This window comes from Pinus tabuliformis, chromosome X (assembly GCF_031772625.1).
Source record: "Pinus tabuliformis cultivar Carrire ecotype Pingquan chromosome X, CPIR1, whole genome shotgun sequence".
In the NCBI taxonomy this organism is placed as follows: domain Eukaryota; kingdom Viridiplantae; phylum Streptophyta; class Pinopsida; order Pinales; family Pinaceae; genus Pinus; species Pinus tabuliformis.
In genome coordinates this window covers 132,825,143-132,897,231 of record NC_142308.1, presented here as the reverse complement: position 1 = coordinate 132,897,231, position 72,089 = coordinate 132,825,143, and the positions used below count along the sequence as shown (strand labels likewise).

General features: G+C 37.1%; 1 pseudogene; it reads right to left on the bottom strand.

The window, feature by feature from the left end:
* LOC149138805 (cyclin-dependent kinase F-3 pseudogene) overlaps positions 1-102 on the bottom strand; it is a 1,002-nt pseudogene extending 900 nt beyond the window's left edge.
* Positions 103-72,089: the final 71,987 nt, after the last annotated feature.

Sequence of the window (72,089 nt, the reverse complement as noted above, 5' to 3'; positions counted from 1 at the left end):
GGTTCCATAACTACCCGCCCCCAATTTCTCAAGGATATTAAAAGAATAATTTTCGCCACTGATACAACGATACTGTGGAGTCTCAGTCTTGCGAAACATCATCGCTCCTCTTAATTGGAGAGTTGTAACCTTAGAGTTGTAACCAGCAAACTTCACTTAAAAACGCGGATATCCGAATTAACTATAGAATCAATTCAGCGCAGACACTTCGTTCGTGTGGTGAACCAATACAGACAGTCCTTATATATATGAATGAACAATTGAAGCAATTCAATACCGACAGTTCGTTCGTTCGTGTGGTGAACTATTGAAGCAATTCGATACAGAGGGTCTTTATGGTAGGTTATATATATGAACAAAATATTGCATGTAATCCAATCTAAGGTTTTTTTGTGACTTTATATATAAATATATATTATCCAAGTTCTTTTATTGCCGCTGAAGTATATCACACAAACAATGAACCGACATTAATCTATTATTTAAAAAGAAAAAAATTAGTATGTCTCACCAACAATGAATCCACATAAATTTCTTATTTAACGCCCAAAAAAATTCATATACCAACTTATCAAAAACTTTTTTATAAATATATAATATTCGATAAATTATGTTTGCTGGATTTTTTTAAGTTACCTAAATGAATTAATGGGTTTTTATTTTTCTTACTAAGATTTCAAAAAAATCATTACATTATTTTTAAAATTAGTAAATAGTTAATAATATAAAGGAATCAATTATTAAATCAAGTCAATATAAATATATGTATATAAAGGAAAAAATTATATTAGGTTTAGTCGACCATTTAAAAAGAGGTGGATGAATTAATGAGCTTTTAAATTCAACTTTAGTTTAGAGGTGGACATGTGTACACACGAAGTGGCTATGATGGAAGACAAAACTTTAGTCGGCATAACTTGCCATCGAAAGTTCAACAACAAAATGTTAAGTAGTAGCACACATAATTCCAATCATTGCAAACCCCGTTGAAATCTCATGAACAAGCCTTCGCCATATCTTAGAGGATATGGATTATAAACTCAGCCTCTATTATATTCAAATTGTGGACACCCCTCTTTGTGAGTCCTGAAATGTTAGATGTAGCACGAGCGTGAGTGCAACTCCGTGGTTGGTTCTGAGAGTGGTTGGTTCTGAGAGTTATGGAAGAGGAGATTTCCAATGATAGGTACATCAATGAATTAAAAATTATCCTTTTTGAGGGCGAAACTTCTTTTATATTATATAAATGAATAATTATTGGATTATTCAAATGAAAAAACCTCATTTCGATATATAGGAGCTTAAGGGGACACAATATAATGAGAGTCTACATAACAATAATAATTTAAGGACACAACAATAACAATAGTGGGCATCTATGGGGCACAATAATAACAATATGGGGACTACATAAGTACAAAAATAACAATAAGGGGCTATACTAGTATTACAGGGACCTAACATAGCCCTCTCCTTCAAAAAGATGTTGTCCTCAATGCTTGAGTAATTTTGGATGCTTCTGTATAAAATTCTCATCCTCCCATGTGGAATCTTCAATGGGTATGTTCTTCCACTCGATGACATACTTTCAAATGGATCGCTTTCATAGTTATCAAGTTATTATTTTTGTGACGGCTTGAGGTTCCAATATCACTTTTCCTTCTCGTAAAGTTCTCACAATACTTTTTGAAGTCGGAGCTTGTCACATATAACCTTCTTTAAGCATGAAACATGGAAAACTAGGTGCACTTGGGAAGATGCACGAACCTCCAATTTGTATGCCATAGTATCCATATTTTGCAACACCTAGCAAGGACTGTAATACTTTGGTGATAACTTATCATCCTTCTTAGCTTGCTTCAGGGACATTTTTTTGTATGGTCGTAGCCATAAAAATACTGAGTCACCTACATGAAAACCTCTTTTGCTACGATGATAATATGCGTGTTGTTTCATTTGATTCTGCTCCAAGGTGAGGTTATCCTTTAATAGTTGGAGAAATTATTGTTCATGTTCGATGTGATCTTCCACTCTTTCAACGTTAAAATTTTCTCTTAAATATGACACGATGGATGATGCGTGATATCCATAAAGTGCCATACATCGGGTCATTTTTGTTGCAGTACATAAGGAAGTGTTATACCACCATTCCACCAGAGGTAACCACTTGACCCATTGTGTTTGCTTATCAGATACAAATCAAAAAATATATCCTTCAAAACATTTCTCCACTATCTCATTTTTCCGTGATATTAAGGATAATAAGATGAGTTATGAGCTAATTGAGCACTGAGACAAGGAAATCATTTCGTCCAAAACTTTCGGGTGAAAATAGGATCTTTTTCACTTACAATAATCTTTCGGTTTCCATGTAGCTTTTGAATTTTTTCCAAAAATTCATCAGCAACTATACTCACTTTAAATGGATAAGATAATGCACAAAAGTGTGCATACTTTGTAAGTCTATAAATTACCACCATGATGACACACTTTCCTTCCGACTTGGGTAAACCTGTGATAAAATCCATCGAAAACTCCTGTCAACGTTGACCTGGGATGGATAAAGGTTGTAAGAAACCCGAGGAATTAATTGTCTCCAATTTATTTTATTGGAAAACCAAACATTCCACCACAAACTTACGAATATAAGGTTTAAGGTCATCCAAAAAAATTCCTTATTGACCTTGTGGTAAGTTTTTAAAAATATTGACTTCCTTCCAAAGGAAGTGGTGTGCAATTCTAAAATAGCATTTCCTTTAAATTGGGAGTTCTTACAAAGATATAAGCTACTTTGTACCATAATTAATACTTTTTCGAGCTAAATGTATCCGGTGTACTAGGATTTTGTTAAATCTTATGAATGTGTGTCCACACTTCTTTGTCTTACTTCCATCCATCCTTTGCTTCGGTTATCCAATCTGGCTGGACAATAGAATTGGGACAATATAATGCTTCCACATCCTCATCTTTTCTTGAGAGCGCATGTGCAATGAAAATTTGTGTCCCTTTTTTGTAGATGATATCAAAGTCATAACCCAACATTTTTGTGACCCATTTTTTCTACTCTTATCAATATAATCTTTGTTCCAAAAAATATTTAATACTGTCATGATCTATTTTAACCTTGATGTCTCTTCCCATTAGGTAAGTTCTCCATGTCTTTAGTGCATTTAGTATTTCCAACATTTCCTTCTCATAAATAGGTTGGTGTAAATACTTTCCTTTGATTTGACTACCTTCAAAACAAATGGGTCTTCCTTCTTGCATTAAAATGACACCAAGTTCATTTCCTCATGCATCGCATTCCACAATGAAGGTTTTTTTTAAGTCTTGCATAGCTAAGACAATTTCTTAGAAATTTCCTCTTTAAGACATTCAAAGGCCTTGTTTGATTCTTTATGTCTATGGAGATTTTCCATTCCTTAATGGATTTAATTTTTTTAGGGTCTACCTTAACACCCTCATGAGATACAATATGACCTAGATATTCCACCTCGTGTAATCCAAAAAAATATGTAGAGGTTTCTACATTTGGAGGTCATCTCACCTAATCACACTAGGGCAAAGCTACTACTCACGGATTTTTACAGAAAAACCACAGTTACTACATCTTTTCTTTGACCTTTGATCCCAACAATTTTTGTTTATGGAGCTTTTCCCTAATGCAAAAGTTCCTAGCTCATATTTCGACCTTATAACATAGGGGGGAGGAAAATTATTTACTTGCAACGTTTATTTTGGTTGTTATAAAATCTCCCAAAATAATCACTCTCATGGGTGATTAGGACAAAGTGTTTCAATGCTATTTAGAGTAGCAGTCCAATTGTTCTCTAGAATCCTTCCACTCTAATCCAAGTGAGTATGGGATTCGAATCGTGACAAAGCGAGAAGGAAGGTGATAAAAGTGATGGTTTAATGTCTCATTCATGGGCATCAAGTCACACTACAAATGGAGGTTAAGAGAAGGTCATTAAAAGGAAGAAACTTCATGCTAAATTTAAATTTATTTTTGGGGTGGAGATGTGGATGTAGGAAAGGCTGTGATGGAAGACAAAAATTTAGTTGGAAAAACATGTGGCTGAAAGGTCAAAAAACTACAAGACAAAGGTGGTTTTAAGACAATATTTAAGACAATTATTGGGAAAATTGTCTTAACCTCACACAAAAGAACACTCGTTTATTGTATTAAATATTGTATTTAAGCGAGTCTCTCAAATTAAATTGTCGTAATATATTGTCCAAGGATAATTTTAGGGGCGACCTTTGGCGAAATTAAGGGGTTTTAAATTTTTAGTGGGCGAATATTTTGTATCATAGTACATTTTTACAAATCACCTCAAATAGCCCACCTTATTTTAAGGGAGAGGGTAAAAAAGGTAAATTTAGCCCTTGAAATTAGGACTTACAACCTTCCGTTCGCCCATTTTCAAGAGTAGGTTTTATTTAAGTGAATCCATTCACCCATTTTCAAGAATAGGTTTTATTTAAGTGAATCCTATGGGCCAAATACCATATTTATGAAAGAGGTATGGTAAATTAATAAAAATATAAATAAATGAGAGGTATGGTAAATAAATAAAACATTTTTTATATTTACTCCATAAGTCACCTTATATACATGTAAGGGTGTAAACAAATAAAAATATAAGTAAAGTGGAGGTATGGTAAATAAATAAAACGTCTTTTTATACTTACTCAAAAGGTATGGTAAATAAATAAAAATATAAATAAACTAGACGTATCGTAAATAAATAAAACCTCTTTTTATATTTAGTCCATAACCCTCGTTCTATTTATGAAGGCTCAAGAAAGAGGTTTTATTTTAGTGAATCCTATGGGCCAAATACCATATTTGTAAAAGAGGTATGGTAAATTAATAAAAATATAAATAAACAAGAAGTATGGTAAACAAATAAAACATTTTTTTATATTTACTCCATAAGTCACCTTATATTTACGAACACTCAAAAAATGGGTTATATTTAGGTGAAACCTATGGCCAAAATACTATGGGACAAATGCCATGGACTAGATTGTTATTAATACCATGCAAAAAACCATTATTAACCCTAATATTAGAATTAATAAAAATAAAAATGGCACATAGTATTGACCCATGGTATTCACCTCGAATGTAGCCTATTTAAGTGGGGGAATTAAACCACCATGTAGCCTATGCTAAGATTCACTAGGACTTTACAAAGTTTTATTATTTAGTGAAAAACTCGCCAAGATCTTAGATTTTATAATTGAGTAAAATATTCGCCATGCCTAGTGAGAGATTTGCGCCATGCCTAGTGAGAGATTTGCGAAAAAATTATATATACATATTATATTATTGATAAAATCGCCTTTCATTTTTCCTATATACCATGGAGATTCGCCCATTTATTATATTTATAAATTTAGACGGGGTTCTTAAAAATTTTCGTGATATTGTCTCTGTAAAGACAAAATATAACACAAGCATTTTTGTCTGTCGAGAGACAATTTCATTTTTGTCTCTCTAGAGACCATAGTTGAGATTAAACACATGTTGTCTTTAAAGAGACAGTGCCTTTGATCCTAATTATTCTCTCTCTAGAGACAACAAAAAAATTACATTCAAAGATAATACAAGATCACATTTGTCGAGTCTTTAGAGACAATTTCAAATAATGAATCTAGAAAAATATCTGACCATTGAAATAAACCAATATTAAAAGCACTTAATTAAAAATAAACTGCAACATCATTAATTATTTCATATTAGGGCATAGTAGAATTGAACCATTGACCTCCTTCTTATACCATTCCTTATAATGCAGGCACTCTTCCATTGAGCTAGCACCCTTTAAATAAGTATGTGAGAGTTATTATAGTCCTTGAAATTGCATATATATGCATTGACTTAAAGAAAATGCTCAACACGTAATTGTGTAATCTTTGTAAAATGTAAAACATGCAGCCCATATTTTTAACTTGATAAAAATAACTCAATGGAGTTAGGTCAATTTCACACCCATGTAGAATTACTCACACAACAAGCTACTACTGTAAGTAATTTACAAACTATTTAATCTAGTAATACAGAAAACGGTAGCTAGAATTATCACAAGCCTTCAATATCTTGCCACAACTATTGAATGGTTTATGTTTAGCATGTTTCCACTCTTCATATATTCCAGCAATACAAATTTTTTCAAGGAAATTTTCTCATCAACTAAAGATAAGGTACAGAGAAATTGGTATAGCCATCCTCCTATCTATCCTTATCTATCTATCCCTAAAAATTTTACAACAAATTAGATCATCCAACATAGTTATCATTACCTGTTAGTAATGATAAAAAAGGAGAGTCAACCATGTCCTCATATTTAACTTTCACCCTTGAAGAGAAGGTTAGTGCACAACCAGCATCTCACAAAACAAGCTACTATTATAAATAATTTACAAACTATTTAATCTAGTCATACAAAAAAAAAAAATAGAATTATCACAAAACTTCAATATCTTGCCACAACTATTGAATGGCTTATGTTTAGCATGTTTCCACTCTTCATATATTCCGGCAAGATGAATTTCTCAAGGAATTTTTGACATCAACTAAGGATAAGGTATAGAAAAATTAACATAGCCATCCTCCTATCTATCCCTACCTATCTATCCATAAATTTTTGCAGAAAATTAGATAATCCATCACAATTATCATTACACGTTAGTAATGATAAAAAAAGAGAGTCAACCATGTCCTCATATTTAACTTTCACCCTTGAACAGAAGGTTAGTGCACAACCAACATCTACTTGGCCATTTAGTGTAACCAAAGCTAACAACCTGCTCTCTAATTACACTTCCAAAGAAGTCATCTGTAGCTTTGAAATCTCAATTGAATCCTACTACATGGTAGTTAAAAGAGAATGGTATATTTTGTTCTACCACATATCCAAATTACACCCCGGAACCACAAAATTTGAAGTCCTAATTAAAAAGAAAAGTGATCAAATTGGCTTGAATTCATCTTCAAGAGTTGCAACAAGGTCTAGCTCACAACAATTTTGGGGTAGATTTGGGGATTCTTTGCCCAAAATTCTCTTTGCTAGAAATTGATGAGAAAATCGAAGAAGCTCCTTATTGGGAACCAAGTTAACCACCTACTTCCTCTAATACATAGACATGAAACCATCAAACCTGATAAGCGGAACCACACTCACTCCAACCTCTTCCACAATTCATTTGAAATTTCTAACATTTCATACTTACATTTAACTTCTGGAGTAGTTTCTTTGTTGCAAGTAGAACTCCACTCTTTGTATATTGCCCAAACATCACCCTTTTGGGGAAATACCCTAATAGTTCCTTTGGGACTTTTCTCCCATGCAACAATATGAGAAATACTATTTCACACATTGTTGTTGGTATATTTTCCATGCTTAAAATGCCCACAACCTTGGTCAAATCCATCATCCAGCTAATTAGTTATAGTCATAGCTTTAACGAAATTAAGATCCATTTTACAATTATCATAATCTATGAAGACAAGCTGAAAAATTGCAAAGTTTTAACCAAAATTCTAAGGACAAATAGAAAAGTAGTTCGATTAGCAAGCACATATATAGAAAAAGAAATCCTAAATAATACATACAAAACTTTTGTTGCACAACCAAACAAATAAATAATAATAGAAATAATCTTCCAAATCAGAATGCAGCGCAGACATATCAGAGAATCAACAGGGTTCACATGGAAGTAATTTATGAAGAGGTTCCTTACAAAGAACTTCAATGGAAATGCACTCACCTAAAATATGAATTCCCTTCATTAATCTCAATTGTTGGAGCATCATTGCTGGAATTTCCAAAAGAATCCTCTCATCTGCCCCAATCACTGTAGATCAAAACAGTATTATCCAATTGTTGGAAATCTTTAGATATATCCTCTGAAGATACAAAACCATGCTCTAAATCATCCCTTTTATCTTCATTTATTTCAAAATCACTTCTAGTTCCTTCATCTTCATGTCCTTCTTCAAGAAAACTTTCCCCTGGCAATAAAAAAGAAGAATTTGTAGGAAGGGAATTTCCTAGTGAACTTTCAGCCTCATTGCGAGAATCCTTGCTCAGTTCGATGTTATGTTGACCCATAGGTTGAAAAACAGTATAATTTTAGCTGCTACATTATGTGTTGTTCCATTGTAGTTCCTCTTAAGAAGTCTTCACATATGAAGAATGTTTTCCACAAAATCTAGCTTCCAGTGTACATGTGTATATATTTTACACTTTCAATTGAAAATTATACATATGTTTGAAATGAGTAGCCTGTGAAACATTGTATAGGCTAAGACAATTCTTATTTAAATAAAGGTTATATAAAAGCCTTGAAATATAATTATCTACTTTCAAAGACATGGAGAAAGAGAGTAAAATGATTCAAAACTAACTCATTCTCGATGACTGAGTTGGTATCCTAGGGGCCCAAAGATAGCTTCATGTTCAATCAAGTAGCAGATAATTCTATTCCATGCACATGCTCCCACTTTTGCCTAAAATCCATCAACAACAACAACTAATGCATGCCTATAAATATGCATATATTAATAAGAGATAAGCAATCAAAATTATAAATTATAATTTAGATTATACTAGAAAACTTTATACCTTAGTCATAAAGCAATATATATACCTCTTCTTGCCTCATGTTTCTTGCTTTATCAACCATCATAGCCAGATATTGAATATATTTCAACACAATCGTAGAAAAATCCTTTTCTGAAGCCATAACAGGATCAAATAATTCAAATCATTCCAACCACGCAGTTCCCATTACCTCAAAAATTAATCCATATTTTCACTCATCAGGAAGACTCCTTTGCGCTGATGTTGCCATCACAAAAATACTTAGACCCTTGCTAAAACAAATTTTGACACTCTCCTCAAGATCCTGTGCAACTTCCTTGTCCTTTGGTACAAGATGAGGGCTTCCTAATAAAGCAGGTGCCTTTTGAAATCTTGTAAAACTACACAACCTTCATTCTCTCCTTTCTAGAACTAACATCTCACGTCTCATGGATGTACTTTTGAAAGATGCAACATCACCACTACCTACCCCAATAACTTCCATTGCTAATGTCATTACAATTGGAGAAGAAAATGAAGAAGCCTAACTTGGAGATATCACTGTAAGGGCATCTTGAAAACAACATACATTTTCATCGCTACCATGAAATGGAGGAAAAGGAAGAGAGTGAAACATAACATATTTTTCTGAAGGAACTCGGAAGACAACGCCTCATAAAGCTCAATTCTAGGAAATTTAAGTAGGGAAGAAAATGTGATATCGTTAGAAATTTTACAGTTGTTCCCATATCCTCGTACTATATAATTAACCATATTATATGAGAAAGATATATATTAAAAAAATTAACATATTTAAGGAGAGTAGTTGGCTATAAAAATAAATCTATTTATTGAATTTACACATAATTCTATAGTGAAAAGTAATTATGCATAAGCATCCCATAACTGCATTTAACAATCAATTTTTTCCACCTAAAACTAGTATTACAAAACAAAATCGAATAGCTTGGCCAAACCAGGGTGTGGTAGTCATAGAGATCACTCTCCTACATTGCCCCTTCATGTTCTAGGTGTTAGTGCCTAGATTTACCTTAGGCTGAGGAAGATAGGATCCAGGGCCAACATCAAATCACGCTTAACCTGGTAGCTAGCCCTACCAGGACGGGAGAGGGCTCTCTCTGGGTCAATCTCAGCAAATTATACTCGATGAGGGCTTGAGATGACTGATAGGAATACTGATCTTAGGCTAGGTATATGTGCAAAAGAGTTTGATTGAATAAAATGATGTTTTTGTTGGCTCAAATGGGAAAGCCGATTTTGGGTGAGGGGATTGAGGTTCAGTCTTGCAGAAATGTCAATGGGGCAATGTAAGCAACTGATTTTGGCACTTCAAATCGAATGCGATGGATGGATTAGACAGGTGAGGAGCTAAAGAGGGCAAGGAAAGCCGTGGATGCTCTCCAAACAGCTGAAAACATCAAAAAAATGAAGCAAACATCAAGTAGATCACTGCAATTTCAATGGATTCTACTTACACTCTTGTTTTTTTAGTTAAGAAGAAGCAATATAGATAATGGAATACATTAGACATAAGCAAATTCACAATTACAAAAAAAAATCACTGTACCAAGACAAATTGCCACATGGATCCCAAAGAGTGCTGCAAACCCTGTCTCAATTCCTTAGCCAAAATGCTGATATGAGTATACAATGGAGCTCAAGGATTTCTCAAAAGTCCAACCTTCTACCAAAATCCAACCCCTACACTATGAAATTCATAAAATATATACATTTTCTCATCCTTGTACTAAGGGATTGAGCTCAACAATTTTCTTCAAAATAGAATCAATTACATTAAACTTGGGCCAAATTTCTGAAAATAGGTGTTGAATATGACCTCGTATCTCCTAAACCATACCACCTGTTACAAAACTGAAAGAGGTTTTTGTAGATACGGTCATGTTAGAGAAAAACCTCTCTCAAATTTGGGAAATTCCTTTCCAATTGCTCGGAATTTGTTCCACAAAATCATCTCTAAAACAGAAAATCATTAAAAATTAAAATCTGTGAAAATGAGTTGTAAAGATCTTGTCACATATCCCAATTCGTGACACCTGTGAATAAAATAAAAGAGTTTTTTTTTATATGGCTTGTTCTTAATAAAAACTTCTTTTTTTTCTTGAAATTACTTTCCACCTGTTGTAAAATGGCCCCACACTAAAATGAATAAAACAGTAAAAAATATGAAAATTTTGCTTTGTTTAAATGTAGGCTCCAAATATCATTATATATCTCCCACATAGTAGCACCTGTGCATAAAATGAAGGAAGTTTTTGTTATTTCATATGTTATGAACAAAAAATTCTTTCACGTTTGAAAAATTCCTTACCATTCTTTCAGAAACTGCTTTTGTACTAAACTTGTCATTATGTGTAGCAACTGACCTCAAAACATGCATAACCAAGAATCACTCATTCGTTTCGATCATATCTTCTAATCCGGGAGCCGGTTACGGGAGTGTGATATACCGTTGGAAATATATTTCCTAGCTTCTTCTGATGGACACAACTATGACATGTTTTGCGCTGAACATCATGTGCAAAACATGATAACAAAACCAGACATAGTAAGAGCTCGTGTTAATTCGTCCTGACAGGTCGCGAAGACGAGAACTAACACTAGGAAATAAACTAACAACTAAAATTGATGACTAAAGGAAATGGTCAATTGAGAATTGAGATTACCCTATGGGATTGTCCTCTTTTCCCCTCATCAACTATGGAAAACCCCTTTGGAACTCTCCATGACCTCAAGGGAAATGAGGCACAATGCAAAATTTACTGGTTTAGAAATGTTTACACAGAAACCTCATTATAGTTTCCAATAGAGTCTTAAAGAAACTTTAGACTCATCACCCACTATCACCTTAGTGATCATGTTTGCTTTAGGTTGGTGCTTTTCCAACTTCAAGGAGTGGATTTAAGCGATACTTCTCACCTGGAAATCGTGCTCAAAAGGAGTAAATTAAATCAAGAAAGAGAGAAAACTCAAATAACGATCATATCCACTATGTTACTAGTTTAGAATTGTTTTCTTCCAAACCACACTACAGTGACCAATGGATACATGATGCAACTTTGGACACAATGCCCAATATCACCTTAGCATTCGAGTCTCTTGATTCAGTGAAGTGATTCTCCATCCTCAAGTGGGGGCCTAAAACCTTGCTTGCAATCTGAAAATCAAGCATGAAACAAGTAAATTAGATCAGGAAACAAAGAAAATTCAATGAAGCATATATCAATGAGGGAAGGATGAATCTAGGAAGACAAATCCCTGCTCCCTAGGCTCTTAAGTCAAAATAAAAATAGATGTCAGTGAGGAAATCCAATATGGAATCTTGTTCAAACGAATCCAACTGGATAGAGGCCAAACAACCTCCTCATCACTAATGGCTAGCTGTGACCCATAGGGGAAATAACCATGCATGCAATTCTATCTTCACCACTTCATGACCAAGTGAGGCATAGGGGAAAATTAAGTACTAAATCCAAAGCTAGAAGTAGCAAAGTCTAATTAACAAAATAATTGAACCATACCCTAACACTATTACATCCAAGTATTCAATCACAAGGTTAATCACAAATTCTCATACAACTAAGGAAAGAACAAATCCACATAGCCTACAAAAAAGAGGAACTTAATCAAAGAGGAAAATCATTACAGCAATAAGGTATATCAACATGTCACGAGAAACAAAAAATAGGGCAAAACTACTAATTTTATTGACATCAAAGGCCAAGATCAAATTACAAAACATGTGGGATTGAAGCCCCATGATTCAACCACTTTATCCTCCTCCAAAAGCCAAATAAATAGATAGTTATTATTCTAAGTAGTTGTGACTTCATCAGCCAATGTTAAAATTGGAAACTAGGGTCAAATTCCACTTTGGATTGCTCTTTTGAACAATATAGTTGTGGAAATGATTTCCTCTTTCTGAGTGGACCAAAAATGACCTAAATATCAATAAAATTGGATAAAGGAAAATATATTTTTGAAGCAAGCACAATCATGTGTAACTCATCAAGGTTGGCTCCCACTGTTATAAAAGGAAGTGTCCTCCTCCTCAATGTACAAATTCAAATCTCATATTATTCTCTCTGAAATTGGTTGTTGCCCTAGGAGATCAAGTAGGAGGACATAAAACATTTTTTTGGGTTATGTATATTCATCCTTGAGGTAGTCGAGTCGTAAAGGAGGCAAGATGTGGGCTTTAGATCTATTTTGAGTTTTTCTATTAGTCTCCTGTAGGTCCATGAGACTATAGGAAGGCAGTCGCATGGATCAGATCATTTAAGAAGATAAGTTGGGGTTCCTTTATATAGAATCCCTCTTCTCTTTTTCTGGTAGGCTGCAACCCTAGGAGGATAGTCTAGTTAGGTCGAAGGCCTCATTCCTCATATTTAATATGTGATATTACTCAGTAGGTCACTGCTAGTATGAAGAGCCGATCTGATAATCACCCTATGAGTGACCTCAGTTTGAAAATTTATTAAACAAAAGGTATTACAGACTCATGTGTTGGTGTGTTTGTTCTGTGTTATTGAAACAATAGATTGATCAGATTGCTAATACACAGAAAATAAGTGGAAAGACAGCAGAGAAACACAGTAAGCAACACAAAGACAGAAGAATTTTTAATAAGGAGTTCACCCTATTCTCGAGGGCTACATCTCTGGTCCAGCTCTCATTGGCGACCTTGTTTTATTATGTCTTTAAGCAGAGTATTACACATATAGGGACTCAATGCAAGTTCTCCTGTGACCCTTGGTCTATAGTGGAAAGAGCCAACTATCATGCTCAATATGGACAGTTTCCTCTATGGGAAGGCTTGAATCTTCAATCTCTCTGATGCTCGATGCTACCTGTGGTCAGCTCGGCCCTTTGTCTCCTCTACTTGGCTTTACTGCTCTTTGTGTTCACTGTCTCTCTTAGTTGCTTGGACTCCTCTCAATTTGGGTTTCCAATTAACTCTTCTCTTCTCTTTGTCTCCCTCTCTTTCTCTCTCTTTTTCTGACTATCTCTGTTCATGGCTTTAGTCATTCGATCCCTATGCTTGTTGAGTTCCTCTCCCGCCTGCGGTGATTTGCCTTCTGCAACTGCGCTAGGAATTCCTTTTTTGGTGTCAGCATGAATGCTCAGGCAGTGGCCACGTGTCTCCATCTAACTTGTGCCAGCATGCCTCGTCGGTTCGTTTCTTCCATTACATCATTTATGCGTTCTTTCTCCACCGTGGCAGACAAAAGGACTCCAAATATCTTTAGAAATCGGCTTAATCCCCTGTCGATTCTGCTTCCTCCATCGGGCGCAATCTCAGCCATCCAATCTGGGATCCACTAGATCCAACATCATACACACATTGAACGTGGTTGACTTGCTCGACCGATAGCATGCGATCAATGGCGATTTTTCTCTCACCTACATTGCCACACATCGATCGCTGAGTGGGATCACTCCGATCTCCTGAAAAACCTCTTATCGTTCAAGGGTGCCCCGAGCAATAGCACCGGTTTTCCAGAGTGCGAGTCCTTCCTTTGTCCTTTAACGCTTTTTGTTTCTCCGGCCATGGTTCTACGGCTCCCAACGCAATCAAGTGCTTAAGGCTCTTCCACTTTGGCCCTGTTTGCCCAGCGATGCATGATTAGCGCTAAGAGCCGCTAATCACACATCAAAATCGCCTCCTTTTCCCGATTCGGAGCTCCCAGGGTCTGCTTTGACCTCCTGCGCAGTCTCCATGGGCCTCGGTCGGTGCGCTTTGACCGAGGTCCTCGTCGTTCTACGTTGGCAGGCATTGCCACTGGTTCAAGGAATTTTTTATCGTTGTTTTGGAATTTTCAAGGATTTGCTCAACTTGATACAATCAAGGTTCTTGACAATATTTTGTGGATCTGATTCATATCAAGAGCGTAATCAAAAGAATACATAAGGTTGTTTATAGGACTATAAGGAGGACACGCTGTAGCAAATTGAAGCATCTTGAAAAGGAAGAAGGGTTGCAGTTCTTGAGATCAAATCTGGGCTAATATGGGCTCTATATCTACATCCCTAAATGTATACTTTTGACCATAGGATCCCTCATTTCATCAACTTGGTTTTTACTGGTCATTCTTGGACTATCTTTGGCTTATTCTATTCAGCAAAGGAGGCTGAATTACTTGATCCAAAACCGAGCTCCTTTTCTTATCCTGGGGTTTTTCCTTGTCTTGAGCTAATTTATGTGTCTTTTGTCTTGGCTTGTCTTGAACATATGTTATTTATGATCTTTCCTCAATTAATATCAATGTGATAAATATTTATATGATTTCTAATGAAAGAGATAGAAGTAAACTTGGGCTTATGTGGAACATTGAAGTAATTTTCTTAATAATAGATCATGTTAACCAAAAATTAACATGGTATCATAGCCACGTGAGAACAAACCCTACAAAAATGCATCACCCTGTAGCTAGAAGGATGAAATATCTGTGATTTTTATGGTTATTCTTTTTGTGCTTTAAAGGATTTGCAGACTATCGTACTAAGGCACAATATCTGCAAAATTGAAGTTCTCTATTACACATCTATAGATTATTTAAGACATATTTCCCTTGTGCATGTAGGCTTTTCTGAAGGCATATTCATAAGTTTCTAACTCAGATTTGAAGGCATCGTTTTGTTGTATTTGAATTCCTTAACCATTGTAACCCAATTGAAGATGATTTACGTTTCCTTTTGAGATCAATTTCTGAAAGTTTGTTTGACACTTCCAAATATTTTAGAATTGGTTCATTGATTACTAAATCTATTCCACCTCCCTTGAACTTAAGCAGGAGAAATTTTGTATCACATGTCAAAGGATCTCGGTCAGCTAAAAATTACATCTGACTGAAGGTTAATTTACCTCATCTTCTATCACCTCAACAACAGCTGGTGTACCTCAAGAACATCTGGTTTTATACTCTTGAAATGGATATGTTGATGATGATTTAAGGGTCACTTGGTCTTCCTTAGATCAAAGGTTTGATTACTTTTCTTTCATCCCTCCATTTCAAAGCTATATCTCTTGCATTTAAGGTCTAGTTGAGATATCATTTCAGAAACATAGTGATGTTGATCCTATGGAGAAATTGATATGTATGATGTCCCTATCTATTGAAGAAGTGTGCCCTAGATTGTGGGGTCCTATCAAATTATCTAAGGTAGTTGCAATAATAGGAATGAAAAGTCTTGAAAATGAAATTGATGAGGCTACTGATGACCACAAATCAGCCTCTATGATGTGTTTATTGAGGGTGATTCCCTTACACTATGCAAAGCTACTTCCAGAATAACTGAAGGTCTTGATCAGTGAAACTTTTATGAGAAAATCAAAGTCCTATCTCGAGGAACAGTCTAAAGAAAATAACATAATTGTTCTCTTTTGAAGGTTTTTGATTTGTCAGTAAAAGAAAATACAACTCCTTTTTAATTTGGCATCTTGGATAAGGTTTATAACACTCTTCAAGTGCTCATTCATGAAGAATAGCTAGAAGTAGAAGCCACTGGTAGAAAATTTGAGCAGTTATGACCTGGTCTCATATATTTATCCCATCCCAGTTTTCTAAAGAAGCTGACCTATCAAGGGTGGTTGAATTAGCCGATATTCTTGTTTCTCCTTAAAGAAAAGGTCCTGGATGTGTTAATTTGATAATAAGGTTAAGAGCATGCATTGAAAAAGCCTTAGAAGATTCATCCCTGTATGAAATCATATAATGAGAACAATCCTATTACAACTTATTGCACATGGAGCTTAGTTGGTCTAAAGCTATATTTTTTGTTGATACAGTGTAGATCTAAGATATAGAGATCGAGGTCCTCTTTAAAATTCCATATCTTATGCAGTAATAAGGATCATGATCTGAGAAATAGAGACCAATATCCTGTTAAAAATTCCATACCTTACATAGTAATAAGGATCATCTGATCAAGAGGGAGTTGGCATTTTGGTTTGATTAAGCCTTGACAAAGACGGTGATTTTGTGTCTCAGTAAAGATGTCCTTGAAGAGAGTATTAGAAATTTTCTAGACACTCCTCTATTATCATGTACAGTTCTTTGTTGAATAATATTTCTTATGACATTCATATCTAGACCTCTATTAAGGAGTGGTGTGTCACCTATGTTGAGCAATAAAAAGGTGTCTTTTTAACTCCTAATTATCTTCACATTAATTGTCAACCCAGGGACGACTTTTTATTTCAAGAGTGTACTCAGTTTGAGGTGGCTATTTACTCAAGAGTAATGTTTTGCAGTATAGTGCTTAAAATCCAAAAGTAAATGAATGCTTGAAAAAGAAAATCTACTTACAAGATACCTTGAAGCCTAAATCATTCATTTAGAAAAATAAGCAATGTATCAGTCAAAGGTCCAGTAATAACAACTCATCCCTTTGGAAACTGATGTAACCATAAGTAATCAAGGAACAAATCTTCAATCTGGGGACTAAACAGCAAATGCCAATGCCCACTACAGTTTCAAATTGTTTTGCACACCAAAGCAATCAATAATGCAAATAACAGGAAATGGAACACAAATTAAAAAATGTAACATCATCTATTTCTATAAATAGAATTGAACAGCAAAACTCTATCCTACGTAAATGAATGTAGCAATAATTATAATCATCAATAATTAAGTAACATCCTTTGAATTGAATAGCAAACAAAAATGGAACAGCAGCTAGGAAATGTAACGAAAACTAATTCTTATAAACAAAACCACCTTAATCGACAAAAATAAGTGTAGCAAGTGTATCCTACAGAAATAAAATGGCAATCCCTTATCTTTAAAGATCAATCGAACAGCACACAGTAAATAGAACAACATTGATTAATTATAGAATATGGAACAACGCTTGAAAGCCATAAATGCATAATAACTTAACACATGGCACACCCTAATAGTAATATGATCTTGGTAATCTACTTAGTAGTCTTAGTTATAAAGAATACGATTGTATTTTATAATGGAACAACAACATCAATATATTCAACAATCGCAAGGAAATATAATCTCTAAGACGAATTCATTAATACCAATTAATAAGTGTCACAACACGGATACGCTGTAATTGAACAACAATACATTTTGTAAGGACCAGCAACGTTATATCAATGATTAAAATAACAGCAATGCGTTACCAAATCAAGATGAATCAATATGACATTCCTATCATAGAGAACGATATTACTCAATTGAACATAAATCAGATATAATAGAACCGTGATGTAAAATAATAGAACATACGAGATTACCAAATAAAGCTGATAAGAAAAACCACGCATAAACCAAAAAGATAATATACAGTAGTAGCACAATCCACCAGAGGCTGGGCCCTTAGCCGCTAGCAGATGTTGTTGGGCTACTTAAGACGAGAGGAATGAACAGCAGCTCCCAAATAATATATTAATCATCAAATTGTGAAATCATTACAACAGCAAAAGCTTAAGAATTACAACATGCAAATATCTCTTTTTCCTCCCATTCTGTCCTATCATGAATTCTTAATTCTGAGTTTCTAATTCTCAAATCATAATTCTGAATCCATCATTCCCAATTCTACATTCTCTCAGCCATCCTCAATTATGAATCTCTAATCCTTCATCATTTTTCCATCTTCATTTTTTCATCCCCATCTTTGATCTTTGTTTTCATTTAAATAGAGAGATCAGAGTGAAGTTACAATAAATATAGGTACAACATGATTTCTATTACAAAATTGGTTTGCTTCTAACCAATTGATCAACAAGAGCAAGGCGAATTTGGCTTTGCAGCTGAGATTTGGAGGACAACCGCAACAACAAATCTGAGAAAATTGTGCTCAAAGAACCCTACATTTCTTTCAGTACAACCCGAATTTGGGCAAACCGTTCTTTTGGGAAGTTAATTGAGTCCGTTCTGGACAAAACCCATGTTCCAGATTTTCCAAATTCTTCTTCATTTTCTCAGAATCTCAACTGTAAAAACTGTCACTTCTTATTCCAGCGAATTTCTAAGTTGGCACATTTAATGATCAAATCTTCAATCTAGAAATTATCTTGGAGGTTTAAAAATGGTGAATGATGTCACAACCAATTTATTAAAACTATGATTGATAAAATCATGCATAATTATCAATTTATTAGAAATAAAGGAGAAGAAATAATATTTTTACATAAGATCATAAATCATCGTAAAATAGAATTATATGATAAATTATGACAAATGACGTGATGAAGAATGGTAGAAATGGGTGGAATAAGCATTCACAAGTGATAATAATAATGGCATATTAACGGCCCAACATACCCCCACACTCAATATGTTGCATGTCCTCATGCAACCCAAAGACAAAACCATGTGTTACCAAGCAATAAAAATTTGTTCATCCTAGCTCATGAACAAACGAATTCTTCCATAATTAATGAATATTCAATCTTAGCAATCTTGATAAAGGCATAACAATGAAGCTGAAGCAAAATATGATATAAGTAACAACAATCTTCATTAACCATTTTCCCAAAAACTACAAACCAACTTTTGTTGAAATGTTGCAAGTAAATTTGTAATATATGAATGCCTCTATGATCCAAAAATGAGATCATTTTGACGCACAGATCATGAGATATAAACAAAATGGTTGTAGGTAAGAGTGCATGATCTCTAAAATTTTATGAACCAATTTATCTTGAAATTATCTGGGTATGTGTAGTTTAATAATATGTTAGTGTTTTCGAGAGATCACAAGAAATGAGTTCATAGTTTTTAAAAATATTATGGAAATCAATTTCTGCAATGAAATTGTATACCTTAAATGAGAAAGAAAATAGAAAACATCCATCATGCGTAGCAATTCCTCCCCCTCTCTGAAAAATTAGCATGCCCTCATACGATGCTAGAAAACAAGTAGAGGTAGTTGCTATCATCTGTTGAATGCTATGCTTGGTGTAAAACAACATGGAATAAGGGAGGTGTTGAGAATGAATAAGAATAGAAATGGATGATAAAGACTATAAATGACATGGTTATAAGAAAGAAATGACTGACAGTAGCACTCCCCCAAGATGATATGCTGCTGAAAAAAATGGGAAGTGGTAAAGATGTGGAATGAAGGATGATAAATAATGCTCAATGGATTTTCATTAAATTCTCCTAAATTCGTAATATATCAGAAAATTATGCTATTTTACCTCAAGTTTTACCTCCAAAAATAAAAATGTGGAATGACATATATGTATTGGTAGTTGCTGAAGCTGATGTAGGCAAAGTTGGTAGTGAAAGTGATGCAAAAGGTGGAATCTAGGTAAGCACATCATGTCTGAAGAATTGTTCATGTTCGCGAGTTGCTCAAGCCTCTTCTGTTAGTTGTAATAGTGTGGTCATGTTGTAAATACAATTTTCCCCGCATACTTGTTGTTCTCCTGTAAACAAATCACACTTGTGCATACAATGTTCTTGAATCCATAGTGTTAGGTTTGAATAACAACAGATAAGCTGCATGCACAAATTTCAATCAGAAAAACTTTTGTATACATGCAATACTGATATTTCATCAAATCAACAAGTTATGGCAAAGTGCGGTAATCATATCTCATGCTATCCCATAATGCATACATTCCCCCCTCCAATTGGAAAAGGAATTCCATGACCATAAAGCGTATTAGAGAGGTTATGCTGATGGCAAGGCAAGAGAATGAACAATACGACAGTGAATGAAGCAGAGTACACATATCAATGATAGGACAACAAGAGTTATGGTTATAATGAGAGAAGAGTGTGTAAAAATAGTTATGAATAAAAGATAGGACACTTTCTATTGATGATAAGTTATGCGAAAAAGAAAAAGAACAACAATATGCCAAAAAGATGCTTTACTGATGGTATTCTAGCTAAAAATGATGTGATTGATCATAAAACAATTTCTCATGCATAAAGGTTCAAAACAGGGAAAATTAAGGAAATAACTTCTCTAATAAAAAGAAAAAATAAGAAAAGGGTATTATAGTAATAATTGACGATAAGATATAACTTCAATACCATAAGCAGAACCTCTGCTACCAGCAGGCGTCCATAGCCTTGGCAGGGTTGCTTTTTAACCCATATGAACCAGGATCCTCAATTTATAACTAGAGAGTTACAATGTTGTTCTACAGAAGAGATCAGTGTGCTGGCGTGGTAACTAGATAACCACACTTCCGTTCACTAGGATGTAGCAAAAGTGATCAGGCTGGCTCGTGATGAGACCTCCCGTGTGGTGGAAATAATGGGAATGTCACTCTGTTACAGCCTTATGAACATGGTAGGCTGGCTCGTAATGAGACCCCCTATCCTCCATCTGCGAACAATTTTTTTTTGTTATTACACATTTTTATGATAAAAAGAGGGAGGCTCAGTACTCCTTAAGAGCAAGGATGGTGGAAGAAGTTGAACATGTCAATAGAAAAAAATATACCCATAATCTCAATTATTCCAGACAGAGAAGATTCTAACTAGGGAGGATGGAACTAGCATGGTATTAAGATGATTAATCAATATCATGTGCAGTAGAAAACAATGGAGTAAAGTAATATATAAATAATTGTGTCCCTTTTGAAAAGAATCTATCATCAATGAGCTGTCCTGTTAAAAATCATAGCGTGAATGATATTAACTTGCTTTAATAGAATCCATAATTCTCGTCCTCATAAAAATAGTGTACTTCATTCCATGAAAGGGAATGAGTAAAATGTGGTTGAGATGAACTAAGAATAATTCCACAAGAGGAAGGAAGGGTTGCTCTCGAAAATACTCCCAAAGTGTTGCTCTTTTGAAGGAACAGCAAAAAAACTCAAAAGTGGTGTTCCGTGTAGGGAACAACAAAGGATATTCACACCAAAAAGCAAAAATACACATGAAAAAGGTGGTGTTACCTATAGGGAACAGCAAAAAAATGCATGTGAAAATGTGTTGTTCCTTAAGAGGAACAAAAAAAATGCGAAAATGCTATTCCTTTTCAAAGGAACAACAAAACTGTGAAAGTGTTGTTCCTTCGGAAAGGAACAACAAAAATGTGAAAGTGCAGAAGTGTTGTTCCATTCGGAAAGGAACAACAAAACGTGAAAGTGCATAAGTGTTGTTCCATTCGGAAAGGAACAGAAAAACATGAAAGTGTAGAAGTGTTGTTCCATTTGGAAAGGAACAGCAAAAAGTGAAAGTCCAGAAGTGTTGTTCCATTCAGAAAGGAACAACAAAACCTGAAAGTGCAGAAGTACTGTTCCATTCGGAAAGGAACAACAAAACATGAAAGTGCAGAAGTGTTGTTCCATTTGGAAAGGAACAGCAGAACGTGAAAGTGCAGAAGTGTTGTTCCATTCGAAAGGGAACAACAAACATGAAAAAGGAACAACAAAACGAACAGTGGAAAAGGAACGGCAAATGAACTATTGAAAAGGAACGGCAAAATGAACTGTGGAAAAGAAACGACAAAATGAACTGTGAGAAGGAACAGCAAAATGAATCGTGAAAAAGGATCAGTAAAATAAAATTGAAAAGGGAACAACTGACACAAAGGGTGTTGTTATTTTGAAAAAGGAACAGCAAAATGAAAATGTTGTCCCTTTGAAAAAGAAACAGTAGAAATGACAAAAGTGCACACAGATGTTGTCCCTTCAGAAAAGGAACAACAAAATGCACAAGCATATAATGCAAGAACGCAAAGAATGAATTAGTTGTTCACTATATTGATGTCGAGGATGAGTTACAGTTTGAATGATGCAACACCTGAAACAAAAAATATAAGAGAGATCAGAAAAGAAACAACATTTTATTTAAAAACAGTATATAAATAAATAAATTAAGTTACAACAGCTATGATATTATGTAAAAAAAATGATCTCTTTGAAAAATGTTTTGGCAGCAGTGATAAGACATGAATATTCAAATTGAAATCAATTTTTCATTTTTCTATTGTGAATTGGTTGGGTAATGAGTTGGATGGAATTCCTCTGTTTCATTCAAATTTGTTTCAAGAATCATTCATCCATAAATTGACCTTCTTTTTCTCCTAGGACCTCCAAAAAACGAGTGTCTACCTACAATAAAACAATAAATCGTGGAGAAAGAGAGGTGATCGGGCTCCCCTAATCCAAGAATTATGCAAAAAAGAAACAAGTAGTTAATCTGTATAACAAATCCATTGAGAAAATAACAAAGTAAAATTTATTTGTCACATGCGGGAGAGCAGTGGCCAATCATGCTAACCTGCAGTATTTTAATCAAAACTTCTTCGTTTTTCATCCAAATTGAGTGATTCAAAATCCAGATGAGAGCTAATTCAAAGTTGTATCTCGAATAGAAACGGGCTTTAAAAATTCAAGGATATGACATGTCAATTTTAGTTAGAACAACCTGCATAATAGAGTCATTTTCGATTACCCAACTTAGACCAACAGTTGATATTTCAAGCATAAATTTTTCGTTTGGTGTCGGATTTGAATGATTCAAATTGGAAATGAAATTTCATTTACTTATCTCCAATAGAAATATAGTTTGAACAGAAGAAGAATTGATAGGTCAAATACTGTAAGGAACAGCCGGAAAGAAAAAGTTTTAAGAGCACTGATTTATGATAGACAATCAATATTTTGATCATAACTTCCCCATAATATATCGAAAATGAGTGATTCCAATTGCATTTTAAACTATATTTATATGGTAATATACCATAGAAACACGTTTTAAAAACTCATTCATTTAGGCCTCCAAAAACCGATTGTCCCAACATTGTTCTTGAGCTGCCCGCTAGACACCCTGTCAATGTTTTGGTTCTAACTTTTTCGTTTCAAATCGAAATTGAGTGATTCAAATTGGGTTGGAAAGTAGAAATAAAGGGATTCTTAGGATAGAAACAGGTTTTAAAAATATTGCATTTTGGTCCCTCAAAACATGACTATCCCAACTGTGTTTTCAAAAATTCCATCAATCCCATAAGCCAAAAAAATGTGATATTCGAGCATTTTTTCAAATTGGTGATAAAAATGAATATGAGTGTTTTTAGAACAATTATTTCCATTTTAATTCATCTACATACACAAATGAATTGAAACATTTATCACCGATGTTGATTTCGATGACATGTTGCAACAAAAACAATTAGTTTTACAAAAAAAAAAAAAAATCTTTATTTATTTTATTTTCTACACTAACCTATTTGATTTGAAAAATGAATATGACTACGTATATGAGTACTTCCGGTGGAGGCATTTTCGAAATAAGGGTTCATGTATACACATACCCAAATTTGGAAAATGCATGTTGATAAAAATTAGGGTATGAGAAGCCAACTTCCCTTGAAAAGATGGTGTCGAAAATTGTTGAAGTACGAAATGATGCTATAAACAAGCGATGGAGTGAAACCAATCTTCAATGTATCTGTTACTTTCTTGACTTCCCATAGCCATCATACCATGAAGTTCTTGAGCTTTTAGAATGGCTTGTTGATGCAAATTAGAAGAAACCTCATTTTCTTCCATAGCTTCTACAATTTTTGAATTTGAAACATTCTGAATCTCATTGTAAGTTTTCATTAATGGAGCATGTGAGATAGAATGGGTGGGAAGGGTGGGTGAATTTTTCAGTTGAAAATTATAAGCATGTTGTACTAGTTTATTATGGTGAGGGTGTGGAATTAGTTGAGTAGGAAAATGTGTAAGGAATGGAGCATTGTGATGATGTGGTTGATTGGGTTGAGTGGATGAATTTGGTATGAAAGTAGGATGTTGTGGAAGAGCTGGTGAAAAATATGGAGAATATGTTTGTGCTACATAAGGTGAACCATGCCCAACTTGTAGACAAAATTTATGGTGGTTATATTGAGATTGCCATGGCTGCCCTAGCACATTAGTATTCCCTAATGGATTATGCAAGTAAGAGAATGAAGAGGAAGTGTTTTGAACCATACCTATTGAGCTTGTTGCAACGTCCCCATCTCTTTGATATGCCACTTCCAAATTAGATAAGCAAGAACAACCATCTATGGTATGCTCCTTTCGGTCATGAGGGAAAAACACTTCATCAATTTCTTGATTTTTATGAACCTGCAAAACATCCAATTTTGAATTTAGAGAGCTAATAAAACAAACTTTAAAATTTTCAAATAAAGCATTGATTTCAGCTCTTATGTCTCCTATTCTTGTAGCAGATTTGGAAAATAAAGAACAAAAATCTCTCGAATTCTTACCAGCCTTGGAGATTCCTCTTGAATACCTTATGCACAATTCACAAACATCATCATATGATAATTGAAAAACATCACCTTTTCCTATCAGATTTAAGAGTTCTAAAAATTCATCTTTGATTCCTTTAAGAAGAAGTGTTTTTAAGATTTTTTTTTCCAAATGCTTATGCTTTGATTTTTGAAGGTTATAATGAAATCGATCTACATAGTCCTCCAAGCTTTCATCTTCCCCTTGTATCATATTGAAAATATCTTCATTGGTCTTGCAATAGTCTTGGTACTTCTTCAAGAATATGTTCTTCATGTCCTCCCATGTTTGGATGCAGTTCCCAACTAGGCTCATGAACCATTGGAGAGCTGCTCCTTTCAGAGTAAGAGGAAACACTTTCAACCTTTGATCATTAGTACAATAATCATATCCTCTACAAAGTATTTCGAACTCAAATAAGAATGTATCTGGATCTTAATTTTCTAAGCCATGAAAATTTGGTAAAGAAGATGGGGGAATTATGTGCATTTGTGTCACTCCTCCTAGATCTTTGATAGGAAATTCAAAAGTAGAATTTTGAATCATTTCTTACCATAACAGAAGATGTTCTTCATGTGTTTCTTTGAAGCTCCTTCTTCAAATGTTCCTGTCAATTGGTTAATGAAATGGGTGGTGCTTACATCACCACTTAAGTGAAATCATGAGATTTTCTTTTCAAAATTTCTATTTTTTTTTAGTCATTCACACAAAAATTCAAACATCTATTTCTACCCTAAGTTATTTAACAGTCCTGCTAGAAAGTGGGGGGGGGGAGCAGGGCTTCTACATGCTCCGTATACCGGTTCTTACCTTCTGTTTCTAAATACCCAACTCTCTCCTAACAGGCACTCATCAGATGCACACTACTCTTTAAAAATGGCTACACTCTCCCCGGCAACGACGCCAAAATGTCAAGCGATAGAAGGTGTCTTTTTAACTCCTAATTATCTTCACATTAATTATCAACCGAGGGACGACTTTTTATTTCAAGAGTGTACTCAGTCTGAGACAGCTATTTACTCAAGAGTAATGTTTTGTAGTATAGTGCTTAAAATCCAAAAGTAAATGAATACTTGAAAAAGAAACTCTACTTGCAACAAAATACCCTGAAGCCTAAATCATTCATTCGGAAAAATAAGCAATGTATCAATCAAAAGTCCAATAACAATAACTCATCCCTTTGGAAACTGATCTAACCATTAGTAATCAAGGAACAGATCTTCAATCTGGGGACTAAACAACAAATTCCAATGCCCACTACAGTTTCAGATCGTTTTGCATACCAAAGCAATCAATAACACAAATAACAGGAAATGAGACAACAATTAAAAAATGGAACATCATCTACTTCTATAAATAGGATTGAACAACAAAACTCTATCCAACGTAAATGAATGTAGCAATAATTATAATCATCAAGAATTAAGTAACAGCCTTTGAATTGAATAGCAAAAAAAAAATGGAACAACATCTAGGAAATGTAACGACAACTAATTCTTATAAACAACACCACTTTAATCTACAAAAATAAGTGCAGCAAGTGTATCCTACAGAAATCAAATGGCAATCCCCTATCTTTAAAGATCAATCAAACAACACACAGTAAATAGAACAACACTGATTAATGATAGAATATGGAACAACGCTTGAAAGCCAAATACAAATGCATAATAACTTAACACACGACACACCATAATAGTAATCTGATTTTGGTAATCCACTTATTAGTCTTAGTTATAAAAAATACGATTGTATTTTATAATGGAACAACCACATCAATAGATTCAACAATCGCAAGGAAATATAATCTCTAAGACGAATTCAGTAATACCAATTAATAAGTGTTACAACATGGATATGCTGTAATTGAACAACAATACATTCTATAAGGACCAGCAATGTTATATCAATGATTAAAAGAATAGCAATGTGTTACCAAATCAAGATGAATTAATATGACATTCCTGTCATAGAGAACGATATTACTCAATTGAACATAAATCAGATATAACAGAATCGTGATGTAAAATAATAGAACATACCAGATTACCGAATAAAGTTGATAAGAAAAACCACGCATAAACCAAAAAGATAATATACAACAGCAGCAAAATCCACCAAAGGCTGGGCCCTTAGCCACCAGCGGATGCTATTGGGCTACATCAAACGAGAGGAATGAAAAACAACTCCCAAATCATATATTAATCATCAAATTGTGAAATCATTACAACCGCAAAAGCTTAAGAATTACAACATGCAACAATCTCGTTTCCTCCTATTCTATCCTATCATGAATTCTTAATTCGGAGTTTCTAATTCTCAAATCATAATTCTGAATCCATCGTTCCCAATTCTACATTCTCTCAGCCATCCTCAATTATGAATCTCTAATCCTTCATCATTTTTCCATCTTCATTTTTCCATCCCCATCTCTGATCTCTGTTTTCATTTAAATAGAGAGATCAGAGAGAAGTTACAATAAAGATAGGTATAACATGATTTGTATTACAAAATTGGTTTGTTTCTAACCAATTGATTAATAAGAGCAAGGCGAATTTGGCTTTGCAGCTGAGATTTGGAGGACGGCTACAACAACAAATCTAAGAAAATTGTGCTTAAAGAACCCTGCGTTTCTCTCAGTATGAGCCGGATTTAGGCAAACTGTTCTTCATTAAAGTTAATTGAGTCTGTTCTGGACAAAACCCATGTTCCAGATTTTCCAAATCTTCTTCAGTTGCTCAGAATCTCAACTGCAAAATTGTCACTTCTTATTCCAACGAATTTCTGAGTTGGCACATTTAATGATCAAATCTTCAATCTAGAAATTATCTTGGAGGTTTAAAAATGGTGAATGATGTTACAACCAATTTATTGAAACTATCATTGATAAAATCATGCATAATCATCAATTTATTAGAAATAAAGGAGAAGAAATAATATTTTTACATAAGAGCATAAATCATCGTAAAATAGAATTATATGATAAATTATGACAAATGATGTGATGAAGAATGGTAGAAATGGGTGGAATAAGAATTCACAAGTGATAATAATAATATCATATTAACGGCCCAACAACCTATACAAGTTGAACTGAGACTCATATCCAAATAATATCTCTTTTGCATCTGGTGAGACATGTTATGGCATCATTCTAACGATTCCTATTCCATATTGCAATAAATAGGTTAGCTAAGGTAGGTCTACACTAATTGTGAGATGATGAGGTTTAAAAGATCCAAAGGCTACAACAATCGGTTGATGATCTTGATCTAGGAAGTCAAAGAGCTACTCTACATATTACCCAATTTATAGGTGATTGAATTATAATACCATGTGCCATACTACGTTACAACATGATATCTGAGGTTATGTTATCAAAATGCTAGAGGAGATCATAATCTATTATGCTGAGATTTTTCATAATTTCACTGAATCGAAAGGAATGCGACATGATGAAGTTATGGTTATAACTTAAATGATGTGATGGCTAAAGTCTAAACAAAGCATGATAACTAAAATAAGTGTATGGATGTGTTGGACACCTAATCCTCAATGGGTTAGTGTGGAAGTCGAATAGACAAAAAAGAAGTCCAAGAGACCTTGGGATGTGGAACCCAAAGATCAAGCCATGTACTAAAAATTTATATCTCTTGTTAATAAAATGTATTCTCATGTTTTATCTTTCAGATTCCTTTGCTTCCCATGTGTGTTTGATAGTATTCTCATGCTTTATCTTTTAGATTCCTTTGCCGCCCATGTGTGTTTGACATGGTATCAGAGCAGGCGTATTCTTGCCCTGCATAATTACTTTGAGCTATTTGTTTTATGGCCTTTATGTGCAGTAATCTCAGTCTTCCCTCTGCTTGATAATCAGGGTCTGCCCTACCTGATAATCTTAGTAACACTTGAGTTTTTGCTGCTCTCTCCATGCTAGTATAATAGTGCTGCGATTTACCATTATTCTCTGACATGGTGTTTGACATGGTATTATTTTCTTCAAAAGAATGTCAGTTTTTCATGGATTTTTCTGCCAATTTTATAACCTCTCTCACTCCTTTGACATAGTCCTACTACGCTGCTCTACTACGCCGCTTTAATTGTGCTAAGACTGTGAATTTGTACTGTTGGGATTCCGTATAATCCGTTGGCCTCCATATGCTGCCCTCTCCATGTTGTTGGCCTCATAGACGTTTTAGATTCTCCTGTAACTCCTATTTTCATGCCACATACTCTGTCCTAAATTCTCTGGCCGCATTACTTCTCTTCACTGAATTAGAGACTATGCATTCCACAAACTTTCGAATAGAGTGGTCTTGTTTTAAATTAAGCATTGAAAGTTAATAAATTACAGTGTCAACTTGAACGCACAAAGACAAGACGAAGATCCAACCATTCTAGGTTTCCACTATTGTTGAAGCTTCCTTGTAAACATTGATGGTGACTACCCAACATTTAATATTATTTTAGAGGCTTTAACAGTGTTTCTAGAGTGATATCGGTGCACGCGCAGCATTTGGGAAATTGTTTGTCTTGTGGCTCCCATTGTGGCGATTTGTGTAAATTGTTTCATTTCAATTGACAGTTTTCATTTGAAGTATCAAACATGGATATATGCAGTCCTCCTTCGTTAAGCATAGTACATTGAATCATCTATGCAAGATTCTTTGGAAGTCGTTGAGCGAGTAGTTCGTTCATTAAGATGAGACTGGCCGAGTATGTAAACCGTGCAATTGAATGTGTGAGAATGTATTTTGAGAAAACAACTTGGATACAAAAAGTTGTGAGTGTTTTGTTGTGTGATGGTGAATGTTGCATGACATTAAAGACTGTGAAGGTTCGCATGTGCGCTCCTGCAAATGGGTATATATATCATATGTGATGAATTTGAAACCTGTGATGAGGTGAATTTGAATGTGTTGAATGTGTTTAAGCATTGTCTTACACTGAAACCTGCCCATACATTTAAGTGTTGTCTTCGATTTCGAATATCTTCGCATTATTATGTATGCGATGTCCATTTACATTAAATATATGCATTGTATTACATTTAACACTTAAACGTAGCTCCATACTACTGAAAGGAACGAGTTCTGAAGGAGAATGTGAGGTGAAATATCTGTGTGTGTAGCAGAGATGAGTTTTATGTTTGCTGGCCCTTCATCTTCACTCAAGGGGTCGATTTTTCCATGGTCAAAATCTGAAAGAAACAATGTGTTTGTTGCCAAACATGTAATTCAACAAACTACAAACGTATGTCAATTTGTCACCATACGTCTCAAATGTAGTGACAATGTTCCATGGAATTCTTTATGGCTGATATTTAAATACGAAGAACCCTTAAAATTGATATTATTGCACTGAGTCGAGTGTCTGACTGCTGCTCATGATAGCTATGAGGGCTACTAAAATTTGATGCCTTGAATCCTTGCAGTCTTTATTCCAGACTTTTATACTTGAGAGATGACATTGAGATTAATTTGTATAAGGTATTTTTTGTGGTTGTTTGGGAGAAGTTCTAGTTAAAATAGGTCGTGTTTCCACCTATGTAAATTCTTGGTCAAGAATATTTCTAGTTGGGTCTAATCAATAGTGATCACGATGGGTTAGAGTACGTTAGAACCAGTGATGATTGGAATGAGGGTGACGTATGAAGAACCTGATTAAACAATTGAGATCATAGAAACTTGGAACCTAGATTGAATATTGGTGTGAACACAACAGATGGACCCTTCAAATGGAGTGTTGGCCTAAGAAGGTTTGTTTAATGATGTATATATGTGTATGGTAGCAGCATGTTGTGTAGTGAGAGTAGATTCTGTGGAATACCAAACATCATACTACATATGTGGTGATGCTATTACATTGAAATAGTGAAAGAAGCATTGGTCTCTGTGTATAATTTAGTGTGGAATGTGACATTGAGGGGAACCTTAAATATTGTATGTTAAAATCTCTAGTATTGCATTTATACTTAAAAAAATACAAACTCGGGACTCTTTATGGTTTTCTCTTAGTTATTTCGGTTGGGTTTCTTACAGTGGACTATTGTTTTCTTTGAAGAAAGTGGCAAGATCAAAGAATATTGAATTTTACCCTAGTCAAAGTATTTATATATGAGCATTGCACTCCCGTCCATGCCATGCTACTATAGTTGTTGAAGTTTTGATAGCCATCATTTCTGCTTTAAAAGTGAAGGAGTATTTGAAGGATCCAAGCAAGTTTGCAGTTGTTGTTGCCCTAGTTGTGGCATTTTATTTAAAACACATTATAGTTTCTGTCTACATATATGTGCATTGATTCGTTGATTCATTTTTTGCACATTTATAAAGGATATTGTTGTGTACTGTGAGTGGGTATTACTTTATTGCATTGAGCAGTAGTTATGATCAGTTTTTAAGGTGTAAATCTAACATTGAAGAAAAAATGGCCAGAAACATTGAAGTATTAGAGTTCCTCAAAACTCTCATATTGTCTACTAATCATGATACATTAAAAGTCAGCAAAGTTTCTGTCACAGACATTCAGGTCTATCTACAAAATGCACAAGATAAAATTGATTTTTTGCAGCTTGAATCTCAGCTACAGCAAGAATAATTAGAAGAGAGGAGTCATTATGAACATGTTTCTATTCAGAACATTGAGACTGAAACCCATCAGAAGCAAGTCAATAATGTTACAGTTGGTTCATATTTAGTACCCAATAAAGCAGCAGTTGTACATGCAGATGCAGAAACTCAGTCTACACTTCCCAAGCCCATCATCAGACCTTGGGAACAACTTTTCCACAAAAAGCACAGAACTAGTCTTGGATATGACAAGGACGTGTCCTTTCATATTCCAGACTACTCAAAGCCCATTTAGTTTCAGAGTGCTAGATTCCTTCATGATAGTTCACCTCTAGCTGTTATAGATTTTTCCCCTCTTCCACAGCAACAACAACAACAATAGATTGTGAAATGCCAACACTATGACCGAGCTGGCCATTTGAAAGATCACTATTTTGATCTTCATCCATGCAAGAACTGTCATAAAACCACCCATTCTTCACACAGATGCTTCAGAAACAAACATCCTGCAACAACAAAGATTCATCTTATATGGATCGCTTCTTGGCAATGGGCATCAACAACCAAGAACATATTCCAATCACATGTCAAAACTTGTTCTAGAGTATTGAACAGTCTTGCAGTTGAGTTTTCTCCATCATCACACCTTGTATCTAACTAGGGGGGAAATGATGGTCATCTACAAGCTTCAAAGTCACATCAAGTGAGCCTGAGCCACAACCTACCACACGAGTTTCAGAGTTGTAGCTAGAAACAAAGATGCCCCTAAACTTTCCTTCAGTTGGTAATCTGGGACACTTCCTCTAGCAGAAGACTTCAACTTCTTACTAGTTTTGGAAGAATTCCAGGAACAAAACTGGGGACACTTCCTCTAGCAGAAGACTCCAGCTTCTTTCCAGTTTCGTAAGAGTTCTAGGAATTGCATTAAGCATTCCAGAGTTTTTGCTCATCCTTAAACCATCACAGGTTGAGACTTCCCTTTTCAGGTTGAAGTTCTCCGTTTTATGCAGAGTGAGACCTCCCTTTCATGGTTGAAGGTTTCCCTCTTCAAAAAAATAGCAGCACTTCCTCTAGCAGAAGACTTCAACTTCTTGCTAGTATTGGAAGAGTTACGGGAACTGCACTAAGCGTTCAAGTGTTGGTGGTCATCCTTAAACCACTGCCCTTTATACGAACATTTTTCAGAGCACATTTAGCCTAGTGCTGCGATGCATTTTTTCACATTTTGTATTACAACTCTCTTCTTGGACTCATACATAACCCTTCAGATTAAGGGGGCGAATGTTGGGAACCCAATCCTCAATGGGTTAGTGTGGAAGTCAAATAGACAAAAAGGAAGTCCAAGAGACCTTGGGATGTGGAACCCAACGATCAAACCATGTACTATAAATGTATATCTCTTGTTAATAAAATGTATTCTCATGTTTTATCTTTCATATTTCTTTGCTGCCCGTGTGTGTTTGAAAGTATTCTCATGTTTTATCTTTCAGATTCCTTTGTTGCCCATGTGTGTTTGACAGTATGAATCAGCTCACCAAGGCCCTTCACTAGATGAAGTATATAATATATACTACAACTATAATGAGTACGACATTCCTCATTAAAAATATGTCTTTCTACGAGTGTTCATATTAAAACTTGTTTGACAGTGACAAGTTCGAGGATGTTTTTATATATATAATTTATAGCATGAAAATCTTATACAAAATCCTTATATTCATTACAATACTTAGATGTTGGTACAACTATAGCATAGCCTCGATAATTGATTGAATTGTTGTGCTAAAGACAACATAGAGAATACAGAATAGCAGGAGTAAGATTTGAAGATTCCTTCGTCCATGATAGGATCCTCTCATGTATTGTTGGTTACTGATTATGTCTATGACATTTTATGAGTAGCTCACCTCTAACATATCCTTAATCTTAGATGGAGTTGTCTGATGAACCCTCCCCACAAGTATAGAAAAATTCATTATTGTTTATGGAAATTCATTTCGAGAATCATGCAATGCTTAGTTGCATTAATAAATTATATTCAAAATTAATCAATCTCATGCTGAGAAGATTTCCAAATAGATAATTTGAGGGAAGTCTAATCATATGAAATATTGAAGAACCATCTCTAGAAATTCAAGCTTAGGATTGTTGTCTCCCTGAGTAAAGAGGGAGTAAGATCAATTAAGTATTTTGTTTATCAAGATTTGGAATTCAAAATATGCAGAAGGCTGAGGATTGTTACTAAGATCTCTGCTAAGTTGTGTGCCTTCATTATACATCTATATATTGTTGAGTGGATAAATTAGGCTCCTATTGACGAACCGATCATCAATACCATCACAGGGATCTAGTCTTGGTTTTCATAATGCAGCCTGATACTATACCCTATATGAAGGAATCATTAGTTAAGACCGTGTAATTACCTAAAAATAGGTGTACTAAAAATAGTATTGACCCCTTCTAAAAAATAGTCTAAAAATTTCAAGTTGAGCCTCCTAAAATATAGGGACCTCAAAATGCCAAAATATCTGCCATGGAAACACTTACTATAAAATAAATGTCTAAAAATAAATGTCGCTAAAATAGCACCACCTAACATCTCATCTGTCATCAAACTCTCTACATCCAAGGAACCTCAATATGTGCACTACTTTTCCATGCAAGCTCTATACAGTCTTGACTCTCCAACGTTTCCATGAAAGCAAGTCTCTAGCTACAAAAGATTGTAGTACCACAAAACAACTCACATGTCAGGCATTCTTCTCTCGGGATTATCATGACTTTGGCATCAGTTTTTGGTTGGAAATTATATCAGATGGATGTAAATACAGGCTTCTTTAATGGTTTGAGGATTGGAGGTGCATGGACAAGAGACCCATGTCTAAACATTTAAAAAAACCCATTATGGGCTGAAGAAGCACTTTTTGATTTCTATTGCAATATTGATGAGTACATGTTACATTTGGGCTTAATTTTTTTTTTTCATATCCCATTATTTATTATTTAATTGATAGATATGATCTACTTGTTTTCTTCCCAAGAAGCTCATAGCAGGATGAAAGGAAAAGCTGGTAAAGCCCAAATAAGTGTGTATTTGTGATTCTAAAGAGGTTTTAGATGATGCACTATAAACTATTAGCTAATCCTATGATACCTAAGTAAGTGTGTAGTTGAGATTCTAAGGAGGTTTCAGATGATGCACTATAAACCATTAGCTACTCCTACGATACCTAATATGATGTTGAATCTTGATTTGGATTCAGATTTGGTAAACCCTTCAATGCATAAACAAGGATTGGATCTTTCGCGTATATGCTTAATACCAAAGCTAATATACATTTTTCAGTAACCACTTTGATCCAATATATGGTTAAGTCGTGGAAGAGTCACTAGGTAGCCACAAAACATGTGTTATTCTACATAAAGGGCACAATGCATTATGGTAATTTGACGCCATATGGGGTTGTTGATTCCAAATGGAAAATGGATTCTAGGGACATGAAAATTTCGTCAAGTTGTTTCTTTGGTTTGGATTCATGAGTGATATATTGGTTTAGATTCTAGAAAAAAGAAAGCATCGGTCGCATCGAGTCACGCATCGAGTCAAGCATCGGTCGCATCGAGTTCATCTAAGGGAGAGTGCATGGCAACAAATACTACTACTTATGAAGAAATATGGCTTCAGAAGTTGATAATATAGCTGATAGATGAGATCTTGAAGCCTACTATGGTCTATGATACAATCAGTGCCATATCATACTCTTAAAATATAGCATTCATTGACTACTCCAAGACGATTGATATTAAATACCATTTTCTTCACAACACGGTTGAAAAGAGAGTAGTGGTTCTAGAGTATTATCAAACAAGTTCACAACTTGCAAACATCTTCACTAAGCCCCTCGCACAGGGGAAGTTCAACATGTTCAACAAGACACTAGTTTTGGTGGAGAAAACTTTCCACACTAATGGGAGTGTTAAATTGTTTTACCTTGCTTAGCTCTAATCGTTTTGTCCACAGTACCAAGGAACACTTAATACGAAGGTACAACAATAGATTCATACAACAATAATAAGGGTACACCTATTGTAGATCCATATAACAATAATATGTTCTGGTACCCTACCCACGGTAGTGTGGGGAGTCCTTTATCCATGCACCTATCTTCGTATATTTCAATATTTTCCACCTTCAACGAATTCTAGTTTGCACATTGTTTCAGAATTAACCATTCCAATTTTGCTTCTATTAAATTTTGAAACCAAATTCAGTTCAGTTCAGTTCAGAAAAACTAGATCCCTAGTTAATCAAAGGGATTGTGTATAATAAATTTCAAGCTTAGGTGGAGGGTTCATTTCGCAGGTAATGGGATGCATTTCTTCATGCTCCAATTCATCTTCCAGTTCAGTGCTACTACCTGGCACACTTTATCCATGCAGTTGGAGCACATTGTGTGATTAGTTTGGGTTAGGGATTTAGTTAAGATTAGAAAGTATTTTCTTTTGAGTTATTGCCATGTATTTTTTCTTTCTATATTCAATGGAAGATATATGTGATTCAAATCTCACATCAATGCACTGGCTATTACTATTTTTTTGCATTATGTGTCTACAGATTCGTAGATTCTGCTATTTGAAGACTGTTGTTTCGATAGGTTTCAAGATTTAAATTATGTAGGATTCAGGGTAAATATCTGAGTGCATAATATACTTATGATGGTCAGAAAAAAAGGATCTTAGAAGAAGCCACAATCATAATGTTGCAGCGTAATGATTTTTTAGTTATCTACATACCCATAACTCACATGGATAAACTAGTATTCTATGGTCTATTATCCTAAATGATTGATTAATGATTAAGCTTATGATTAGAGTTAAGATTTATTGAGCTTGATTATGATTTTAAGTAAAACCTTATGAATAATTTAATATTAAATTAATTTTTGTCCTCTCATGACTCTTTGAATTTGATTAAATAATTAAAATTGTTTGATTATTGATCATGTATTAATTCTAATTATTTGGTGGGGGGTGGGGGGGTGGAATGTCAGTTATGGGACTTAAAGAGTGGGTAGGTGAACCATTAATGGGGAATACATATTTTGGGGAAGGAGAGGATGGAGAGAAGGAACTCTAGTCATTTTGTCATATTTGATTATGTTGAGGTTTTGGGGAGAGGGGAGAGGAATAAATTTGAAAGAGTTTGGATACTAAGGGTTATCTAAGGAGGTGATAGGAACTTGATGATTTAAGCAAACAATTTGAAAACACTATGGGTGGAAATTAGGGCTTGGGCACATAGGCTAAGGGAATTTGTGGAGGTTCCCTAGGGCTAGGATATCAGAAAGGTTTTTCCTAGTTGGTTGGGTCACAAATTTAGTCAGATGGGCTTGAAGGTCATGGCAAGAAAAGCGACTTCATGTACATCACAAACTCCATGTACTATTCTTACTCTTGATGTTATCTAAATTAGTTTACAAATATTATATGTGTGTGTACATATATCTCCATGTACATATTTACATGCTTCCAAAATGTTGTTAAGTCAAACGAATATACAAATTGTAACATGGGCACATGGTAGTTCCAAATTCTTGATTCCATGTCTTAGGAATCACACATGGTATTAGAGTCGAGATTCAAAATATAGGGCCTAAAACCACTATAATAGCCTTAAAAACCCTTCATCCATCTGTAAATTTTTTTACCTGCAATCTAGCAAACTACACAGGTAGCCCTACATAAAATAACCCTTAGAAAAGGATTGATATCTCAAATTCCCAAAGTTTGACATCAAAACATTACAAAATAGGTAAAAACTACAAAATATAAGCATGAAGAAAATGGTGCGAGGCCACCAATAGAGCCACCATGTAATAACCTAGAGTAGATCTAATAGGAGCCAAAATGATTATGAAGCCCCAACCCTTGCCACCTTGATGCAAGCCAACAACACACACTAGCAAGTAAGCATAGAAGCATAAACATTGTTCCTATTTGCATAGTCTCAAGAATAACCATCGAGGTTGATGAGTCTACTCAAAATAAAAGAGGAACCTACTCTATATCTATGTGTGAATTTCATATCAATGAACCAAACATGAGGATAGGTAGATACTACTGTACACATAAGCCTTGTATAATCAACAAAAGATATATTATATTGTGGGAATATGTAGGTCTTATCTTATTTGATTCATCAAAAGGAAGCTTCCATAAGTATAAATATAATGTAAAAGTTGTACTATAAAAATGGTATGTAAGGTTTGTTAGAGAAAATATATGTGGCAACTTAGGAAAATATAAACTTGAAAATATTTTTGGTGAAAAGGTGACTTTGTTAATTTTATTGAGACAATATTAAACAAAATTATAGCCTACAAGCATGAAAACTTCAATATTTCCCTATTTAATATGATAATCTAAAATAGTAAATGTATATTGCCTCCTTGAGACCTTGAGGTGGCTACAATGGATCACAAATTTTGTGGTAAGGATGAGATTTTAGGGTTCTCAAGTGCTCCCAAGACAAACAATTGTATCCAAGTTGTGTTGAAATATGGCAACAAGAATATTCCAATTTAATTTTTCCTTGAATTAAGTTGTGAATTAAAATTGAATTTAGTCTTAACAACTACTTGGAAATAATTAATTAATCTGTTTCAAATTAATTAGTTGGAGAAATTCAAGTTAGAAGTCTTTCTGAAGTCATGCAAGAGCTATCCCTTAAATTAAGGAGATAAGATTGAGTTATATTTTAGTTTTAATTAGTTAACTCAATTTACTGAGTTAATTCTAGTTAAATTAGTTCCAAACTATTTGAGTAACTAATAGGGAGTTAACAGTCAGTTGATGCATGCATGCACTCAACTAGTGCTACTCCAGTTAACTGAAGATTCCCTCATTAGAAACTCATGCATGTCTATTATGAGAAAGACCCAGTTGATATTAATGTTTAAGGACAATGTACTATTAGTTTCATGTGTTTTCTTATCAAGAAAGCTCATGCATGCAGTCAAGGCATTCATCCTTGAGGATTGTGCAGTTTTGAAGGAGCTCATCCACTTGGTATTAGGAAAATCATCCACAAGGAATAGCGCAAGGCAATAGGAGCTTGGAGGGCAGAGAGGAAGGTTGGAGAGAAGCCAATATTTCCTATGAGCATTTATGAGGATTGTACTAAGAGTTGCTAGTTGTGAGAGCTAAGGCTTTGTATAATTCCTATGTACTTCCACCATGTATGATAATACAATAGAGTGGGGTTTTTAACTAAGGCTTTCCCCAAAGTATTTTCATGTGTATTATGTGATTGATTCTTCTTCTTCTAGATATATATGTTCGGCTCGATCTTTAAGCTTCTAAAAATTGATAGTAGAAGTAGGTTATAGTATTCTTCTTTGATTTATATTGCATTATCTGGTTAACCTACATTAGATTTTCTACATGGTATCAGAGCTAGATTTGTAGAAATCACTACATGGTGTTAGAGCTAGATTTGTAGAGAATTTCTACATGGTATCAGAGTGGTGAATAATATACTCAGAAGAGAATTCAAAATTTCAAGTTTGTGGTTATAGGTGCAAATAAATTTCATATGATACTTCATGGTTGGCCAATGGTGTTCCATGGATTGAGACTCGAGTACGACTTGGAAGTTAGCTTGAATTACATAGCACGGAAAGATAGAATGGAGGTTGTATTAGAAAATAATGGCATGAAGGAATTCATTAATCAAGAAATCCAAAAGCCAGCTTCAACTAATGCACAAGAGTTGGCTGAGTGGAAGAAGTGCGTGGCGAAGGTGAGACGGATCATCCTTGAGGGAGTTTGAGACCATATTGTCTTGAGTCTCCTTGGGAAGGATATTCCATTTTCAATGTGGAAGACATTGAAGGACATCTACTAAAATAGTAGTGACCAGAGGAAATTGGCACTCAAGGATAAGCTTCGAAGAATCAAGATGCAGAAGGGCAATACTATTTCCACATATCTCAACAAGCTCACCACCTACAGAGATGAGCTTGGTAGTGTGGGAATAACTATTGTTGATGATGATATGGTGAGTTTTTACTTGTTAGGGCCTGACCAAGGTTTAGAGTTAGTTAGCCAAACAAATCTAGGTACTACTGGCCCTTTCAGCAATAGTCTGTGGATCGCGGACTAAGCTCTCACCCGGAGTAGTATGGGAGGGTGCTAAAACCAAGTTTCTACAGCCTAGAGATGTCTAAGGAGTTTGACTGCTCTGCGGTTTGACCCTGTGCGCAGGTTGCTCTACGCACTTTCCCTTACCTCGCAACCTGATATACTGCCTTCACGCAGCCCTACTCAGGGGCTGAACATCACTCTCTTGCGTTATTACCCAGGACCTTACTGGTAATCCAATCTTAGTTAATTATTTTAGCCTACTTGCATGCTTTAAGTTATACTTAACAACATAAACAATTCATTCAAGTGCACGCAGTAAATAAATAGTATACTTGCCAATTACATCAACCATGAATTAACCCAAGAACAGATACATAGAATTATGATAAAACTTTTCTTTATTAATTCCTTCCTTGGTTACAGGCTCGACTCCGCCCTGCGCACTCAGCTACAAGGGTCCACACACTCAGCTACAGACTACTAGTGCTCGGCACACTCAGTTGGAGAGCCTTCTCCTACTCTACACCCAAAGATACACTTCGCACTGTGACTCGATCGCTTAAGCTTCTCATGCTCTTCCTATGTTATCTATCTCCTTTCTACACTTATAGCCTTGGTCTATTTATACACTTCCATCGTCCGCGGACCATGGACAGGTCTATCTACCAGTCAATACATTACAACACTAGGGTGGAAAACCCTATGACTCGATTATACTTTGAAGCCCCATTTTTGTAATTCACAGAACTTTACAACAATATTCGGTCAAAACTTGGGCTTTGAGCCCTAAAACGTGCATTGGGGGGATTCCATGCCCAACAAACCCACAACACAAATATCGTGACTCGCCCTTGAGTCACTCTGGCGGTGCAGTGATCTTTACCCGGTGTCCCTCCAATTGTTGTCGAACTGCACGAAGGTCAGCAATGCACTGAGCTTCTACTTGTTGGATCTGCTGCATATGATGTTCCAAGACCTTTGTGTCGGGAGTGCTTCTATGCATCAATGTGTGCATCCCTTGCATGTGTGCAAGCTTGCCTTCGATGTCTGATGTGATGGTGAAGGCCTCATCCATCCAAGGCTAAATGCACGCTATTAGTGTCAGTCTTTGCAGCCTTCCTCCAGTGATCAAACATGCTCTTACAAAGTGATTTTAATGTGTTAAGGTCAAATTTTTTCATTTCAGTGAGTCATCAAACTAAATTTGGTCACTAGGTATTAGGTCTAGGGTTTGCTTTTACTCCTGTCAAAGTTGTCCAAATGTGAGTTCATGTCACCATTCAGCTGAGTGTACCATCATTCAGAGGGTTGTCATCATCATGTCAGGTTCCAATGGGTCATTTTACACCTTGTTCATGCTTCAGTTGCACCTAGGTAAGGTTCATTTCCCTCTCCTAGGGTTTTGAAGGTAATTTCTCTTGGATGGTAAAATCATCATCAAAACTTGTACCCTGATTTTCATACACCTTCCCCTATCCTTAATGTACCTTATTAAAGGCTTCCCATGACTGATATCCCTCAAATTCCTCATTTTCACACAAACCCTAGTTTCTTGCTATAATTTGACAAATTTCTAGGCTAGGCCTGTGTTTTGACGTTTTGGACCCCTTCCCCTCACTCAATCTTTGAAATTACACTTTCCCCTACTTCCTAACATCCCTCCCTACTTCCTAAAATTTTCTCAAGAATTTACAAGCCCCTTATCCCCTTCATTTCACTTCATTTTGACAAATCCAATGTTCCACACATTGGTATAGGTTTTACTCCAATGATGTTCCTAAGCAAGAAAAGATGAATTTGGGAAAACTGTGAGAATGTTTTGTCCATAACAGGCCAAGGAAGAAAAACCTCCTTCACTTTTTACACAGGTGTCATGGTTTTAGAGAAATGTCAAAAATATAGTTGCCTCAGGAGAATTGATGCACCTCTAAAGTGACATTGAGAAAATCAAGATTTCTCCTATCTTGGTTGGCCAAATGACTTACTTGATGAGTCAAATGATGACTAGACACAAAGAGGTTTTCAATGAGCTATCATGAGCTAAATTTGTGGTTTAGGAATACCTTCAAAAGTGTTGGAAATAATACTGAGAGGGGGCGGGGTTGAATCAATATTATCAAACTCTTTTCAATTTATACAAATATTTGCATTTCTAATTAATGAAACTTGTGTATACCTTCTAGACTTATAATTTAATATATTCTTCAGATGTGGATAATTAATCTGTGTGTCAGAACCATGTAGCAGTAAACAGGAACAAAAATTAGAGCAACCAATCACACCAAAGAACACAAGATGTAAGGTGGAAACCCAATGTGGGTGAAAACCACCTGCTGCAATATGTTTCTATCTTCTTTCTATTAGAAACTTCTTTTTACAATGCTTTTGTACTAGTGCACTCTTATACCAGCATGCAGGCTTCGACCTGCAGAAGGCTACAACATTCTCTTTTCTCTCAAGGACCACGTTTCAATGAATTTTCAAACTGGATCCATGAATATCAATCAAACATCAAATATATCTACAATTAATCAACATCCTTGTGCAACTACGGAATCAATAACTTCTCAGAACACAGTACCGGTAACCAGACACTAATTCAAAACCCAGAACACAGTAGTAATAGAAAGAACCAGTTAAAACAATTTTCAATAAAAGTCCGCAACTTCACCAATAGAAACCTGCCACATTTGCGGCTTCTCTGAGTCTAATCTACGGGTCTCCACACCCACACTAAGTCAGTCTTGCGAACTTTTCACCTGCGGTGTGCAAAACCTGTGGACCTCCGCATCTGCGGTGTGCAAAACCTGTGAAACTCTGCACCTTTTCTTTGATAGACCTGCGGATCTCCGCACTTTCTCCTTCACTCGCTTGTGGATCTCCTCACCTGCACTGTGTTGCAACTGCGGTCCTGCGGTTATAGATTTTCTCAGACTTCAAGTATACCCCAAACTATCAGATTTACAGATCTGATCATGTTCCAAGGAGATCTCGACCCATCAGTAGATCCGCCTTATAAAGCTCAGATTACTCCTTGATTCAGATCCAACTATCACTCACCAACTGATCACCAAAATTTCAGATCTTTCTCTCCTTAAGATATTCATCACATGAGTACTCAGCCAAATGATCTCCATTCCTTTTTATAGACAATCCCTTACTCAAACCATGGACCAAAACCATAGAAAGCCAATATAAGGGACCCAAAACCGGGGTTCAATACTTTAGAAACAAAAACCACGAACCAAAATCATTGGATCAAAAACGTTGGACTAAATACCATGGATCAATCATAAAATTTCCCACATGTGCACGCTTCTCTGCATGAAAGTGCGTGAATTTGATGTCCGCACTTTTTGTTCAGAGAACCTGTGGGTATGTCCGCACCTCTTGTTCGGTGCACCTGCGGGTCCGCGACTTTTGTTCGGCGCACCTGCGAGTATCTCATTTTCTAGCATTTTGAGAGTCTCAACTGTGATTTTCCACTTGAGTGAGTTGCCATCAAGGACAAAACTTATGCCATATCACCACACCTGTGTCATAATGCCAACAATCTCCCCCTTTGGACTTGATGGCAAACCGCACCTCTTGCTCGGTGCACCTGTGGGTCCACGGCTTTTGTTCGATGCACCTGCAGGTATCTCATTTTCTATCATTTTCAGAGCCTGAACTGTGATTTGCCACTTGAGTGAGTTGCCATCAAGGACAACACTTATGCCATAGCGCCACACCTGTGACATAATGCCAACAATCTCCCCATTTGGACTTGATGGCAAGCCCAAGATCCTGAAATTCATTCTCCCCCTTTGTCATCAAGGGCAAAGGGTTATGCTCCCCCTGAGAACATGCTAAAAACTCTCTTCTACTTTGTTTATCATGCTCCCCCTGACTATAGGCCAGATCTGCAAAAAAATGTTCTTCAAGAAGAACCATAATCCATCATCAATGACCTTCCTATCACCAAAAGACTCTATACATACATTCATCACCCAACCAAGTGAGGATCATTCAGAAATTTACATATAACAACCAAGAACATTATATCATTCATCCCAGGCATAGTGGGGAAACCAAAATAGGCCATTACATGACCTTGACAAAAGAAATATAAGACATAGAGACAAAACATTAGCAGTGTTATTCAGATCAGCATCCATGTTCTTCTTCTGTACTTGCTCCTCCAAGATCTTCTACCATAATGCCAACAATGCATATTTAGAAGAATATATGCTCCCCCTGAGCGTGTGCCAAATGTTCTCTGACCAATCCATGTACGTGTATACCCCATATGAAATTCGCGTAAAACAGACAAGATTCAACAGCAAGATGATGCATCAACTACTCCCAGCTTTTTTCTTAGGTATTCAAATGTTTCCCTGGGCAGTGGTTTGGTGAGTATATCAGCAAATTGTTCCTTAGAGGGAACATACTCCAACTTGACCATTTTTTCAAGCACTTTTTCCCGAAGAAAATGATATTTGATAGGTATATGCTTGGTCATTGAATGCATGACTGGGTTCTTTGAAATGTTGATTGCACTTGTATTATCACATAGGATGGAGATAGGTGGAGTACAAGTGATTTGAAAATCCTGCAAAGTTTGCATCATCCAAAGAAGTTGTGTGCAACAAGATGCAACAGCCACATACTCTGCTTCAATTGTAGATAATGCTATTGAACTCTGTTTCTTGCTGAACCAAGATACTAATCTAGAACCCATAAAGAATGCACCACCACTAGTGCCTTTCTATCATCCACGCTTCCGGCCCAATGTGCATCTGTATAAGCATGAAGTGTGAGATATGTATCTCTAGGATACCATAAGCCATAGTTTTGAGTTCCTTGAAGATACTTGAAAATTCTCTTTACTGCCTGAAGATGAGTTTCCTTTGGATTTGCCTAGAATCTTCCAACCATTCCCACTGCATGCATGATGTCTGGTCGGGTAGCTGTTAAATAGAGCAGACTTCCAATCATGGAACTATACGTTGGTTGATGCACTGCTGTTGAATCATCATTTGCACTGAGGCTGCATCCTGTAACCTTAGGGGTACAAACTGGTCTTGAATCTTCCATGCCATACTTCTTCAAGATCTGCTTGAGGTACTTGGTTTGAGATAAAAAGATACCACCTTCATTTTGTTGGATTTGTAAACCAAGAAAATATGTCAGCTCTCCAAGCAAGGCCATTTTGAATTCTTTCTGCATCACCAAGGAAAAGTTTTGACTCATAGCTTCTTCGTTGCTACCAAAGATAATATCATCTACATACACAACAAGTATTAGCAATTTGTCATTTTCAATTTTTATATAAAGATTGCTATCTGCTGATCCTTTTGAAAAACCTTGTTGCTGAAGGTATTTGTACAAACGATAGTACCAAGCCCTTGGAGCCTGTTTAAGAACATAGAGAGCCTTTCTTAGTCTACATACAAGATTTGGATCATTCCCAAGGATGAATCCATCTGGTTTCTCAATGTACACTTCTTCTTCTAAGTCTCCATTCACAAAGGTTGATTTCACGTCCATTTGAAATACTTTGAACTTCTGAAAGCTAGAGAGAGAAAAGAACATTTTGATGGCCTCAAGTCTAGAAACGCGAGAAAAAGTTTCTTCAAAGTCGATTCCTTCTTGTTGAGCATATCCCTTACAAACAATTCTGGCTTTGTTTCGAATAACTTCCCCATTTTCATTCAACTTGTTTTTGAATATCCATTTTGTCCCTATGACATTCTTGTCTTTTCGTCTAGCAACCAACTCTCAAGTGTTTTTCTTTTCAATCTGCCCAAGTTCTTCATCCATTGCCTTGACCTAGCATTCATCCTTACATGCCTCTCTTACATTTTATGGTTCAGTGGAGGAGAGTAATACTAAATAGCTTGAAGCTTTTGCAGTCGTTCTTCTTGTTTGTATACCTGCCTCTTTCTGCCCTAGAATTTGAGTTTCTGGATGATTCTTCTGAACGTATCTGGATGGAGTCTTCTCTTCTATCCTTGTATGTTCTTCTGGTGCCTCTTGAGCTTCTTCTTCATCATAAGTCTAATTGGATGTTGAAGGATAGTGCTCATCATCTTCAAAATCTTCAGACTTTACTTGCTTAGGAATGTTTCCTTCTTCATCCACCACTACATCAATGTTGCCAGTAATTCTTCCAAGTCTTTTATTGTAACACTTGTTTGCTTTGCTGTGGGTAGAATATCCAAGGAGAATGCCCTCATTTGCTCTAGGTTCAAACTTGCCAAGATTTTCATCAGTATTTTTAATATAGCATTTGCTTCCAAAAATTTTGAAATGTTTTACCGTAGGAGTCTTACCATACCAGAGCTCATGAGGAGTTTGAGTTCTTTTCACCTGGACATTTGTCTTGTTGAGAATAACAACTGTAGAAAATACAGCTTCACCCTAGAATGTTACGGGAGTTCTAGACTCATCCATCATAGCACGAGCCATTTGTTGAACTGTTCTGTTCATCCTTTCCACTACTCCATTTTGCTGAGGAGTCCTTACAATAGAGAATTCCCTTCTTATTCCATGCTCTTCAAAAAAATTGAAAAATTCATTTGAGGTAAACTCCTCACCTCTGTCAAACCTGAGGCATTTAATTTTTTGATCTGATTCATTTTCAACCAAGGCTTTGAAATATTTGAATTTTTTTAAGGCTTCGTCTTTGTGCTTCATAAGTCCTATCCAACACATCCTGGAAAAGTCGTCAATGAATAATATAAAGTATTCTTCTCCTCGAGGTGAACTTTTCCTAGATGGACCACATACATCAGTATGGACTAGTTCAAGCGGCCTACTAGCTGATCCTTCCTTCTCACAGAAGTTTGTTCTAGTTTGCTTACAAAACTGACATGATTTTCATATTATATCTTCTGGAATTTTGATGTCTGGAAGACCAAGAATTGCCTGGTATTTGCATGCTTTCGTTATCTGTGAGAATCTTAGATGCCCCAGTCTTCTGTGCCATAGCTAGTGTTCATCATCCTTTCTTAGATAGCATTGATGTTGTCCTTCTTTGAATATGTATAAATTATTTGGAGTTCTTATGCCTTTGATCACTATTTTTCCTGTATCAAGATCATCAACACTACATCCATTTGATCGAAATATTACCTCAGTTCCTTGATTGCACATCTAACTAGCATTCAATAGATTATACTTTAAGCCATCAATATACATGACATTTCTAGCTTTGACCTTTTCCTTTAACTGAACAGAACCTTTACCTTTTATAAGAGCAGGGGTGTCATTTCCAAAGGAGACCTTCTTCTCCTTCTCTAAGGCACTATATGACTGAAGTTTTTCTTTATCACCCGTCATATGTTTCGAACATCCACTGTCGATGTACCATTGATTTTCTTGCCCTTCTGCATATAAAGCTATACAACATCTCTCTGGTTGTGGTTCCTTCATTCTCCATGTTTTGGCACTTGAGGCTTGCTCCTTTTGAGTTGTCTATCGAAACCTTCTCTTCCATTCAGAATCATCGTGACCGAAATTGTTACAAATAGAACATTCTATTTCATTTTCAAGAGTAGAAAAGTTATTGCAGGTACTTTTCATGATCCCAGTCATACTCCTCTGTTTTTGAGCTTCTCTAGTCATGATTGTCTTATAGGCAACACATCGAGCTGCTTTGTGACCAAAGTTATGAAAAGAGAAACATTGGCCATTGAAGAAACTCCCGTGATTACCAAATCTACCAGCCAAATGATTGTAGTTTCTATTGACATCCATTCTTGAGGAAAATTGAGAAGGTTTTACTTGAGGCTTGTTGTAGCTTCTGTTTGTCTTTAAAGTATATTGCCCCTGATTTACCAGGTATTCTTTGTTCATTCTTGAGGTAAATTGTCCCTGATTTACCTGGTGATTTCCATTGGGTCTTTGTTAACTTCTCCTTGCTGCATCAAGATAACTTTTGGAGGTAGATGGTTTCTGCGCTTATGTTGTTTCTTCATTATATCCCAGACCTATCTTTATTAGTGGAGAACACTACACTTTGATAATCTCATCTAATGTTTTAGATCCTTTAACAAATCTAATATTAAGAGCTTTAGTTTTCTCAATCTCTTTTCTAAGTCCCACAATTTCACATTCTAACCTTTCATGATGTTTTTCCTTTTCAGCCAGTTGACATTGCAGAGTATCAATAATCATATTTTTCTCTTCTAAACAAATTTTGAGTTTAGAAATCTCTTCATGAAGACTTTCTTCATCTATAGCATCCATGAAATCATCATCTTCAAAAGCCATTAAAAGTCTATAATTATTACCTTGTTCATCTTCATCACTATTTGAAAGTCCATCATTGTCTTCATGAGTGTAATAGCTTTTCTAATTTACATTGTGTTTCTTGTTCCATCTAATAGATTCCTTACCCTTGTCAAGCTTATCTTTATGAGGACACTTGGCAGCATAGTGACTGACTCTTCCACAAGCAAAGCATTTGAAAGGAAACTTACCTCTGAATCTTCCAGCACCCCATTGAAGGTTCTTAACAAAATTTGATTCTTCCTCTTCTTCTGACATATGTCCTGACTCATAGTAATCTCCTTTGCCTAAAGCCTTGAATGTAGCTTCTATCCTGTCTGATGGTCCTCCTTTCCTCATTTCATAAGTAGTTAGAATTCCAGGTAGCTGTGACATGGTAAGATTTTGTAGATTCTATTTTTCTTCTATTGCAAAAACTTTTGATTCAAACTTAGAGGACAAAGATCTTAGAACCTTTTCAACCACAACAACCTCTTTTATTTCTTCACCCAAGTTTTTCATACAATTAACAATCTCATCTATACATATGAAATAGTTAGCCACACTTTCATCATTGTACATTCTGAGATTTTCATACTGAATTCTAAGGGTTTGAAGTTTTTCTCATTTTACCTGTTCATCTCCTTCATAGCTCAAAACAATCTTATCCCATATTTGTTTTGCGGATTTGTATTGCATAACCTTGACGAATTCTGATGGAGATAGACATCCTAATAGAGTATTGACAGCCTTTGCATTTGTTTCATACTGCTTCTTACCAGCCGGACTGTAGGAGTTGCTGAAGGAAAAGTGTACCCTGTATCTATGATATCCTAGACTTCTGTACCAAGAGATTGAAGATAGGATGTGACTCTTACCTTCCAATAGAGGAAGTTGGTCCCATCAAAAATTGGTGGCCTGATTGATGCTTCTCTCTCGTAATTGCTCATGATGATAGATCTTCCTTCCAGTGATCAAGCTTCTTCTGAAGGACCTACTCTGATACCAATTGTTAGAAATAATACTGAGAGGGGGGGTGAATCGGTATTATCAAAATCTTTTAAATTTATACAAATATTTGTAGTTCTGATTAATGAAACTTGTCTATACCTTTGAGAAATATAATTTAACATATTCTTCAGATGTGGATCATTAATCTGTGTGTCAGAACCATGTAACAGTAAACAAGAACAAAAATTAGAGCAACCAATCACACCAAAGAACACAAGATGTAAGGTGGAAACCCAATGTGGGTGAAAACACCTGCTGCAATATGTTTCTATCTTCTTTCTATTAGAAACTTCTTTTTACAATGCTTCTGTACTGGTGCAGTCTTATACCAACACACAGGCTTCGACCTGCAGAGGGCTACAACCTTCTCTTTTCTCTCAAGGACCACGTTTCATGAATTTTCAGACTGGATCGATAAATATCAATCAAACATAAAATAGATCTACAATTAATCAAATTCCTTGTGCAACTACGGAATCAATAACTTCTTAGAACACAGTACCAATAACCAGACACTAATTCGAAACCCAGAATACAGCAGTAACAGAAAGAACCAGCTAAAACAGATTTCAAGAAAATTCTGCAACTTCACCAATAGAAACCTGCACATATCCGCGGCTTCTTTGAGTCTAATATGCGGGTCTCTACACCCACACTGAGTCAGTCCTGCGAACTTTGCACCTGCAGTGTGCAAAACCTGTGAACCTCCACACCTGTGGTGTGCAAAACCTATGAACCTCCACACCTTTTCTTTGATAGACTTGTGGATCTCCGCTCTTTCTCCTTCACTGGCCTGCAGATCTCTGCCCCTGCACCGTGGCACACCTGCGGTCCTGCGGTTATAGAGTTTTTCATACTTCAAGTATACCCCAGACTATTAGATTTATAGATCTGATCATGCGCCAAGGAGATCTCGACCCATAAGTAGATCTACCTTATAAAGCTCAGGTTTCTCCTTGATTCAGATCCAGCTATCACTCACCAATCGATCACCACTATTTTAGATGTTGCTCTCCTTAAGATATTCAACAGATGAGTACTAAGCCAAATGATCTCCTTTCCTTTTTATAGACAAGCCCTTACTAAAACCATGGACCAAAACCATAGAAAGCCAATACAAGGGACCCAAAACCGGGGTTCAATACTTTAGAAACAAAAACCACAAACCAAAACCATACGATCAAAAACGTCGGACTAAATACCATGAATCAATAATAAAATTTCCCATGTGCGTGTGCTTCTTTGCATGAAAGTGTGTTAATTTGACGTCCACACTTTTTGTTCGGAGAAACTACGGGTATGTCCACACCTCTTGTTCGGAGCACCTGCTGGTCCATGGCTTTTGTTCGACGCACCTGCGGGTATCTCATTTTCTATCATTTTGAGAGCCTGAACTGTGATTTGCCACTTCAATGAGTTTCCATCAAGGACAACACTTATGCCATAGCATCACACCTGTGTCATAATGCCAACAAAAAGTTGAGTGCGACATCACTCTGCCTTGAGGCAGCCTCATTTTGCACATTTTGACCAGTCTTGGGAGATTTGACTTTTGACAAGGCAAATGAACTCCAAATTGAAAAATTCAAGCTCGGTTGGAAAGTTGACTCAATAGGCTTTATAGTTAGCTATCCCACACCCAATTTGGACACTAGTAAGGCCTCCAAAATTTCTCTGCAAAAAATTTTTATGCACTCATTCAGCGCGGTGCATTAGACAGTGATTTACAGTGTAATTTTATAACTGGCGCTACGCATTGTGGCAGCGCAGCGCATAGGTATACAAAGCCTGAAATCCATTAAAATCTTCCTCCAAAGCTCCAAAATTTCAAATTCTTCATTCCACAAGTAAATTAACACCTCCATATTTCCAATGTATGAGTTTCCATCAGTTTTCATGGTGTTTCAATAGGTGAAAAATAAAACCCTAGCTCCTTGCACAGTTTCACTCAAAATCTGCCTAGGGTTTGTAAAATTGGCATTTTTTTTTGCCTTATTCCCCTCTACCACTTTCACATCCCCTCCACTACATTTCACTAATTTCTTTTCCCATTCCCCCTCTCATTTCCACTCGTCCTACTCCCCTATCCCCAAAACCCTAAAACCCTAGCTTCTAGGGTGAAACCCTAGTTTTCTCCATTGCAGTAATGGTTATATACCCTATCCCCTTAATCCCACTCCCCTCATACATTTTCCTCTTAATCCCATTCTCCACATATAATTTCCCAAACTCTACACTCCCCAAACCCTATCAATATCCCTAAACCCTACTCACATCCCTAAACTCTTACTCCCATCCCTAAACTCTGTTCACACATACATTTTTAGACTCTCTTCCATACACTCTACCCAATTCATTCCTCCACCATATTTTCACACTCTTATCTACAAAACCATCCATATACAACCACATTTTTCAAAACCAAAGGAAAACAATGGAAAGAGACAGTGATCATGGGTATGAGCAAGAGCTTGAACATGACCGGGAATCTTGGCTTGAGAGAAAAAATTGCAGTTGGAGAAGATGTTGGAGAAGGCCAACAACGAGAAAAATATGTTGAGGAACATGGCATACCACTACTTGTCAAGAAACATGGTGTGCAAAGCAAGAATCAAGAATTTGAAAGCCAAATTGAAGAAAGCCATGTGGAAGAGAAAAGAGACAAAAAGACTCCAAATCATGGCTGAGGCTTCCTCAACCCAACACAGCACCTGATGAGTAACACTTAGCCCAAATTTCAATAAATTTGTGAAAATTTTTGGAATTTTGAAATTTTTGGGCTAAAAAATAGGTTTTTCTACCCAATGCACCGCGCCACCTGCACTATGCATTCACTTGGCTAGGAATTTTGCAAAATGGCTTACATTTTTGGATTTTTCATGGACAAATATGAATTCCCTCACATGTGCAAGAAATTTTGATAGGTTTTGAGCTTCCAAAAAGTTCAAAAACACCTCAAAAATGACCTTTATGGCCCTTTTTGGACACACAAGAAGCAGTGTTGGGAGAACTCAATTTTGGATGGGAAAATGGAGGCAAAATTCACAAATTCAACTTGTTTTGGAAGGTAGACAGGTAGACCTTTCCAGAACGCCCATTTTAATAAAATTTAGTTTATGGGAAGGCCTCCAAAATCAGCTGCAAAAGGGCACTACGCATAGGGAAATCAACGCGGTGCATTGGAGGAAATTTGCTCATTTTGGTTTCTTCACAGTTTGACTTTTCTCTTTCTAATAGTCAAATTCATGATGTAATTTAATGTGAATTGATGGATTTTGATGTAATTATGCTAAATTTTCACTCATAGAGGTAGATTCATCATGAAAAAGTAGTTTGCAACTGAATGAATCAGTTTCCTAGGTTTTAGAGGCATGCTGTTCCACTGCCTACTTTTCAGTTCTTAGTTCAAATCTTGTTGAAATAGATCCTAAACTCATGAGCGCGATCCATAAAGCATGGCATGAGTTTTTTTATGCCTATATCTAGTATTTTTTCAGTCTTTGAGAAAGGTTGGACTCTTGTGAATTCTTTGAGCATTGTTGTACACTCTTTTCAGCAGTTCGGCTAAGGAATTGACCAGGGTTTTGTAGCACTTTATGGGATTCTTGTGGCATCTTGATTTGGTATTGTGTTTTCTTTTGTAATCGAAAGTTTATATGTGTTTTATGTATGCCATTATCTCTCTTTTCTTCATATTCACTAAATAAAACAAGGATAAATGTAGAATACATTGAAATTGCAGTGCTCTACCTAGGGTTTGTTTAGTTATCTATGTTTTCAGTTGTTTGAAGAGGATCCTTGAGTCTTTCATGCCCTCTCCAACTCCTCATTAGTCTAAAAGCTCTCCATCTCACTCAATTTGAAGTGCTAAATCATTTACCTACCTTGCCCCATAGAGATCTCTGCAAGACTGTGTCCATTCCCCGGACCCAAATATGCCTTTCACAATTGAGCCAGTGAACCCATCTTAAATTCAAACAAACACTTATGTACACATACCTAGCCTAAAATAAGTTTAAATATCAGTCATCTCAAGCTTCATTGGCCATCTTTTTTGAGATTGACAAGGAGAGAGCCCTCTCCCGACCTGGTAGGGCTAGCTACCAGGTTAAGCGTGGTTTGATGTTACCCTAGATCCTGCCTTTCTCAGCTTGAGGTAGATATAGGCCCTAACACGCACTTTTAGGACTTCTTCCTTATGTCAACCTGCATCCACCTACTCCTTCAGCGCATTTTCCTACTCCATCTGTGCCAGTCTCTAAGTGACGACCACCATCTGCATAGTCCCTCGGACACTGTCATACTACTGCTAGAGTTCTTGCACCTATGTCTCTAAGTGCTAGATGTTGGTGTCCTCCTGCAGAGTTTTGAGGATTTTAAGTATTTCTTCCAACATGCTGGTGTAGTCTCGCACGACTCCAATTTCTTCTAATCCCACTGCGATAGCACTAGCAAATTGTTCTCTAACTTCCGGGCCAGTGGATGGCTTCACCTTTAACCGTAGCTCTGTGATCTAAAGGTTCAGCTCGAGTTGAACCTTTGTCATTTCGTCACTCACCTCGTGGACCCTTGCTGCTAACCTGTGGATCCACGCCTCTGTTGGTATGTCTACTGGGATGGCTAGGTCTAGGACGCTTTGACAAGCATCATCTATCACCTATACTAGCTGTTGATTCTGGGACACCAATTCATCATGTTATAAGCTTAGTTGCTCCATGTTTATCTTCTTCTGACTAATTAATCAGAATGTACGGCTCTCCCTAGCCCATAACTCTGCCATTATCCCATCCCGCAATACATATAAGTACTTGCATGGGAGTGTAGCGAGATTGATACCGAGACCTTTCAGCACACTTCTATCGGCCTCATTTGATGGTACTAGTGAACCTTCTGGCAGCACTATGGTGTTTGTTAACCGTGCGCGCAACATTTGTTCTACTACCGAGGATCTTACTGTACCAACCTGAGGGGGTCACACCTGTAATTCCTACAACTGCGCTCTGAGGGCCCCAAACACTATCTGGTTCTCTTGCATGAAATCTTGGAGAGCCTCTGTGGTGACATTGTGCATCGCTTCGTTGATGCCGTGCAGATCACCCTTGGTTAGGGTGAGCAGGTCAATGGACAATTTTAAGGCCTTGGCCTTCTTTCGTGGCCCTGCTTGCCCGGCCGGGTGTTGGTGCTTCAACTATGTGGGCGCGGTTTGTGGATCTATGCCTCATTCTTATATTCTTGCTTTCTCTGCTTCCTTCCCCTACGAAGGCGTTATTTGGCCCTCACCTACCTTCGCATCTGCTTCCTTTGCTGTTGCCGCTACTACGGCCTTCTTCTTCCCTGCTAATTTCTGTGCTGCATCCTGTGGTGCCCGCACTTTTTTTGTCAATGCTTCCTCCCTTTGTTTTTCAGCCAGTTATGTGATGCACAACTTGGTCTCATCCTTCTTTCATTGCACCACCGACTTCTCGAGCTTTACGATGTTTGGGGTGTGCCACTCTGGCGGCCATGCCTCCAGGACATTGAAAATGGCGTCGTCAGTGGATATGAAGGGTATATTTAACCACTTCTTTGTTGAGTCCTTGTGCACCCTGATGTAGATGTTATGCATGTCTGCGTTAAATTCATCAAAACCCTGCAAACTGTTGTACACAGTGGGTGACAACTGTATTTTACGGTTGATCCCCATTTTGAGGTTCATTTCCATGAACACTAAGAAGATTTTTCTTTCACATATCCATTTAGCATCCTTCCTGGCCTAGAACGAAGCATACTTCACGGCATGTAGCAGGTCCCTGTCAATTGTGGGGAATTGACTATCCTCCAGCAACTCCATAACTACGAGCACTGTGGATAGTAATAGCCATGCATAGTGAAATATTTTCCCGTATTCTTGGGCTTCACGTCAATTCTCTAAAAATTTCATGCAGAGAAATTCAGACTAGTTAAACTGGACCCCCTCTGCGCACTTCTCAGCTAATGCAGCCACCAGCGTAAGTACCTCATCCACGCAGTACTTGCGCATGACCTTTCCTACCAGGATTCGAGATGCTACGTGCACTACTTTCTCCTTGATGTTGGAGATAGCATAGCCCCTCTTCTTCTTTTCTAGCTTGTACTTCTTCTTCATGGCCTCTGCGATGGCCAAATCACTATCCTTCCCTTCTGATATGTCCACGGGGTCCTCTCCTTTACATGGAAGCTAGGAGATGCAAGAATTAGGTCTGCTGTGATGGGGATCGGCTCCTCCAGCCACAAACACCCATCATGCTCTAGGTAGAGCAATTGCCTGATGAAAAAAATGGTTATTGGGGCACAGAAGAAGTGCGACACCCACACCAAATTCAGCAATCCAATCTTCTCCACTTTGCACAACCACTTCCGCAGCTCTAGCTCTGTAACCCCCGTGCGGTGTTTTACTTGGGCCTCATCAGGTTCTCGGTCTCTAGGTGAGGGAACTTCTCATGGTCAGCGATGTCCCAATATTCAAAATTCAGGCTCAGCATGCGTCCCACGTCCGTGCCCTCAAATATAATGTTATCTTGGAGGAGTGGGGTGTAGAGTGAGCTCTTGGTTTCATCTAGGTCCTTGGGCACTTTTGCCTTCCATTTTTGGCCGAGGAGGTAGGCGAGAAATTTTTTTGCAACGTGCATAGTTTGAGTGTCTTCATCCATGTTTTTGGGAAAAGTGTCTATTCAGAACGACCCTATCCCACTGGGTTGTGACAGAGACCTCAGAAACAAACAAGGAAAACTACTCTTGTATTCTCCTTTACGAACTATAAACGAAGATGATTAAGATGAACCAACCTGTCTCTTGCGCTAGTCCTTTGATCCAATCTCTCTTCTCTTTGACAGCTTCCAGCTACCTGCTCCCTTACTTACCCAGCGTCACCAAGTTCTTGCAAGATCATAGAAGAAGGAAACTACACAAAGACATGGATTTATGTTCATAAAAAGCTTAAGATCATATTTAAGCTAAACATACAAATATAACAAACATCAGTGATATACAAGCATGTAGGAGAAACTAAAATAGTTTTATTGATAAAACAAGAAGATCCAGGAGGAGTTACAACCGATGATTCCTGATCCAGCATCAACCTCCCAGCATAGAATCCCTTCTTCACCTCTAACAAAGTATAAATCACCCAATACTCTGATATCTATCACAAAACCAACAACAATTCTTTGCAATGTACAAAATTCCAGCCCCCGGATCTCTTGGTGAGGGATCCATATATAGATGTATGCAAAGAGGATGAGTCAGTTCATGAATTGATTAGTGGCTTCTCTTTGTCAGTTCTTGCTTCCACTTGGATACTGAGAGCCTCTTACTCATCACTGGTCGAATTCAATGAGGCAAGTGTCATTGGAGAAGATTCTGGAAGCTTCCATTGTCTCTCCACCTCGTGGAATGACTCTGCCACTTGTCATTTCCAGCTCAACGCACCCTGGTAGTGCATTCAAGTGTGTTGCAATGCACCTAGCCAGTGTATTTGGGTGCTTTGCAATGCAGCTAGCTAGTGGAGCATCTGAAATGATCCCGATTTGACTAGTTTTGAGTAGTTTCTGGTGGAGAACTTCTGGGAGAAGCTGTAATTTGTTGACATTGTTTCTTTAGGAGCTGGAACAAGACTTTTAGGGACTTAGGATCCCTTGGTTTATGGACATTTCATGCTTATAGCTGTAAGGCACAAAAATGTCTATAACAGTTGCCCCCTAAAGTATGAGGCCGTTTATCGGGTGAAATGCTTTATTAGGAGGATCCAAAGTTCTTCTAATGCTGGGGAGGAGACCTATAATAAGATAAAATACAATACATTATCTTGATATTGTTTTCATGATCTAGCTGAGGTGGGCATTCCCATGCTCAGCTTTATAAATTCATTTTCATGTACATAGGACAGACAATCGTCTGATGATAGACTGATGATTCTGATGAAGTCATCATCCTTTTGGTAGATGATTATCTGTGCTGTAATGTTGTACATTTCAATGTCTTTATTTTTCCTGAATATATATCGCAGCCTGGATGGATGAAACTAGATCCGGGGTCTCCATTATCGTCTGATCTTCACTCGAAGTACAAGTCGATCCATGTGAGAAATGTTTTGAAGTCGAACACGGAAAGACATCGCTTGATTACCAGTCAATAATGTAAACTGTTAACAAGCGTGAGAGGAATCACCGATAATGATAATGACCCTCAAGGTACTGCAGTACAATTCACGTGGTGTGAATAAAGGACTTGGCGTCGAAGACCACGAAAAATCTTTCGGTCGAAGGTCATTGATGTATACCTGTCGCCGGAAGTGAGAAACTTGCCATTGAGGCATGCAAGCTTCAATGTACTGAATGGGGTGTTCCTAGATCAACTTCTTGGATAATGAGCTGATGTCGACAAGAAGCAACCCATCAAAGTAGGGCCTTAATGAATCCCACATCAATGACACGGAACGGAGCAAATGATTTTGATGGAGGCGAAAACGATCTGGTGATATATGGTTCAGGGTGGCGGTCATGAAAGAATGAAGTATAGTGTATGGTAGTGGATGGGACACGGGTGACTCCTCTGGATGACTTCTCTTGAACATGCCGGCGACACTTATGTGATGGATCAGTAGCATTTACCCCAAATGTGGATGGTATGGCGAGACAATGGTGATGTGACCAGTGAATGAAACAACTCAACCCGACTCTGGCAGGGAGTGGAAGTGTCATGTTCAAGAGCGACTTGCTACCAATAAAGTTTCTTTGAGTTTTCTTCCGAATTTTTCCCCAGTCATTGCTGACCAGTACCTCTTTATTGTTGTCAAGCTTGAGGAGGATAACATATGCTTGTTCTATAATTTTCCCTTCGGGAAAACCCATTGCTATGTTTTAACGAGCCTAGCGATAGTGAAACTCATTCTCGTCTAAAGACAAGTTTGTTGCTATTAATTATTTTTAACGAGTCTAACAACAAAGATAACTCAGTCCTTTTCATTTTTAGAGAGTCTGAAAAGGTACGTAAAGATAACTCTGAAATTCAGTTTTCGTCATCTAATCCCTTAAGTCCGAAAAAGTATAAAACAATACAGAAGGGATGAATTTTCAATAGTTTTAACGAGCCGAAAAAAACAAGCGCTTGATCTTTTTGTGCAATAATCCCTCAGGTCCAAAAAGATTAAAATCTAGTGGAGGGATAGCACTTCCTGTCACTTTAACGAGCTGGAAGGCCAAAACTCGGCAATCTTTTCATATTTTACGAGTCAGATGACAAGATCTTAAAGAAGACTCGTCTTTTGAGGAACGGGTGATAAAACGGGTAGCAGCTGATTCTAGGTAAGGTTTGGAATTTTCCAATCACGGCAGTGTCACAAGGATGGCTGGTGAAATCACTCTTCGCAGTTGTTCCTCAAAATGGGTAAACAATCAAATGGAGGTGAATGATCGGCCAATGGAAAAGTGGAGGTGATGGTGCAAACACGACCAAGGATTTAATGGCTAAAAATTCTTCATTCACGGTGGTTATTAACCAGAGGATAGTTCATTTTTTTAACAAGCTTAAACGTGGGTGGAAACATTTGCTCGATCTTATGTTTATTTTTTAACGAGCTTGAACTATGCGCTAAAACTGCTCGATTAATCTAGTCATATGATAAGAATGTCTCATATAAAAACGGCAACTTTTAGATTTTTTTCCCCACATCCTTTCTTTATGCAAGTTAGATGACGACTAATCCTACGAGTTTAAAGGGTCAGACTACGGGTTTAAAGGGAGGACCTAAAAATTTAAAAAATAAATAGTCGCCCTTCGCTTGCACTCCAAAAGGTTTGCATGCCCCCAAGGATAAAACAGAGTTTCAAAGTTACCTCTACTTCAGTCCGTTAAAACATTTGTTTTCCCGGGAGAGGCCTACCTCTTACAGGTTACCCAAAGATTGTTCTATTTACGGCGTAAACAAAACAATTCTTCGGCGATGTCTATCGAGATAAACAAAGGTGAGTGGCGAGATCAACCAACTCACATAACTTTGACAAAAGAATCTTATTCTAGAATAACCCCTCTTCCACCGACGGACGGGGTACAGACTAGTCATATTCTCCCGCGGAAACCTACCCTATACCCGAAGTTTTCCTGCCAAAGAAGACCAGGACGTATGCCCCCTGGGTTTCAGTCATATCCCTCCGAATTACTCGCGTTCATCGGGAGGACGGACTGGGACTTGAGAGATTTCTTGCGTGAAGAGACCATTTAGGGATGGTATATGACTATTTGCTATGCGTGATCCGGGAAATGAAAGCTGGTCCACGAGCTTGACCACTCTTCCTTCGTGCGGAAAACACATTACTCTAAAGAGTGAGGAGACGATGGCTCCCATGCAATAAATATAGTCTCGTCCAAGGAGTAGGTTATAATCCAAGGGTCCTTGAACGACCATGACGTTCATGCGAACTGTCTTCCCTCTCAATTTTATGGGCACATCAGGAAGGATCCCTAAAGGTTGACTGGTTCCTTTATCAAAGCCTGTCAGATTTCTCATTTCAGGGAAAAGCGATGGCGAACCAAGTGCTTTCCAAGCAATAGAGGAAAGGATACTCACAGAAGCCCCCTCATCTATGATGGTACCAGCCATGACCATTCTATATATTTGAACGATAATTCGGAATGGTATACTTGCTGGTAGGCGAGGTCTGCCTAGTTGATTCCAGTCGAAGGAGACAACTAGGTTGCTTGGACGTGGGACTGAGTAGACGGCTGGGTATGGCTATGACGAACTTCATTCCTGCGGTAAAGGAATGGGTAGATTGCCCCCATGTTCGTCGGAGTCTGTGTTGATGAAGAGAATTTGGATGGTGTCATCCTTATTCTCTTCAGTAACTGTATCATTCGAAGATAAAGCCTCTGAAGGCAAGACCGGGTCAACTGCCGCCTCGACCTTTTGACTTTCGTTTGGTATGGATTCAGTTGGTTTATCTTTAATGATAGGTGCTTTAGCCGACCATCTGAGCGGGCCAGCTGGGTTCTCAACTAGTAACGGACTCGGCAAGAGTTTTTTATATCCAGGAGGAAGTCGTAATGGTGAAACCAGACGATCATCCAAAACTCTTTTAGCTTCGTCCATGAAGGGACAATGGTGGAGGGCATGGTCGCCTTCGCACAGTTTACAGGGAAATCTAGCTTTCCCTTTTTGTCTCGGGGCTTCACTTTCACTAGTTGACAGTGTGCTTTCAACATGATCTCCAGAGGTTGATGACACCGGATTGTGCAAACGAGGAGACCAGTCCCTTAGTATCCGGGTGATGCAAGGACAATCTCTGTGAAAGTGGTCTCCTTTGCAAATGACACATGGCGATTTAGGCCTGGTCGGTGCTATGTGTGGATTTTCGTTAGACGACACTCGTTTTCCCACATTCACCTTTGGCTCCTTCTTCTTTTTCTCCTTCTCCTTCTTCTCCGTCTTCTCCTTAGGAACTTGACTTTTGGCTTTGCCAGCCCCATCAAGCGAAGAGGAAGGGGGAGAGGAAGAATTAGAGGAAGTAGAAAGTTGGTGGGCAACTCTGGATTCGTCTGGTTGCTGATTCGATTGTTCAGGAATAGTTCCCCAGCGGAGTCGCCATTTTGTTTTCGGGAAAAGTGTCTATTCAGAACGACCCTATCCCACTGGGTTGTGACAGAGACCTCAGAAGCTAACAGGGAAAACTACTCTTGTATTCTCCTTTATGAACTATAAATGAAGATGATTAAAATGAACCAACCTGTGTTTTGCGCTAGTCCTTTGATCCAATCTCTCTTCTCTTTGACAGCTTCCAGCTACCTGCTCCCTTACTTGCCCACCGTCACCAAGTTCCTGCAAGATCACAGAAGAAGGAAACTACACAAAGACATGGATTTATGTTCATAAAAAGCTTAGGATCAGATTTAAGCTAAACATACAAATATAACAAACATCAGTGATATACAAGCATGTAGGAGAAACTCAAATAGTTTTATTGATAAAACAAGAAGATCCAGGAGGAGTTACAACCGATGATTCCTGATCCAGCATCAACCTCCTAGCATAGAATTCCTTCTTCACCTCTAACAAAGCATAAATCACCCAATACTCTGATATCTATAACAAAACCAACAGCAATTCTCTACAATGTACAAAATTATAGCCCCCGAATCTCTTGGTGAGGGATGCATATATAGATGTATGCAAATAGGATGAGTCAGCTCATGAATTCATTAGTGGCTTCTCTTTGTCAGTTCTTTCTTCCACTTGGAGACTGAGAGCCTCTTACTCATCACTGGTCGAATTCAGTGAGGCAAGTGTCATTGGAGAAGATTCTGGAAGCTTCCATTGTCTCTCCACCTCGTGGAATGACTCTGCCACTTGTCATTTCCCGCTGAACACACCCTGGTAGTGCATTCAAGTGTGTTGTAATGCACCTAGCTAGTGTATTTGGGTGCTTTGCAACGCAGCTAGCTTGTCGAGCATCTAAAATGATCCCGATTTGACTAGTTTTGAGCAGTTTCTGGTGGAGAACTTCTGGGAGAAGTTGTAATTTGTTGACCTTGTTTCTATAGGAGCTGGAACAACACTTTTAGGGACTTAGGATCCATTGGTTTATGGAAATTTCATGCTTATAGCTGTAAGGCACAAAAATGTCTATAACACTCCATGCCTTCAATCTCCTCCTATGAGATGATAAGATCCTTTAGATCCTCTTCTTCGTCTGTTCTATAGCGACAACTTTTCCCTTCTACTCAATCGATAGTTTGCTACGTAGTGGGTTCCTATTGAAGCCCCTAAAATCGGGTCGACGACAAGGGGGATACCCACCCGGTCCGGACCTTGGTTGGCAGCTCCTTATCCGTTTGGTATAGCGGGTCCGACTGGGGATAATGGGACTAGTTTCCCAATCTAAGGGGCGTTTGTGTGTGTAGAGTTGGATGATGCTGATCTAGTAGTACTTAAAGCTAATTTAATTCAAACTTCTAAACAAACTCTATGCTATTGTAATCTAATGAGAAACAACACATCTAAACTACGCTAACCCGGGGTGTATTTCTTCTGTTATGCGATCTAAAGATATTTCAAACAATAACTGGTAATAAAGATCATTCAGCTACCATAAGAATAGAAATCAATTAAGATAAACCACTTTGCATAAAAAGTTAAGCAAAACAGTTGTGAATAGCATATCGCATAATAATTTATTCATATATCAAGCACAAATAAATGACTCCACCGTACAGAAGTGCCAAATGTTAACCCACACATTCATGGATTAACATATAAACAACTGAAAACTGTATATCACTTTAAGAATATAAGCAAAAATGGTCAAGAGATAAAAGTACCATTTATGACTGGTTCCACTCATAAGATTCAAGCAACAACGATTTATCTCTACTTGTCCTAACATCTACTAAGAGTACAAAAGTGCAACATCAGTAGCAGATATCAAATGCAAACAATGATAAATCTCGATCCAACCATTCATCAAAAACCCCCTCCAAGGTTGTAAAAGTGCATGTTCTGAGGACAAGTTTTTTGACAAATTTCTGGACCCTTCTCCAAATGCCTGAGAAGGGTTTAAATACTGCTAACTAATTAATCTTAATTGCATAAATTTAGGACACGGTTTTAAATCACCGCCCTTCTTCTAAAGCAAAATTATTTCTAAAAATTGAATCTAATTCCTAACCCTTTTTGTATTTGCTCCTTAGTGCTGTAAGCATGCAACATTTTCCTGGGAAGAGTCGGCTGGTCATCTTCTCCTTTCGTTTGAGCTACGAAAATAGAAATAACAAGCGTTGGCATCACTTTCTGGTAAACTAGAAGATATTTTCGAAAATCTTCCTCTGGCTTGGTGTATTCACTGTGTGTATACTTGGTAATAACCCAAATTTCTCTCAAACTGATTCTGCTTTTGCTATTTCGGTTTCCAGCCTTGCGAATGACTGAATAAGTTAGGGACTTTGCTCTCTGAACAATTTTCTGTATTGAAAAATGCCTCCGTTCTTTGTTCTGGGCTTTTCTGGTGCATTTTCCCTCTTTAGCGCCTTTTTTTTTCTTTTTGCTTTACCAGGCATAAGATCCAGGATCTTTTGCAAACATGTTGCTTTTGTGCGCCTTTGATTCTGAATTTTGGATGGCCTATTGACATCAGTATCTGTTGAGTGATACTCTGGAATCTGTGGTCCTTTTGCATGCGGCATTTCTGTTTGTGAAAGCATCTATTCTCTGTTCTCCGAGCATTGACGCTTTCCCCTTTTCCTTAGATGTTTCCTACACATTGCTTTATGTTATTTGCTCTCTTACAGTTTACGCAAAGGAAAAGAGTAATGATGATAAAGATTGACATGAAAGCTTTAAGCTCTAATGAATGGATAATCTTGACACCCATAATGAACTGACTCTTCAAAAAACACAACACAATCCTTCTTGGATACTTTGGCGTACAATCATTAATTCTTTTAAAGCGCGCGCCCAATTTTGGTCTACAGACATCTTTCCTTGAATAATCTGCCGAGGAAATTTTGCGATGGGTGATTTCTGCGACTCGCATCGCAGTATCGAGGATTGCATCGTCAAGATGTGTCATCGCAGGAATTGATGATCGCATTCATTGCAGATCGCAACATCGCAGATCGCAAATCGCAAATCGCGCTTAGTCATCCAATCATTGTGTGCTGCTTATGCGATGTTGCGATATGCGACGTCGCATATCGGCCATCGGAGATTCCTTAAGTTTTTTCATTTAAGAGTGCTTCATAATATATGCGATGCGATGAATTTCGCGTCGCTTCTTCGCATCTTATTATGTGCATAGGGAAACGGTTCACTCGCTTCTCGCGATGTGATACAGCTTTAGGGAGTTAAAATACAAAAAAATTTGACAAAATGTTTTTTGGATTTTTATTAAGGGTCCCCATTTGCTTGGTGTTATCGTTAATACCAAACAAAGAGGGGGGTTGTTGGTGGCCACAAGAATGGCGATTCACTACGAAGAACCAGTTATCTCTGCTTTTCTATTGAATTTTAACTTCCAAAGCAGAAAAATTTTCATACATCTAAATTTTGTTATGGAAAGATAGAGTACATTACGCTTTATCCTATCAATGATAGGATGGTCTCAACCTTTGCATATTCCAATTGTTTGTTTCCTTAGGCTTAGTCCTTGTATTCACATCAGACATTACTTGGTCTTTTAAAGAAAAAATAAGGTCTTCTCTGCGTGCTGGCTTTTAAAATATGCCCACTTGTCTTAGGTAGAGCCTCTGCTGCCTGCAAGCGTCCATAGCCTTGACAGGGTTACCTGTTACCCAACAATGATCCTTTATCCTGCTTAAGGCTATTTACAACTTTTCAGAGAAAAACCCCTTTTGACACTTTTTCCTTTTTTATTATCTAAAGAACAATGTCTTGGTTTGGTGGCCAAATTATGACACAGTCATTCACTTGATTTACACTTTTGCTTAACGAGCTGGCTCGTGATGAGACCCCTTGTCTTTTGATTGCAACAATATTGAGTCGTTGCCCTGTTTTGGTGGACAATATTGGCAAAGTCAGCAAGTTATATTATCGGTGATCATGATAAGCCGGCTCGTGATGAGACCTCTTATTCTTTGAGATACAGTGTTTTCTCGGATTGTTCCTCTGAATGCTGTGGTTTCCTTTAGCAAGGAGGAAGTCATTGTTTTTCCTTAAGAAAGCTCTGGACGACAATAATAGAGTTTGAAAACAGCAGTTTTACAGAGAATATTTATTTTATTATTGATACCTTTCATTGTGCTAATATAAAACAATTTTTTACCAAAGGTTGCTTTCATCAAATTTTTTGAAGTTGAAACTAGTACCATATCTAGGCTAAAGTTAACTCTACCTGTCAATAATAAAGATTAGATTTTTCGAAAAATTTTACTACTTGTACAAGCGAAAAAGCTCAAAATCTGATAGAGAATTGGTGTCTTTTTCGTGAACCCCTTTAGTAACCATCTACAACTGGTTTTATTTATAAGAAAGAGAAAAAAAAATAGAAACTAAAACTATCCTACAAAATAGAAGAGTGATCTTCTATGGAAAATATCTTTTAAGGATCTGTCCGTTAATAGGCAAAGAATCCCTTCTACCTGCTAAATCCTGCAACACAAACGTTGATGGGCCTATGACTTCTACAATCTGAAAAGGACCAAGCCATATCTTCTAAAATTTTGTATGTTTTCCCTTTTCTTCATGACCCTTATGTCATTTCAAAACTAAATCTCCCATCTGAAAATTCTTTCTGGTCACTATGCTTGAGTCAAAAGAGGATTTTATTAGCACTTGGTGATGAGCATGGGATTTCTTAGCTTGTTCTCGTCGTTCTTCTAATTTAATTATTTCCATTTGTCTTAGTTGTATGGAGGAAGTATATATCTCATCGATGTGTTGTACTAAAGACAAAGAGGGGATGACTAAGTGAGTTGGAAGAACCACTTCTTTCCCATAAACTAAATTAAAGGGAGAAGTTCCGATTGAAGCTTTCTTCGTTATTCTATCTGCCCATAAAGCATTTACCAACGCTTTGTGCCAATTCTTTTGGTTCTGGTCAATTGTTCTTTTAATAATCCTGATCAGGTTTTTATTTGTCGATTCAGCCAATCCATTACCTTGTGGATAGTAGTTGGCCGAATATTTCAGCTTCAACCCTCCTTTAAGTGCAAACTCCGTCATTGTATTTCCAGAAAAGTATGAGGAATTATCAAACATTAAAGCCATTGGCAATCCAAACCTAGTGATTATAAATTGATCTATGAATTCAATAATGTTTTCAGAATTAGCTGTCTTGAGAGGAATTGCTTCTACCCATTTAGTAAAATAATCTGTTGCTGTGAGGATGTACCTATGCTGCTTAGAATAGTGAGGAACAATCTCACCTATTATGTCCAAGCCCCACTGACTGAATGGTTGCTCGATTTTTACCGGCTGTAGTGGCATGGACGGTTTCTTTTGTCTCCTTGCAGTAGTCTGGCAGACTTGGCATTTCCTCGCGTAACTGTGTGAGTCTTTGAACAGCGTGGACCAATAATATCCTGCACGTAATATTTTATGTGCAGTAGCATCTCTAGCATAGTGTTCGCTTGCTGGTCCATCGTGGAGTTCCTGCAAAAACTTTTCGGCTTCAGTTTTCTCAAGACACCTAAGAAGCACAGAATCATAATTCCTTTTAAACAGAACATCATTTATGAGCTGGTATTGTTTAGCTTTCAGTCTCAGAGCTCTTTTCTTGGTGTGGTCTAGGTGTGATGGAGCATACCCGTTCTTAAGATAATAAATGGTGTCAGCATATAATGATTCTGCATCGTTTAGGCTTACCTCATACGTCTGTACCTCTTCAGATGAATTCTCAGGAATTTGTGATGCTCCAGCCAACATTTTGCAGAAGCCTTGACCTCTTACAATGCTGGTTGGTTTGATCTCAAGATCATATTCCTATAAAGCGGTGATCCAATTTACTATTTTTTCACCCACATCTTTCTGTATTAGAAGATTTCTTACAGCTGGAAACGGTACTATGACCTTAGTATGGGCTTTAAGTAAGAAAAGTCTGAAATATTTGATCACTTTGAAAATAGCATATGCCTATTTCTCCACGTCTGAATAGTTGAATTCAGCACCTTGTAAATTCGAGCTAAAAAATGCGATTGGAGCTTCCGCTTTCTCTTGATTTGCTTGAGTTAGAATCGCGGCATATGATTTCTCTGAGGAAAATGTGTATAAGATAAAAGATTCTGAAAAATTCGGGGTTGCTAAAGATGGAGCGTTAATGATAGCTTGTTTGATCAGGTTGAATGCTTCATGCTCATCTTGACCCCATTTAAAATTTGAATTCTTTTTAATCATGGTTTGCAAAGGAGAAACAATCCGTGAAAATTCTGGGACAAATCTCTTCACAAAATTGATTTGACCAAGGAAAGATTGCATGGATTTTTTGTTATGAGGTATGGATATTTCAGAAATTTCTTTGATTCTGTCAGGCTCAATGTGAATACCAGACTTTGACACCATGAATCCTAGAAGTTTTCCTTCACTTAATGCGAAAAAAGATTTCTTTGGGTTAAGTGAAATCCCATACCTTAAACATTGTTGAAAGATTTGTTTCAAGTATTTGAGATGGTCGCTTCACTTCTTGGAATACACTGTTATATCGTCCAGGTAAATCACTACAGATTTATTGACTAAACCCTTGAATGCGATGTACATGGCTCTCTGAAATGTAGCGCCGGCATTGATCAAACCAAATGGCATCTTTCGATATGCGTATGTGCCCCATTTAGTTTAGAATGTGGTTTTTAACTGATCATCGGGATTTACCAGCACTTGATTGTATCCTAAAAATCCATCCAAAAAAGACATTAATTCTGAGCTTGCCACTACCTGTAATATCTGCTCCATAGGTGGGAGGGGAAAATTGTCCTTTTGACAGGCTTTGTTGAGATTCCGAAAATCGATACAGATTCTAATATCTCCATTTTTCTTTCTAACAGGTACCATATTGGAGACCCATTTGGAATATCTGACGGGGAAAATTATTCTGGCTCTTAATAACTTATTTAGCTCAGTTTTTATCTGATTTTCTAAATTGGGGTGGATTTTTCTGAGTTTCTATTGGACAGGTTTTTCATTGTCAATCATAGGGATAGTATGTTGAATGATAGAAGTGTCGTATGTCTGGAGCTCATCGTAATTCCAGGCAAAAACATTTTTGTATTGTCTCAAAAGACGGATATACGCTAGTTTTTCTTCAGGGGCTAGGCCATGGCCTAGGTTAACATTTTCTGGTTTATCATCGGTTCCTAGGTTTACTAATTCGTAGTTCAGAGTTGAACTGTAGAGCTTAGGATTGGTAGACCTTTTAAACCGATTTTTCGAATCATATAAGTCTTCTAACTTAACCACCGATTTAGGTATAGCATTATCAGTGCTATTTTGTTGTATTTGTCGATCATGATGGTCTTCGTCAATTATCTGATTGGAGTAGGATCCTTCAGAAGTGAGGAAATTTACAATATCAGGATCGTCATTGAATACTCTCCAGTTTGTAATGTTGTCAGGGATGGACAGTCTAAAGATTAATTCTATTGAGAATCTATCTGGACTAAAATATTCGGAGGGAATAAGTCTAGAGGCTACGTTAGCTAACAGGTCTACGCTCGCATTTTGGAGTCTTGGGATTGACGAAATATTAAATGCTATGAAATGTGCAGTCAGATCTTGTACTAAACATTGATAGTGTTTCAAATGACCTGACAGGCAATGTATGGTGTTAGGTACCTGTTTGACGACAATCTCAGAGTCTCCGAAGACTTGAAGGTACTTAACGTTCAACCCGATTGCTTTGTATAGGCCTTGCACCAAGGCCTCATATTCCGTTGTATTGTTTGTGAAATCGAATTCAAGTTTGCACGTAAGCATGGTCTTATTTCCTTCTAGGCTAATCAGAACGCATCCTGCTCCTGCTCCTTCGTTAGATTTAGAGCCATCAAAATATAATTTTCAAAACAAAGATGTATTTACAGGTTTATCTAAAAAATTAACACACTTTGAATTATCAGTTTGGGAAAAAATTTCGACTTGGGACAAAACTCAATTTTCTAAGTAAGGTCAGGTATGAGCATTGAAATTGCCGAGGAAAGAATCTACCGAGTAATTGCCTATGATACTAATTTTGTATGCTATTGCTTCATTTTCTCCCTCCAATTCCGTTACTATGTACTTCTGGTGTAACTCTCGTTCAACCTTTATTTGATTCGGTATACCATTGTAGGGTAACCACATGTGCGACCAGTCGGTTGAGAAGTATCCATGGAGTTTTTCGGACCAATCCCTGCTAAGAATCAAGCCATAGAATTCTGGGATATCAGCTACTAGAATGTCAATAACCTGACATACCTTCGAGTTAGACGACAATCTTATGGTCACTTGATTAAGTTCACCAATCACTTTGACTTGAGATCGATCAAGCTGAACTATGCGCACTACAGATTTTTGTGGTTGAACATTCAACTTGACACATATTGATCTGGGTAAAATATTCGTTGAAGCACTAGAATCTACCAAACAATTGTGCACATTTTTATTGAAAATTTCATAAGTGAGAAGAAAAGGGGGAGTGTGAGACCTTGATCTTCCTCCAATCAAGGCGATGTCATTTGGATCAACCTTATTAATCATGTTGGTTGGAGGTCTTCCCATGTTGTGGGAAGCTATGGCTGTAGGCAAAGATGTAGTAGGCACGGCATGTAATTCTTTCATCATTATCTTCTGTTGGTGTTTCAATTTGCTCAATCCATAAAGAGTGATATTAGCCCTAGTCTTTTTCATGTCATCAATAATATTGTACTCCATTTCATCCGAAAAAATCAGTGTTCTTGATGGAGGTGTTTGATCTGATTGGACTGGGCTAGATTGAGTCGCTTTAGCGATCGTTTTCTTTGTTGTGACTTTATCTTTTGTTGCAGGGCTTGCGCCCTTCTGCTTAAGGGTAGTTTGGGGAGGATCAAGTTGATTTTTGCTTCGTGTGCTAACCGGAAATGCTTCTTGATCTTCTTCTTGCGGGAGGATGAAATCCCACATTCCTTGTAGTTCCACAACTTCTTCGTCATCGGTCTTCCCTTTAGTGGTATTCTCTTCTTCTTCCTCTTCTTCAGATTCGACATTTGAGATAGTGTTGGGTGGTTTCACATCCATTGAAGGACTTCTTTTAAAAGCTCTGTAGGGATTTTTTGAAGAAGTTTATGCTACTTGTTTTTTTATGTCAATCATCTCATTGGACATGGTTTTTAACACTTTTTGTAATCCTTCCAAATCAAAAGGGTCTTTCGTTTGTTTCTTCTTGGGGTCTTCCTTGAAGGAGACTTTCTTAGATTTGTGTTCCTCTATCGCAGATCTTTTTTCCAGGGCTACTACGCGTTTCTCTACTGCTATCGCCTCTGTCAAGTTTTCAACTAAGGTTGTCTTATTTGCCCTATCCACGAAGATTGCCAAGTTTGATGGTAAGGCCGTAATATACCATTCACATCTTACTTCTTCGCTGCGTTGGGAAGCAGCGAGAATTTTTTTGAGGATTTTATTGAACCGTAAATTGAAATCTTTGATGGGTTCTCTAGCCTCGGCTTTAAGATTGGAGAGATCATTGATTAACATCGCCGTTGATCTGTCATCACCAAACTTGGTAAGGAATTGACTTTGAAAAATGTCCCAACTTGTGATAGACCCAGAAGGTAATGAAAAGTACCATGACCTGGTTGTTCCTTGCATTGTATAGGGAAAAAGCTGGACAACAGCATCCTCGTTGGTAGCTCCGTTGAGATTGACAGAAAGCATGAAATTATTGATGTGCTCTTCAGCTAGCATGCCTGCTTCTGGATTGAATTTGGGTAGCCATTTCTCAGGATGGGCCGGTATTTGGCTCAGGGGTGGAGGCATTAAAACTGCCCCAGGATTGTTCCATGGAGACTGGGCCATCGTTTAGCTGCTAGTAAATGAAAGTGCAGAGGATGATCCCTGAGGCTGGGAAGATGAAGATATTATGATTTTTGATGATTGAAGAGCAGGGGTTGTGGAAGATGGATGACTGGTTTGGAATGAAGATGTGGGTGCCTGACTTCACGGTGAGGGAGTTGAAATGGACGATGTAGATGAAAGAGTCTCACTGTCAGACTTTGGTGGTGTTTTTCTTGCTCTTTTCCTGATGGGGAGAGGGAATTCAGTTGGCTGGATTCCAAATTTTTCACTCTTTAATCTGGTCAGGGGATGAGCAGGATTGTACTATGAAGTCACGCTGCTTTGAGATTTATCAGACCTCTGTGTAAAAATAGAAAATCCCAGGAGTTTGCAAATTAGAGTCTGAACTTCAGGGGGTTCAATGGTAAATTGGTCTGAAATATTAGGGTATGTAGCAGCGGTTGATACTCGAGCGACTTCTGACTCTGGATTTAAACGTATTGGGGAAGTCGGGGGAGTTGATGAGGGCGATTTACTCTCAGAATGGTATTTAGATTTTGATTTAGGTGCCATTCATAGTTCAGGCCCTCCTTCTAGCGCCAAATATGTTGAAGACCCGAAAATCGGGTCGACAACAAGGGGGATACCCACCCGGTCCGGACCTTGGTTGGCAACTCCTTATCCGTTTGGTATAGCGGGTCTGACTGGGGATAATGGGACCAGTTTCCCAATCTAAGGGGTGTGTGTGTGTAGAGTTGGATGATGTTGATCTAGGAGTACTTAAAGCTAATTTAATTCAAACTTCTAAACTAACTCTATGCTATTGTAATCTAATGAGAAACAACACATCTAATCTACGTTAACCCGGGCTGTATTTCTTCTGTTATGCGATCTAAAGAGATTTCGAACAATAACTGGTAATAAAGATCATTCAGCTACCATAAGAATAGAAATCTATTAAGATAAACCACTTTGCATAAAAAGTTAAGCAAAACAGTTGTGAACAACATATCGCATAATAAGTTATTCATATATCAAACACAAATAAATGACTCCACCATACAAAAGTGCCAAATGGTAACCCACACATTTATGCATTAACATATAAAAAACTGAAAACTGTATATCACTTTAAGAATATAAGCAAAAATGGTCAAGAGATAAAAGTACCATTTATGACTGGTTCCACTCATAAGCTTCAAGCAACAACGATTTATCTCTACTTGTTCTAACATCTACTAAGAGTAAAAAAGTGCAACATCAGTAGCATATATCAAATGCAAACAATGATAAATCTTGATCCAACCATTCATCAAAAACCCCCTTCGAGGGTGCAAAAGTGCATGTTCTGAGGACAAGTTTTTTGACAAATTTCTGGACCCTTCTCCAAATGCCTGAGAAGGGTTTAAATACTGCTAACTAATTAATATTAATTACATAAATTTTGGACACGGTTGTAAATGACCACCCTTCTACTAAAGCAAAATTATTTCTAAAAATTGAATCTAATTCCCAACCATTTCTGTATTTGCTCCTTAGTGCTGTAAGCATGCAACATTCGCCTAGGAAGAGTCGGTTGGTCGTCTTCTCCTTTTGTTTGAGCTACGAAAATAGAAATAACAAGCGCTGGCACCACTTTCTGGTAAACTAGAAGATATTTTCGAAAATCTTCCTCTGGCTTGGTGTATTCACTATGTGTATACTTGGTAATAACCCAAATTTCTCTCAAATTGATTCTGCTTTTGCTATTTCGTATTCCGGCCTTGCGAATGATTGAATAAGTTAGGGACTTTGCT